The sequence below is a fragment of the Chelonia mydas genome, chromosome 24 (assembly GCF_015237465.2).
Source record: "Chelonia mydas isolate rCheMyd1 chromosome 24, rCheMyd1.pri.v2, whole genome shotgun sequence".
NCBI classification, from domain to species: domain Eukaryota; kingdom Metazoa; phylum Chordata; order Testudines; family Cheloniidae; genus Chelonia; species Chelonia mydas.
Window position 1 is genome coordinate 16581502 of NC_051264.2, and position 55602 is coordinate 16637103.

Consider the following 55602-nt stretch of genomic DNA (forward strand, 5'->3'; position numbering starts at 1 on the left):
TCAGCTGTTCCTTGGTGGACCTCCCGATGCGCAGCCCCCTCTGCCTGCACAGCTCCACCAGGTCGCTCTTAAGGCGTTTAGCGTACATCTCCCTGCTGGCCACTCGCAGGCCGGGCAGCTTTCCACGGTTTCCAGGAAAAGCCCCTAGTGTGCCAGTCCTTCTTGAGGTCACCACCTCTTTGCCAGGGTCGAGCTGCAGACTCCTCCGCCCCTGGGACCGCTTGCTGCAATCCCCCGGGGGACCCTGTTACTGCAAAAGTCCTTCTCTCTGGTCACACACTCCCAGGGGTTAACCGCCCCTGGAACCGTCTCTCTCTGAATCTTCAGCACACCTGGTCCCCGTCAATCCCCCTTCGTTTTACTGTTCCCCAGTCACTTACTGCAGGAAGCGCCGTTCACGGGGTGCAGTACATCCCACCGCTCCCACCAGTTGTCACGGAGTGTGGGGGAGTCCAGGCCCTGCACCCCTCTTCCTGGGATTCACTGAGACTCTCAGCCAGCCAGTAAAACAGAAGGTTTATTGGACAACAGGAACACAGTCCAAAACAGAGCTTGTGGGTACACCCAGGACCCCTCAGTCAAGTCCTTCTGGGGGAGCAGGGAGCTTAGACCCCAGCCCTGGGGTTCCCTGTGTTCCTCCACCCAGCCCCAAACTGAAACTAAACCCCCCCAGCAGGCTCCCTTCTGCAGCCTCCGTCCACATTCCTGGGCAGAGGTGTTACCTCCCCCTCCCCCTCCTGGCTCAGGTGACAGGCTCTCAGGTCTCCCGTCCCCAGGGCACATTCCCAGGGCAACACTCCCCCCTCCCTGCTGCTTCACATCGTCACAATAATCACATGGCACTGATTGACCAAGACAGAGATCAGGGCCCATTGTGCCAGGGGCTGCCCAGACACACAGTCCCTGCCCCGAGGGGTTTAGAACATAACTAGCCCAGGACACCATTATTATCCCAATTTTCAAAGTGAGGAAACTGAGGCCAGACAGATGCAGCAACTGGCCCAACCTCACCCACAGCATTTTCAGTGGAGCAGGGACGAGAACCCCGGAAACTTGAGTACCAGGCCAGCACCTTAGACACAAGCCCCGTCCCTCCACTCTTGCCAGCTGCTGCCCCTGAGATGGAAAATGCTCTCCATCTGTGAAATGAGTTGGCGGGGGCTCAGGCAGGGTAGAAGAGAGACGCTCTGTGGCTGTGAGGTGAGCGGCTCTCTTTCCCCCTGGGGCAGTGGGGTTTGGGAGGGGGCAGGCTTTGGGACCCGGCTGCAGAGGACTCTGGGATACCTCCCCACAATGCAGCGCTCCAGCATCTCGAAGGCCTAGTTGACTCCACCCTGAGTCCGGAGCAGGGAGCAGGAGGAGCAGGGTTTTGGACACAGGTTTCCCATGTCCAGGGTCCAGCCCTGGGCTGACCCCTTCCCCGCTTCCCTCCTTGTTGTGACCGCCCCCGCACTGGACAGGCCGGAGACGCCCAGCCTGGGCCCATGGCGCGAGGGGGCTATTTCAGCCGGAGCTCAGAATATTCCGTGGCGGGGCCCTCGGGAGGCTCCCCCCCTTTGCGCTGCAGCTTGGAGAAGTCGATGGAGGCGTAGTGCAGCTCCTCCGGCTCCCCGGGGCCTAGCGGGCCCTGAGCCGCTGCAGCCCCGTCCTGGACGCCTTTGGTCCGGCGGGCGGCTGGAGTCTTGTGATCCTGGATGAGAAGCAAGGCAGAGACACCAGGCAGAGACTTGCAGCCACCCTGCTGCGCTGACTGCATGGGCTGCCCCCGGCCTGGTGTCCCCCACCCTCCTTGCAAATGCATTTCCTGCATCGGGCATGCACTAGCCAGAGGCGGGGGGGGGATTGGGTGTGTTTCACACGCACTGCATGCGTGAGCCGGCACCAGCTCGGTTAATGCCTCCCCTGCCTCACCCACACAGGCCACGCATTCGCAAGACGCATGGGGCGCGGGGGGCGGGGGGGGTTGCATTTTACACATTGTGCATGCATGCACCGATCTCCTGCGTCTTGGGGCAGCGCCGGTTAAATTAATGCATTCATTGCATTGCCTGCACCAGCCACGCATAAGCCAGAGGTTGGGGTGGTGTGCCTTTTATACCTTGTGCATGCGTGATTTGATCCCAGGCAGCTCGTGATGCATTCATTGCATTTTCTGAAAGGTGCAACAGACACAGAACACCCTGCATGCACTGTCGGGGGGCCCAGGCTAGTGGCAGGGGTGCGTTTCTTGCACTGGGCACGCATGGGGCGTTGGGTGCCCTGGTAAAAGCCTGGCTTATAGTTCTGCATTCATGCAGGGGGTGGGAGGGAGGAGAAGAACTGGAGGGGGGCAGAGACGGGGTGGGGAGGGAAGGGCAGGGGGGCTTGGTCCCCCGCTCCTCCCAGATACATACCATGGGGATGGTGGTGACGTTACCATAGATCAGGCTGGCATCATCTGCCTTGTGCTTGGCCAGGCTCCCGTTAGCCGCCTCCCCGGCCTCGGCGCTGGGGGCCACCGGCTCCTGGCCCCGCAGCCTGTGGGGAGACGGATCAGGACGGACTCATGAGACCAGGGCAGGGGTGTATAATAGCCCCATGGGGAGGGAGAAAAGGGGGACACCATTATGGGAGGCTAGAGCGCAGGGGACTGGGATAGGCCAGGGAGACGGGGTGGCGGGGATCTCACAGGGGGGCTGGAATAGCCCTGGGGAGATGGCAGGGGATCTCAGCGGGATCTCGGGGCGGGGGCAGCTGGGGGTCAGGGCGGGAGGCGTCAGACTCACTTGATCACACAGAGCCCAAGAAGGAAGATGCCGACGGCGACCCCCAGGCCACAGGCCACCCCGATGCCCAGCAGATTGCCAGGCTCCTCCGCACCTGCAACAACACACAGCACGGGGCACGGCTGGGAGAGAACCCAGGCGTCCTGGCTCCCAACTCCCCTGCCTCCAACTCCCCGACCCCACCCTTCTTCCAGGGCGGGGGACAGAACCCGGGAGTCCGAGTGTCTCACCTCTCTGCGGGGGGCTGAGTTCAAAGTGCAGGGCGGCGTAGGTCCCGTGGGGGTTGGAGCCGAGGCAGAAGATCCGGGGGCCCCTGTCCCCGCTCCCCGTCCAGCTCAGGGTGCTGACGGCCTCGTCCCCCTGGGCCCACGAGCTGACCTGCAGGGTCCCCCACGAGCCGTTCCCAGCCAGGGGCTCCCCGTCCACCTGCCACTGGAGCCGGGGTGGGGGGTGCGAGCGCAGGGAGCAGCTGCAGTTGATGCTGGGCCCCTGGCGCTGACAGGACGAGTTCAGCCCTGTCCCCTGCCGGGGGCTGTCTGGGGAGCACAGGAGATAAAGGGAGAAATTAATAGTCAGAGAGAGAAACCTAGTGTCAGGGAGTCCTGTGGATTAACCCTACTAATGCCCAGGGGCAGGGAGTCCCATAGATTAACCTTCTAATATCCAGTACCAGGGAGTCCCATGGGTTCTTCTGTCCTGGGACGTCTTTTCAGCTGGCTCCTGGGAACTGATCTGGCCCCATCCTCAGCCAGCTGCGCTTCACACCAACCCACCTGCTTCTCCACCCTCAGCCTCGGCGCTCACGGCCCTTGTAGATGGCCCACGAGTCGGTTCAAGCCTCAGCTGCCCCCCTTGGGGCTGCCCTTGAAGCAGCTAATTAACTATGGCACATGGGAGGTTGGCTCTGTCTCCGGTTAAAGGGGCCAGGCACCTGTGACACCTGCTAGAACTCAGTGGCGAGGAGTCCCACAGATTAACACTGCTACTCTCCAGTGTCAGCGTCCCAGGGCTTAACCCGACTCACACTCGACGAGCAGCTGGAACGTCCCCTGGGCAGAGCTCTCCTCGTTCCGGGCCCAGCACCCGTACAGCCCCCCGTCCTCGGCCGTCACGTTGGGCAGTTCCAGCTGCAGCTGATTCTCCCTCGTGGGGCGGGCGCCCTCGACGGCTCGGCCCCGTGTCATCCAGTCCAGCACAGCGGGGGGGTTGCTGGCGACGGAGCAGAGGAACCGCAGGGAGTCGCCCTCCCGGGCTGTGAGTTGTGAGCCGTTCGCCACCAGGGTGCCGGGATCTGGGAACAGGAATAACACAGAGTCACTCGCACCCTGAGCCAGCCAGGCCCTGCCTGGGGGCTGGATCGCGGCCAGCACCCCGTAGAGGGGGAAGGCCGCATGCCCCTTGCCCTGCCCCCTAGCGATACCTTGGAATAGTTGGGGGTCGCTCCTGTTGGCTCTGGAGACGGTGATTTGCAGAGTCCTCTCTAGAGCTGAAATACCCACGGCAACGTATTAGATTGGAGAGCATCCCCCACTGACCCCCCCCGCCCAGCGCCCCCCATGGATCTCCCACCCCCCCCGCAACCCAGCAACCCCCATGGATCCCCCGGCCCCTGCAGCACCACCCCCCTACTGCCCACTTGCCCCACCCCCCAGCACCCCACATTGAGGCCCCTCTGTCTCGCCCAGCACCCCCAAATGCCTTACACTGCACGTGGACACGCAGGGCCCTGCTGGCCGACCCAAAGGGATTCTTCGCCCAGCACCGATACTCCCCAGCGTCCCCTCTGCTGAGATTCGGCAGCTCCAGGCGCCCGGCCCCTCCCTGGCCGGGGCTCAGGGACTCGTTCCCCTTGGCCCAGCTCAGGGTGGCCTCGGGTCTGCCCCCAGCCTCACAGCCCAGGCTCAGGGAGTCGCCCTCCTGGGTCTCCAGAGACACGACGTCGCCCTCAGCTCCCCAGGCATCTGGCACTGGAAGAGACGAGCAGGCGGGTTTGGTCCCCCCAGAGATTCCCCACCAAGGAGCCAAGACGCAGAGTCACCACTGGGGTGGGGCAGGGGGGCTGGTTATGCAGGGACCCCTCGCCCGGCGCTGAGACCTGGCCCCTCTGGGGTGGGCGCACAATCTCGGTGCCTTGCCATGGCAGCAGGTCTCCGTCGCAGCGATCGGTCCCTAACCCATCTCCTGCCCGCTGCCCAGCGCCCCCTTAACGCCACCCCGGGCTCTAGAGAGAGGGAACCAGGCCTGCTCCCCCCACCACTGCCCCCCACAGCCCCGCGGTTCCTCGGGCTCTCCCCTCCGGGCACGGAGCAGCCTGGCCCGGCTGAGCTGGCGCCGGGCCCGGACCGCGGGCAGAGCGTGACTCGGAGGCGCTCGCTGATCCCCGGGGCTCGCAGCGCGGCCTCTCACCGGGGCGTCCGTTCCTGGTCAGGGTCCCGGTGACATTGGGGGGGCCGGGCGGGTCTGTAACACAAACCAGAGAGGGGGGATCAGGGGGGCTGGACAGCACCGGGGCGGGGGGTCGCTAGTGATCCCTGAGCCTAGACAGGGACCCTCGCTGTGAGCTCAGCTGGGGGACGGGAAGGTCCCTGAAGTGACACAAGCCCCGTGGGCGGGGAAGGGAAGCGACAGACCCGACTGGGCGCGACCCAAGAGGCGCCGGACGTAACCCAGGGGCCGGGTTAGGGCCAGGGGGAGCCAGAACCAAGGGACCAAAACCGGTGGGTCAGAATTCAGCTTAATTGGCGGAGGCACTAACGAGGGGCCGGGCTGCTCCGACCTGGGGACTGGAGCGAGCGTCACCATCTCGCTGCCACCGTCCGCCGGGCGCCCGGGTGTTCAGTGTCCTGCTCCCCAAACGTGTCCTCCCCAGGGCGGGATGGAGCCAGGGGTCTAAATAACCCCGGTCCCACCCCCGCCCCAGCCACCACCAGGGTCGTCAGACACCCCCCTTGTGGGTCCTTTGCCTTCCCCCCTCGGTTCGTCTCTCCCCAGCCCTCTCCTTTGGCCCCCGGGCTTGGCCGGCCAGGCCTGGGTATTTTGCAGCCCGGCTGCGCCCAGAGGGGCCCCTGAAAGCGACACCCGGAGGAGCCGGACGCTGGTGCCGTCTGGCCAGGCCTGGCAGGGTCCGTCCATGCTGCCCTCAAAGCCCCGTGGCGCCGCGGGTCCGTTGGGTTGGGCTCGCGGGGCTCGGGCCATTTAACGGGGGTTTGCCCTGGGGCAGGGCGGGTCGAGGTCTCTGGGCACCGACCCTGGAGCGTGTTTAGTGCCAGACAGCGACTGGGTCCCGTTAACACTCTGCCCCATAGAGAGCATCCACCGATCCCGGCAGAAAGGGGACGGGGTGGAGGAGAGGCGGTGGGACAGCACGGGGGGATCTCGGGGGGAACTGGGGTGTCTGGTGTGAGGGGGGGAATCCCAGCAAGGGGGGACTGGAATAGTGGGGTGGATCCCAGTATAGAAGGATTCTGGGGGCAGGTCAAGTCGGGGGTAGAGAGGATCCCAGAAGAGAAGGGCCTGGGTCATGGGGGTGCGGTTGGGAGCGGGGAGCCATTGCCAAGTGGGGCAGGAAGGGGTGAAGATCCCAAGAGAGAAGGGGCTGCAAGGTGTGAGGGGGAAGGGGTCTGGAGTAGAATTGGCTGAGGGTGCATGGTGGGGGGTGGGGATCCCAGCACAGGTCTGAGTTGGGGGAGGGCCTGGAGGGCAGGGCTGGGGAGCCCAGGGGGGTGGGGATCCCAGCAGGGGGGGCTGGGGGCCGGCATGGAGGGGCTGGGGGGGTCACTCACAGCCGACGTGTAGCCGGATGGTTCTGCGGGTGGAAGGTCCCCATGGTGGGCGGTAGGTGACTGTGCAGACGAGCTCTTTGCCGTGGTCCCCCAGGGCGGGTGTGAAGCGCAGCGCGGAGCTGCGGGCCCAGGTGCCGTTCGCCAGCAGGGCTGAGACGTCCCGGGCTGTGTAGCTGAACGGCCCCGTCCAGGTGACTCGGGGAGGGGGCCCGGAGCAGCGCCCGGGGGCCGTGCAGGTCACAGTCACCGGCTCCCCGGCCAGCTGCGTCCCTGGCAGTCCCCGCGCCGGCGAGATCTGGATCTCTGGCTCCTCCGTCAGCCCTGAGACACGGGGAGAGGGGAGAGAATCACTCGGGGATACAGGGCCTTTCCCCTCTGGGGGCGCCGGCCCCAATCCGGCCCCAGGCCAGGGACTGGCTCAGGGGGGCTGAGGAGCGGTGACTGCGGCTGCTCTTACCTGGCACGGAGATCTCGAGCGTAGGGTGAGCGTGATACAGATTTGGGCGGTAATTGTATTTAAAGTTTCCTTTCTCGACTCTAAGGAAATATCTCCCCACATCCGTCCATCGGGCGTCATTGATTTGCAGGGAGCAGTCGCCACGTGCCAGATCCCCCGCCAGCCGGAACCGGCCCTGGGTCTCGTGAGACACCCACCAGCTGGGGTCACTGCTGGCCACTGGCGGATCCTGGCCCACATTGGGCTGATCCTTGTACCAGTATCCGTAGAGCCGGTCCCAGGGATTGTCGGTGTCGAACGAGGCTGGGTACGCGAAGGTGCAGGGGACGAGAACGCAGAGACCCTCCTGCACCGACACCGACTGCGGCAGCGCCAGGGAATAACCAGACTCCAGGGACAGGGACCCTGCAGGGGACGGAGAGGGATCGAAGTGGGAGCCACAGAGAGCAGAGACCAACCCTGAGCTCCCCCGACACCTCTGCCGGTGCCCTCACTCCCGACCTGCAGCCCCCTGCGAGCCCAGCCCTGGGTCCTCAACCAAACCTCACTCCATTTAGTTTCCATCCCTCCCTACGTCGAGCCCCCTGCCCGCTCCCTGTCGCTCGGTGCCCCCTAGCACCACACGAGGGCATTGGGCTCCCCTCCCCCTCTGGCCAGTCTCCCTTCCGTGGCCTGGGACAGACCTGGCCCTGCTGAGCGCGGGTTCTGCCCTTCCCCCTGCACTGGGGCTGCAGGTGCTGCTTACTTACCCCTCCAGAGCAGGGCGAGGATCAGGACCCTCAGCGTGGCTGCAGGGGGGGCAGGACCCCCTTCTCTCCAGGGGGGGCCCTGAGCCGGGAGCTCCCGTTCCCTGGTGTCCTGCTGTGGAAGCAGTTCTCTGCCCATGGCTGGGGCATCGGGCTGGGACAGACCTAGAGACAGACGGCGGGGCGGGGGAGGGGAAGTGTGAGAGCAGAGGCTGTTGTGGGGGGACAGATCTGCCTGGGGGACCATCAGTGCTGCTGGGCTCTGCAGGGGGCTGATCTGGGGCTGCTGGCAGTGCAGTGACCCCCCCAAATCAGCAGATGGTCCTGAGAGATGGTGGGCTAAAAAAATCCTTAGTTTGGTGACAAAACCTGAGATTTTTTCACTAAGAATCACGAGATCGGCCAGAAAATTCCGAGCTGGTGAGAGAAGATGGTGGGAAGGCAGCGCTGCTCAGTGCCTGCTTTGCTTCCATCTTCCCACAAACACCGACACACGAGCGGGCGGCCAGCGAAGTTACCACGGACGACAGAGGGGAAGACGTCAGATCGGGAGAAGGAAAGAACCCGTCAGAGATGTTCCGACTGATTTGAATGAATTCAAATCAGTGGGGCAGGACACATGGATGCCAGGGGAGGTCAGAGAAGACGGGAGAAGGGCTAACGGGGTGGCCATTTTTAAAAGGGGGAAAAGGAGGAGCCGGGGAATTATAGACCAGTCAGCCTGACCCCGACACCTGGAACGCTATTAGAGCAATGTATAAAACCTTCTATTTGTGAGGACAAAGGGATGATCACCAGCATGGATTTGCCAAGAACGAATCCTGCCAAACCAGCTTGATTTCCTTCTTTCACAAGGTAACTGGTTGGTGGCAGGGGGAAAGTGGTGGACATAATATCCCTGGACTTCATCAAGGCTTTTGACACCGTCGCACGTGACATTCTCATAAATAAGCTGGAGAAGACTTCTGAAGGAACTCAAATGTGAAACTGCAGAACAACTAACTGTTATTTGCGCTATCATTTAAATCAGCTTCTGTACCGCCGTTCTTATGGAGAAATGTGGGCTCAGTGGAACTACCATTAAGTGGATACGTAACTGGTTAAAAAACCACAAACAAGGAGTAAAGACATGGGATTGGAGGGAGGTCCCACGTGGGGCTCCAGAGGGATCTGTTCTGGGTCCCGTGTTGTTTAACATCTTTATGAATGACCTGGATGTAGGACTAGGGAGCAGACTGATCGCATCTGCAGATGACACAAAGCTGGGGGGAGTTGCCAACGCTTTGGAGGATGGAGCTAAAATTCTGAGGGATCTTGATAAATTGGAGAATTGGGCTGTAGACGAGACAATGAAATTCACCAAGGACAAATGGAAGTTGCTCCACGTAGGGAAGAAAACCAAATACAGGATGGGGAAAAACTGGCCGGGCAGCAGCACCGCTGAGAAGGAGCTGGGAGTTGGGGTGGATCACAACCTCGACAGGAGTCAGCAATGCGATGCTGCTGCAAAGAAAATCAAATGCAATTTCTGGTTGCATTACCAGAGGCAGAGCATGCAAGTCCCGGGAGGTGCCAGTCCCGCTCTACTCGGCGCTGGCTAGGTCTCAGCCAGAGGATTGGGTCCAGGTTTGGTCCCCAATGTGTAGAAAGGATGCAGAGAAACTGGAAAGGATCCAGAGGCGAGGGAGAAAGATGATCAACGGGATGGAACGCAAGCCCGAGGGGCACAGCCTGAAGGAACTGGGCGTGGTTAGTTTGGAAAAGAGATTGGGGGAGGGGGACATGATCACGTTTTTCAAATACTTGAAGGGCTGCCAGAAAGAAGCTGGAGAAAAGTTGTTTTCTCTGGCCCCAGAGGGCAGGACAAGGAGCAACAGGTTCAAACTACTGCAGAGTTGATTTTTATTAAATCTCAGGGAAAACTCCCCAGCTGTGAGAGCAGCCAGACAATGGACCAGACGCCCAAGGAGGTCGTGGAAGCTCCTTCACTGAAGGGTTTTGAGAGGAGGCTGGACAGCATCTGTCTGGGATGGGTTAGACCCAACAAATCCTGCATCTTGGCAGGGGTTGGACTAGGTGACCCCTGCAGTCCCTTCTTACGCTGTGGGTCTGTGATTCTAGGATTCGCTAATAAATCCCGAGATTTAATATGAATGTCATGACAACCCCCCTCCCGTAAATTCGCTGATAAATCCAGAGGTTTGCTTTACAATTCCTGCAATTGGCTAAAAATTGTGATTTTTTCTAAGAACCCTGAGACTGGCTTTCAAAATCCACAGATTTGTGCTTTCTCTTTGCACACCCTCTTTTCTGCAGCCCGTTGGCTCATCCCCCCACCACAGTGCTGGTGTCACCCCCGCACGGTGAATGGCTTGCTTTTGCAGGGACCCCCTGGAGCCAGATGGCCTGGGTGCGCGTAAAGCATCCCCGGAGGGTGGGGGGAGAGTGCAGAGAGCTGACGGCTCCCCCCTCTGCAGCCAGGGCGGGGCACTAATGCTGCCCCCCGTGCCCCACAGCTGTCTCCCCCGCTGCTCCTCCTGCAGCTGGGACTCTCCTCCCCCATTCTTCGGAGAATGGGAGGGGCCACTCCCCCCACCCTGCCACACTCTTGTGGGAATAGTTTGGGCCACTCCCGCCCTCCCAGTACTCACCTGTGAAAATGGTATTGGCCACTCACCCCTTCCCCCCTCCTCACCTGTTAATGTGTTTTGGGCCGCTCCCTCTCACCCCTCCTTTCCTTTTAAAATGGTATAAGCCACTCTCCTCCTCCCCCTTCCCTTTCTGTGCAAATGGTACGGGGCAATGGCCCCTCGCACCCCCATGAAAATGGTACAGGCCACTTCCCCCTTTGCCTCCCCTACCTAAAAACTCCTCTCAGCCCCTGAGGGAGGAGCTGTCTCCCTCCTGTAGCAGCTCTGATTGGCTGTCCTTCTTCAGGAGGCGGGGCAAGTGGGCAGGGCAGCCAATCAGAGGGAGGTTCCCCTTCTGCGCAAAGCGGGAGGTCTGCAGCTTTGGGGACGGTCACTGGTGCAGTGAGCTGGGCGGGTCTCAGCCTGGATTCCCCCATGGCCCATGAACCATCCTCTGCCAGAGCAGGGTGGGATGGGCCCTGTTGCCCAGGGCTGGAGGGGCAGGGGCTGTCCCCGAGAGATCCAGCCACCATCCCCTTCTCTGGGGCAGGAGCCTCCTCGGGCTTGAGGGGCACTGGCAGAGCTGTGGGGGCAGGGCGCCCGGGGCTGGGATAACAAGGGGCTGCGGGTCGAGATTGAGGGGCACCCCAGTCTTCACAGAGCATCCAGCTCCCTCCCCCACCCTAGTTCCACTCACCCCTAGGCTTGCAGAGGGGGGCCCAGCGCCTGGCTCTCCGACCCTGCAGCCCGGGTTCCCCAGGGTTTGTGACTCAGAGCCTGGGGAGGCGGCATGCACAGGAACATGAAAGCAGAAGTGGGTGCGGATGAGGAAGCAGGGGAGCTGCTCTCTCAGAAACCCCAGCACCAGCATCCTGCCAACTTCCCCTCCCTCTCGCTGGGGCTGCCCGCGGCTTCCCTGCAACAGGGGCAGGCTGCATATTGCTTGTGGGGTTGGAAATAGAACCCAGGAGTCCGGGCTCTGAGCCCCTCTACGTCCCACTCTCCTCCCAGAGCCGTGGATGGAAACCGGGAGTCCTGGCTCCCAGCACCCCCTCCTCTGAGCATTAGACCCCACTCCCCTCCCAGAGCCAGGGATAGAACCCAGGAGTCCTGGTTATCTGCCCCCCATCCCAGCCCTATCCCTTTATTACTGCGTTTTCCAGTCCCACAATAATATTTGAACGCTAGCAGCTCACACCTCTTATCGTACTGAACACGCTGCAGAAACTAATCACTCACCTGGCGCTGAGATGCGTCCGCCTCTGGGGTGGGGCTGCTGGGAACAGCGCACTGGAACCGCAGATGCCCAGTTAGGACGGCTAGCCAATCCCGACTACAATGGGAAGAGCCGAGTGCGTGTGGAGACCTGCCTGGCAGGGAGCGGGTGCGAGTGTCAGAGCGAGGGATGGGGCAAGATGTGAGATTTCAAGACAGGAAGGGGAAGTCAGTGTGTGACTCTGGCCCTAGAACGTCTTGCACAAGCCAGTTCCAGTGACTGGAAATCTCAGTGCCATCAAGGGGCACTGGCTGGGGGTGGGAGGTGACAATGGGACCCGGGGTCCTTCCCCTCTAGGGTCTCTCAGCAGGGGAGACGCCAGCAGATTGGATCCCCCCCCATTGAGCACACATGTTTGTTTTCTGTCTCTTGGTTCCTCAAACGCCTCCCAGGTCCCGGGTCACTGAGTCTGGGGATTCCCTTGTGATGGGACCCGGGTCATCGGCTGGATCAGGAGAGGCAGCTGGATTCCACGGCCCGCCACAGACTCCGTCCTTCGACTTAAGAGGTGAGATGCAGCTGAATCTGGCCTGGGTCCTGGGGGCTGTTTACACAGGGACCTCTCCCCAGCGCTGAGATGTGGCTGCCTCTGGGGTGGGGCGGGGGGCTGTTTACACAAGGACTCCTTGCCCGGTGTTGAGGTACACAAGGGTTTGGGGGAAACCTATAACTAAAAGAAACACAGCACCCCCTAGGGGCATTGGGACCAGCCCCAACGGCCAGGCCCACGCGAGTCTCCCGCCCCAGCCAGACCTTGGCCCGCTCTGCCCCAGGCCAGGGGCACGTCAGCTCCCCCCGCCTGCGTGTGGGCACCGGCGGCTGTGCTGGGAAGCTGGTCGCTGAGCGGATCTTTCACAACAGGAAGTTTCCAGTCGGTGAGTTTGCTCCACCTCCGGCCGGTCGGCCCCAGTTCTGGGCTGAGTGAGAGCCACTGGACCTAGTTTGGTGGGTTACATTCTGCCTCTGGTTAATCCCCATTTGGTTTCCGACTCTTTTTAATTAGCTGCCTGGGAGGTTTCCCTCGGTTGCTGTTAAATAGATGCCCCACCTGGAGGTGGCTGCATCTCAGCGCCAGCCGGGCAAGGGATCCTTATATAAACAGCCCCCACCCCAGAGGCGGCCACATCTCAGTGCTGGCTGAGGGGCCCTGTATAAACAGCCCCCACACCCGACCCCAGAGGTGGCTGCATCTCAGTGCTGGCCAAGGGATCCTTGTATAAACAGCCCCCACACCCCGCCCCAGAGGTGGCCGCATCTCAGTGCTGGGCAAGGGATCCTTGTTCATTGCATTGAGCTCAGTATTTGACTCATGTGCTTTTCCTGGGTCTTGGGAATTACCAGGTTCAGAGGCAGGAAAAAAAGAAATTCTCTGGGAAACCTCGAATACGCCAGGTCGAAATCGAAACTTGACATAGCTGATAACATGGAGATCATGGTGACTGGGGTCCGTTCTTTTAGCGATATTGGAGGCAAAGGGTTAATTACCAGCTGGTATCTATCTATCTAAATAATTCAAATGTATGTTTTTTTCTGTGTCCTGAAGATATTTCAAAACATGGGAGGGGTGTATCTGTGTGTGTGTGTTAGGGGGATTGAAAAATGTGGGATATTTTTTGTGAAAAATACCTAGCCAGTGAATTTTTACCCCAGGAATCATTAGTTTTAAATAGCCAAGATCTCTGTGAAACCTTTCTAAAAACCAAAAAATCCTGTGATTAGTTTTTAGGAAAGGGAACATTTGCGCAAAACTTTTATTTTAAAAACAATCTCTTATGCAGTGGGGGATTTTGTTTGTGTTTTCCATGAATACTTTGTGTGCCTCAGTTTCCCTGTGTGCTGTGTGTGTAACGAGGTGGTGGGAGAAAGGGATTGTGGTTCCAGAGGGCCAGGTGTGATGTCACCTGGCAGCCGGGACCCAGGACAATGGCCTGGACATTATGGACGTTAGCAACTGTGATCTGGAGGCCCAACCCATCTTGGGAGCCGGCCGGTCTTGGCCAGTGGGAGGATAAAGGGCGGAGGAGAGAGAGCCCCAGTGACCTGACCAGCCGGTTCTGGCCAGTGGGAACAAAGGACAGAAGAGAGGGGGCCCAGGTGACCTGTTCGCCTGGGACCCAAATTTTGGAATATCCTACAACATCCCAAATATACTGCTGTGTTCCTTGAGCTCCATGAAACGTTCTTCAGCTGACTGGATTGCACAATCTAGCACCTGGTTAAAGAATTCAACTTTGAATTGCAGTTTGGGTCTCTTATTGGCTTATCCCGTGCCTCGTAATCAAAATGTTTTCTTCTTCGGTGACTCTTGTATTCTTGAATGGGTGGGAAAATCGCTTCAGTGTGAAGTTCCTCTTCCAACTTCTGGGCACTCTTCAGAACCTTTTGAAATCCCTCATCTGACCGGAAAGATTGTGGGTGTGACTTTGCTTTGTCCAGTTGTTCCATTGCTCCGGATATATCAAGGTCAACACCTTGGAGTCTCTTGCTTACAACATTTATTTCAAACAGTTTGTCATGCCACAACTCTAAGCCACACAGAAATTTGAAGTTATGTGTGTTTCTGGTGATTCCATTTCCCTCTGCCACTGTTCTCCCATGAACAGTTCCTGTCATAGCATTATCCTCCATAATGGCAACTATGGCATCATCTCTCTTCCCAATTTGGTGTGTGATAGGCTTTAACGCCTCCACTCGACTTTCCCATCGTGTGGCACTCAGTGGTTTCAGTGTCAGAGAGGATGTTCCCAGATGTTGCTTCAAAATTTGCCATCCATGAGTTGATGCAGAGAAAATACACAGATGCTCTGAATTACATTAAAAAATTCAGCAGCCTCTCTAGAAGCTGATGCTGCATCACTGACCACCAAGGTCAATGAATGAGAGCTGCATGGGACAAAAAAAGCTGGAGGGTTTAACTCTCGGATCCGTGTCTGCACTCCTCTCTTCTTTCCTCTCATGTTGGCACCATTATCGCAGCCCTGACCTCTCCTGTCAGCTATCGCAATTCCCATATCTTCCAGCTTTTTAAGAAGCACATTTGTCATACCAGCTCCTGGTATCATTAATTTTAGACAATGCTCTCTGACAGTCACCATTGCAGGGACATTTTCACTAGGTTCTGTGGTTGTTACAAAACCCACCATTAAAGTCATTTGTTCCGTATGGCTGATGTCAGGTGTGCAGTCCACAATAACAGAGGAATATCTTGCTGACTTCAGATCTGCCACAATCTTCTGTTTGACTTTTGTTGCCAGTAACTGGATGATCTCATTTTGAGTTGTTTTTCCAAGGTAGTGGTGTGTGTACATTTCTTGGGTGGTGACTCTTCTTAGATGCTCCTGGAGAACAGCATCAAACTCAGCCCTCAGCTCCACAGTTTTAAGGAAGTTTCCATTGTTCGGCACATACAGCTGATCTGCAGTGCCACGCAGGGCTAGGGTTTGGGTCGCAAGCATTCTCACCATGGCAATGAGCCTTTTCAGAACATTTTGCCAGTAAAGAGACTCTGATGCAATCTTCTCTTGATGCTGATCATCTCTGGTGGCCTTTAACCTCAGTCTCATCTCAAGCTCTTTCCACCTATGGAATGCTCTCTGCTGATTTGCTGCCTTCTCGTGGCACGCCAGATTTCTAGCCCAATTTTTCCAGTCCTTTGTTCCTGTAGAACCCAGTGTGGCTGGAACATTAGACTGGAAGAGTTGGCAACAAAAACAGTATGGAGCATTCTGGGTTTTTGAGTACATAAGCCATGGCCTCTCCACTTTGTCACCATTTGGGGATTTCACGCCAGTAATGTGTTGGATGGAAACTTCTATTTCCATTGTCTTTGGGGAACATGAAGTTTTTCACTTGCTGTGGCCCGTGCAGTACCAGGAAGTCCCTCAGGCTACTGCTCAAGTGGGTCCACAGTCCTGGATCATCTAGACTCAAGGAACTAAACTCAGCAGCAGCTGTTTCCTTGCGCCTCCACCACACTCTTCTCTGATCTACACTTTTCTTCAGGACTGTGCCTGGTTACATCCATTGGAGATGGAGATATGGATGCTGCAGTAGCTGCCAGGTCACCTGCACTCTGACTGACTGGAAGATCAGGCCTCTCCTCACCACTCACATCCTCCCTGGGGCTGGAAGGCTCACCGTGAACATTTGTGTCTATGTCTCTCAGGAGAGCTCCTTCCTGCTTAGATAGAAAAGCTTCCTTTGCTTGCTTTCTTTTTCTGAATGCTGCCCCAGAGGGGCGTTTTCTTCTTTCACTCATGGCGGCTGTTCTGGGCCAGCTAGAGTGGCTCTCAACACTCAGTTGAAGGGGACAATTAAGCAGGCTGGTAGCAGGGCCTGAGTGAGGGAAGATATCAGCGTCTTAAGGGCCTAATGACAGGTTTCAGAGGAGCAGCCGTGTTAGTCTGTATCCGCAAAAAGAAAAGGAGGACTTGTGGCACCTTAGAGACGAACCAATTTATTTGAGCATAAGCTTTGGTGAGCTACAGCTCACTTCATCGGATGCATCACGAAAGCTTATGCTCAAATAAATTGGTTCATCTCTAAGGTGCCACAAGTCCTCCTCTTCTTTTTAAGGGCCTAACTGGCTCCTACGACTTCAGCTGACGGCCTGTTCTCCTCAAGTGGGTCCAGGGAAGCAGCAGGGAACAGGAAGCTCCCTGAGAAGCTGGGGTTAATCAGTCCAGGCTCCGGGGGTGCTTGAGAGGTCCATAAGCGGCTCCTCCTCTCTCTCCCTGCAGCTCCTGCTGCTTTCTGTTATTGCCCCTCACCTTTTCTCCGGCCTCCCTCTTCTGTCTCTTGTGCCCTCCTCCCTCCAGCCCAGCACTCCCCCATCTCTGTGCATCTCCAGCAGAGAGAATACAGATGCACCAGCAGCAGACACAATTTTCCACACTCTGAGTCCTAGTGTCCCCGCCCCACAGCCTGGCACCTGAGGCGGCTGCCTCAGTTTGCCTCATGGTAAGGCCAGCCCTGAGGGCAGGGGAGGCCCTCAGAAGGAACTGTGGCAATTGTAGGGGCAAAGAGGGGAGACACAGTTTTAACCCTGAGGCGGGGACAGATCAAAGGAATTTTGGGGGGAAGGGGGATTATGTGGGGCTGTAAGGATCTGCTTAATCTGTCGGGGGCACTGTTCCCCCTAAGCTGTGGGCGTGTGCGCACGCACACCGACCCTAAACCCCGTGCACACGGCGAAACACCGCGCGCACAAAAAGGTGCACAGAAGCACAACGATTTGCACAGAAGAAATTTTTTGCCTGTCAAAAATTAGAGGGAACCTCGGTTGGGGGCAGGAGATTTACACCACCTGGGACTTGTAGTGGATTTAGCCAATTGGGTGCGTTTACTGGGAGAGACGCAGGACGGGCAGGGCTGTACCATCCCTACGGGGATAGCCACTCGGACCATTAAAGCGGCACATGCCCTCCCACCACCCCCGGCCGGGTGGGAACACATCCCTGTGTGGGCGAAGGATAACCTGGATTGTGGGAGGGGCCGCTTGGGGGTACTGCTGGAGGGAGGGGACCCTCCCCCACAGAAACAGTATCCTATTCCTCGGGAGGCGTTGGCAGAGGTGGGGACAATGATTGGGGAATCGGAACAGCGGGGACTGATTCGAGCGGTTGCATCCCCTTGCAATGCTGCTGTGCGGCCCGTGAGGAAGCCAAACGGTGCCTGGCGCCTCACTGTGGATTACGGGCACTAAACGCTCTGGCCAATTCGCCAGCCTCAGTGGTGAGAGCGTACCCTGAAATGCTCGCTCGTACTGGACCCCCGTTCCAAATTTTCACTGTTTTGGACGTAGCGAACGGGGTTTGGTCTCTGCCACTAGCTACCTCGTGTCAGCATTCACATGGGAGGGCAGACAATTCTGCTGGACAGTCCTACCCCAGGGATATCGGGACTCCCCTGCAATTTTTCACAGATACATGCTCTGGAGGGGGTGGATTCAGCAAGGTGCACACAACATGTAGAGGACCTGTTGCTAATGTCAGGGACAGAGGAGGAAGAGAGGGAACTAACCGAGCAGGTCCTGCAAGCTTTGACAAGAGCAGGGTTGACAGGCAATGGGAAAAAGGCTCAGAGGGGACAGACAAGAGTGACCTACTTAGGAGTGGAAGTGTCCCAGATGGGAAGAGAAATCGATAAGGGACGGGTGCCACTGATCCAGTCCCTGCCACTGCCTAGGGATGTTAAAAGCTTGCAAAGTTTTCTGGGTCTAACTGGATTTTGCAGGGATTTTGTAGCCAATTATGCAGAAATAGCCCGGCCTCTATTCGACCTAACCCGAGCCTCAACGTGGGAGTGGTCAGAAGAGTGTCCTGAGGCAGTGAGAGTGAAAGGAAAACCTGGCCAGTGCTCCAGGGCTGGCCTCCCCGGATGGGGAGAAACTCTTTTATCTGTGCCCTTTGGTATCGGACACTACCAGGTTGTGCGTTAACACAGGCGTATGGAGCAAAGGACCGACCTGTGGCCTTTGCCTCTCGACTTTTGAGTGCTGTGGAACTGAAGTCGGGATGGTGTGAAAAGGTCTTGTGCACCTACTGGGGGGCAGGGAAATTCAAACACCTCCCGGGAATGCAGAAAGTCATAGTCCGGTCTCATCCTGACCCCCTGCGGCTGTTACACGTGCTCACTGTCTTACAGGGACCAGTGAGTGGGCAGCGTGTTGCCCAATGGTTGCTGGCTCTACAGGCAGAAAACGTTACAGCAGAAGTGTGAACGGAACCCGCAGTCTGGGTAGCCGGATTACCTCTGGCCGGCACCCCCACCAATGTGAAGCCAGCCCAGGTAAAACCCAGCGTCAGGTGTTCCGGGCGGCTAACCCCAACCAGGTAAAGGAGGGGACACGGGTGTGGTTTTGGATGGAAGTTGCGGGTGTCAAGGGGGACGGAAACCTGCAGGCTTAGCTGTTGTGGGAATCCGAGGCAATGAGACAGCCAGCACCACTGGTTTCTCGCCGGAAGCGAGGTCAGCTCAGGAGGCAGAACTGGCAGCCTTGCTAACAGCTTTAAATGAAGTGGATCCCAAATTGGAGCCACAATGTTGGGTGGTGGTAGATTCAGATGATGTATTTTGTGGGGCCACATTGATGCTGAGATGGTGGGCGGATAATCAGTTCAGGGCAACAGACGGCTCCGCAACCAAGCGTGCTACCCGGTGGACGCGAGTGGAGGAGCTGAGTCGCTGTTTTACACGGATCAATGTGGCAAAGGTAAAGGCACCCAAGGAAACAGGACCCCTAAGCAAAGGGAATAACCTGGCCGACGCAGAGGCCAAGCGGGATGCAAGACAGCAGCACCCCCATGGCCCTGGGAGCCAGAAGAGAGTCTGCCTGTAGCCGCGCTAACAAGAAGCGGGGTGGATACAGATCGGGGAGGGCGAATTTGAGAGTTGCAAGAATCTGACCCAGGGCTGGAAGGCATCAGGAAACTTGGGGACAGGCATGTGCCAAGGGTGGAACTAATGGAAGGGATTTGGTGTCGTAACTGCTGAGGGACCAGTCATGCTGTGCCCCCAGGGAAGCCGGGCGGCTTTCTTAAGCTGGGTGCGTGGGAGCTTGGCAGGGGGACACCCGGGTTTGAGGAGGCACTGGGAACTTTTGAAAGGTTGTGCCGGGGGCCAGGAATGGCAGCTGAGTTAAAATCGCGTCTGGAACGTTGTTTGGACTGTGCCAGGCACAGCCCACCTCACCAGGTGCGAAGGGGAGAATTAATTTTCCCAAGGGGGCCGTGGGAAAGGATACAAATTGCCTACACAGGACCCCTACCACCAGATCACAGGGAAAACCGATGCATGGTGGTGGTAGTGGATGCTTTCAGCCGGTGGGTGGAAGCTTTCCCCACAAAGTATCAAACTGCCCGGGTAACTGCTGAAATGCTGGTAAATGAGGGATTCACTCGCTGGGGGCATCCCAAAGGTGACTGACTCAGACCAAGGAGCTGCTTTTCGGTCAGATCTGTTAGGGGAGCTCTCGGCCCTCCCTGGGATCACACAGTTGTTCCATATTGCTTATCACCCCCAGGCTGCGGGGCAGGTGGGACGCATGAACCGCACCATTAAAAGTGAGCTAAGCAAGGGAGTGGCAATGGGAGGAAAAAACTGGTCACAGTTACTGCCCTTTGTCTTAATGAGAATAAGGGCCCGAGAATCAAAGGGCACAGGATTTTCTCCATATGAGGCTCTCACGGGAAGGCCCACGGAACGGTGGGAAAATCTACTTACCCCAGTACCTGGGGAAGTCACTACACACGGCTTAACACAAGAATGGATTTTAACTCTAATCGACCATGTGAATCAGGTACAGCAGGCGGTGGCCTGGCGAGACGAGCCAGGAGCAGCAAGAGTCAAAGCACGGTGTGACCTGCCCGGGGAGCGTGATCTGCCCACGGTGGGAGATCTAGTGACGTACAAGGCTCCAGGTCAACACCATCCATTCCCAGCTCCTCAGTGGAAGGGCCCCTATCTTGTCCTTGACCAATTAGGGCCCAGTCTGCTATTACCGGGTACAGAGAATGGAGGACGGGAGTGGGTCCGCTGCAAATAAAAAGGTACAAACAGGGGGTTGGGAAAGGGGACGTGTAAATTTTGTTATGTGTGTATTACAGGTTAATTCAAAAAGGAGACAAGGATGAAAATTCCCTGGCCCTGGATGGAACAATTACTAGTGCTAGTCACAATTGTCACATTTACAAATTCTATTCAGCTCCCCCGATGTGAAGTGTCAAAAGGAGGAAACACATGGACGGCCACACATGCAACCTGTGGTAATAAAGCTAATGAAGACTATGAGAATCTCCCCATAGAAGGATGTACAACTAATACTCCAACAGGAATTTGGCAGTGTCGGTAGATGGTTTATGGATTCGATGGGGGAATCCCAACCTGGTGGAGAATATCAAATTTATCAGGAAATATCGCATGGTACTCCCTGGGTGCTGCCATGAGTAATGATCGTGGAAAACACAGTTACCCAGCTATGTGGTTTGTTACAGAGGGTCCAAAGAATATAACCCTCTGCTCTCCTGGAGCAAATGAACCCTCTTGGGAAAATAGGGCCCCACATTTAGGGTGTGATGTTACCGTATGCAACGCCAAGGGTACTTCCATGGAAGATAATCCCCGAGGGTGTGATTGTTATGTACATATTACATTGGGCGTAAAATCCCCTTTGGGAAGCTGGGTGTCTGATGAGTTAACCATTTTACAGACTGTAACCCTACAGGCGATATGGATGCCAAGCTGGAAGAATCCAAATTTCAAGTGGCCACAGCTTGGAGCCGAGAATAGTCCCCAGCGAGGAAATGTGCGGGAGCCTTTGTGGGAACGGGTGCAGCCAGCATTGTTTAACATGTCCTTTCACTCTATTCCAGGGGTGGGACGCCCCAAGGCGTGGTGAGTGGACCAAATTCATCGGAATTGTAGTATGTACATCAAAGGATTGAAACAACAATTCAAGGGGTGGGTGAGGGGACACACCTGGAATCGTCCTCGGAAAAGGGGATTGTGGGCAGCGGGGAACACTACGTTGGGTACATGGAATCTGGGGGACGAGTGGGTAACCAAACAATTAGTGAGCCACAATGTGAGATTTCAACAACAAATGAATGAATGGATGGCACAGCACAGGGTGGATGACAGCACGGCCGTAGAGGTGAACTTGCAGTTAACTCCTGGGGCAGCTGGTGTATTGTTAACGGTATTTGTGTTACATTGCATGTGGAAATGATCAAGGGGGGCACAACCCCCTAGAGAACAGGCACTAATTATAACCTATAAGTAATGTAGTAAGCCCTCCCACGCAGTTTACAAGACAACCCGGACCCAACCTTCTCGGGCCCACTACACTGGGAAGTCTGGAACACTAACTGGAATAGGTGTGCTATGCCCGTAGGAGAGAAGGTGCAGGGCACGGTACTACGCAAGGGACAGTGGGACAGATGGAGGATCGACACCTTCCACCTTGATGCCTGGCCCTATCAGGAAGTGTGTCGCTGTCACGGAGTCCCCAGGCAATGCTCTGGAACTGCTCCCCATGAAGGCAGTCAGGACTCTGGGGCAGTCGCCTTCCTGTGAGCAGCCTGTCTGCAGGACACACAGCTCACACGGCTTCCACCTTCCTGGGTCTGACCTCGGAGCATTCAGCCTCCTCTGCCCCTCCGGGCGCTTCCCACAGCGAGTCTGCTCAGGCGGGGTCCTGGGGAAGCCAGAGGGTCCTGCCCCCCAACTCCACAGTCAGACGTGACTCTCAGCCAGCCAGGAAAACAGAGGTTTATTAGACGACAGGAACATGGTCTAACACAGAGCTTGTAGGTGCAGAGAACAGGACTCCTCAGCTGGGTCCATTTTGGGGGGCAGTGAGCCAGACAACCACGTCTGCCCTTCACTCCATGTCCCCAGCCAGCCCCAAACTGAAACTCCCTCCAGCCCCTCCTCCTCTGGGCTTTGTTCCTTTCCCGGGCCAGGAGGTCACCGGATTCCTTTGTTCTCCAGCCCTTTAGCTCTCACCTCGCAGGGGGGAAGGGCCCAGGCCATCAGTTGCCAGGAAACAGGGTGTCGGCCATTCTCTGTGTCCAGACCCCTGCACACACCTGCCCTCTAGGGCTCTGCAACGATCATACACCCTTACCCCACCCCCTAGATACTTAAGAACTGAATAGGGGAAACTGAGGCACCCCCACAATATTCAGAGGAAACTTAAGAACAGTCCCACTTCGTCACAGTCGCCATATGTCCTATGCTGAAGAGTGAACCTTCCCGGGGGGCCGTCACGCCGAAAGAGAGTCACTCCCAGGGGCCGTACGGAGCCGAGCGAGAATGAGCCCTGGGAGTCCATGACAGCTGGGTGCTGTCCAGACCCAGCGAGAGATGGGCCCTGCCCCAGCTGAGATTGGGGCCTCGTTACGCCCGGCGCTGCCCAGAAACCAACTGCGATCGGGGCCTTCCCAGGGGAAAGGCCAAAGTGAAAACTGATTCTTCACTGCACACAAAAAAGTCATAGTTGTTATTGGCCCTTTGTTAAAAAGTAGCAGGGACAAAAAATGACACATGAAAATCTATTTCAAGGAACAGCTTGTAAAGTGGGAATTTTACAGTCGGATGCTTTTGGCTTTGGAGTGAACACGTTACCTTGAATAGAGCACTGTTATTAAGAATTTATAATCACATGGCACTGATTGACCAAGACAGAGATCAGGGCCCATTGTGCCAGGGGCTGCCCAGACACACAGTCCCTGCCCCGAGGGGTTTAGAACATAACTAGCCCAGGACACCATTATTATCCCAATTTTCAAAGTGAGGAAACTGAGGCCAGACAGATGCAGCAACTGGCCCAACCTCACCCACAGCATTTTCAGTGGAGCAGGGACGAGAACCCAGGAAGCCTAAGTACCAGGCCAGCACCTTAGCCACAAGCCTGTCCCTCTGCTCTGCCTAGCTGCTGCCCCTAAGCTTGAAAATCCTGTCCACCTGTGAAACGAGTTGGTGAGGGCTCAGGCAGGGTAGAAGAGAGGTGCTCTATGGCTGAGAGGTGAGCGGCTCTCTTTCCCCCTGGGGCAGTGGGGTTTGGGAGGGGGCAGGCTTTGGGACCCGGCTGCAGAGGACTCTGGGGTACCTCCCCACAATGCAGCGCTCCAGCATCTCGAAGGCATAGTTGAGTCTGGGGCAGAGCAGGGATTTGCACCCAAGTTTCCCACATCCCAGGTCCAGCCCTTGGCCTACCCCTTGCCCCTTTCCCCCCTTCCCCCCCCCACTGACACCCCCTCCCCCCCGCTGCACTGGACGGGCCGGAGACGCCCAGCCAGAGCCCATGGCGCGAGGGGGCTATTTCCGCCGGACCTCAGAATATTCCGTGGCGGGGCCCTCGGGAGGCTCCCCCCCTTTGCGCCGCAGCTTGGAGAAGTCGATGGAGGCGTAGTGCAGCTCCTCCGGCTCCCCGGGGCCTAGCGGGCCCTGAGCTGCTGCAGCCCCGTTCTGGACGCCTTTGGTCCGGCGGGCGGCTGGAGTCTTGTGATCCTGGGTGAGAAGCAAGGCAGAGACACCAGGCAGAGACTTGCATCCACCCTGCTGAGCTGACTGCATGGGCTGCCCCCGGCCTGGCATCCCCCACCCTCCTTGCAAATGCATCTCCTGCATCGGGCATGCACTAGCCAGAGGTGGGGCGGGGGGGACTGGGTGTGTTTCACACGCTCTGCATGCATGAGCTGATCCCAGGCCGGCACCAGCTCGGTTAATGCCTCCACCACCTCACCCACACAGGCCACGCATTCGCAAGACGCACGGGGCTCTGTGCATGTCACACATTGCGCGTGCCTGCACCGATCTCCTGCGTCTCGGGGCAGCGCCGGTTACGTTAATACATTCCCCGCATTGCCTGCACCGGCCACGCATTTGATCCCAGGCATCTCGTGGTTGCAGAGCCCATGCTGATGCATTCGCTGCTTTTTCTGAAAGGTGCAACGGACACAGAACAGCCTGCAGGCATTGTCCGATCACAAGCACCTGACACCACAGCTGCAGAAATGCATTTCCTCCCCGGTTGGTGCATCCAGGAGAGGCCCCGGGGGTTGGCAGCATCCCAGCCTCAATCCATTCCCATGCACGTTGTGAATGCACGTGAATGCATTCGCCGCATGTCCTCCCCTCTGAGCGAGACCCGAGGGATGAGGTGCCTTCTCTGCATGCAGGAGCCGACCCCATGCCGTTCGGGGGGCCCAGGCTGGTGGGAGGGGTGCATATCCTCCACCGAGCACGCATGGGGGGTTGGGTGCCCTGGTGAAAGCCTGACTTATAGTCCTGCATTCATTAAGGGGGTGGGAAAGCAGTAGGGGAGGGAGGAGGAGAACTGGAGGGGGGCAGAGACGGGGTGGGGAGGGAAGGGCAGGGGGGCTTGGTCCCCCGCTCCCCCAGGTACATACCACGGGGGTGGTGGTGACGTTACTATAGATCAGGTTGGCGTCGTCGGCCATGTTCTCCGCCAGGCTCCCGTTAGCCGCCTCCCCGGCCTCGGCGCTGGGGGCCACCGGCTCCTGGCCCCGCAGCCTGTGGGGAGACGGATCAGGACGGACTCATGAGACCAGGGCAGGGGTGTATAATAGCCCCATGGGGAGGGAGAAAAGGGGGACACCATTATGGGAGGATAGATCCCAGGGGACTGGGATAGGCCAGGGAGACGGGGTGGCGGGGATCTCACAGGGGGGCTGGAATAGCCCAGGGGAGATGGCAGGGGATCTCAGCGGGATCTCGGGACGGGGCAGCTGGGGGTCAGGTCGGGAGGCGTCAGACTCACTTGATCACACAGAGCCCGAGAAGGAAGATGCCAACGGCGACCCCCAGGCCACAGGCCACCCCGATGCCCAGCAGGTTGCCAGGCTCCTCCGCACCTGCAACAACACACAGCAAGGGGCACGGCTGGGAGAGAACCCAGGAGTCCTGGCTCCCAACTCCCCTGCCTCCAACTCCCCGAACCCACCCTTCTTCCAGGGCGGGGGAGAGAACCCAGGAGTCCGAGTGTCTCACCTCTCTGCGGGGGGCTGAGTTCAAAGTGCAGGGCGGCGTAGGTCCCGTGGGGGTTGGAGCCGAGGCAGAAGATCCGGGGGCCCCTGTCCCCGCTCCCCGTCCAGCTCAGGGTGCTGACGGCCTCGTCCCCCTGGGCCCACGAGCTGACCTGCAGGGTCCCCCACGAGCCGTTCCCAGCCAGGGGCTCCCCGTCCACCTGCCACTGGAGCCGGGGCGGGGGGTGGGAGCGCAGGGAGCAGCTGCAGATGACGCCGGGTCCCTGGCGCTGACAGGAAGAGTTCAGCCCGGTCCCCGGCCGGGGGCTGTCTGGGGAAAGCAGGAGACACAGCGACAAATTAATAGTCAGAGAGAGAAACCTAGTGTCAGGGAGTCCCGTGGGTTAACCCTACTAATACCCAGGGGCAGAGAGTCCCATAGATTAACCTGCTGATATCCAGTGGCAGGGAGTCCTGTGGGTTCTTTTGCCCTGGGACGTCTCTTCAGCCAGCCCGTGGGCGCTGATCCGGCCCCAACCTCAGTGAGCTGCGCTTCACACCAACCCACCTGCTTGTCCGCCCTCAGCCTCGGCGCTCACGGCCCTTCTAGACGGCCCAGGAGTCAGTTCAAGCCTCAGCTGCCCCACTTGGGGCTGCCCTCGAAGCAGCTAATTAACTATGGTGGCGGAGAGAGGGGGAAGGCGGTTTGCTCTGTCTCCATTTAAAGGGGCCAGGAACCTGTGACACCTGCAGAACTCAATGGCGAGGAGTCCCACGGATTAACACTGCTACTCTCCAGTGTCAGTCCCAGGGCTGAACCCCACTCACACTCGACGAGCAGCTGGAACGTCCCCTGGGCAGAGCTCTCCTCGTTCCGGGCCCAGCACCCGTACAGCCCCCCGTCCTCGGCCGTCACGTTGGGCAGTTCCAGCTGCAGCTGATTCTCCCCCGTGGGGCGGGCGCCCTCGACGGCTCTGCCCCCCGTCATCCAGTCCAGCACAGCGGGGGGGTTGCTGGCGACGGAGCAGAGGAACCGCAGGGAGTCGCCCTCCCGGGCTGTGAGTTGTGAGCCGTTCGCCACCGGGGTGCCGGGATCTGGGAACAGGAATAACACAGAGCCACTCGCACCCTGAGGCAGCCAGGCCCTGCCTGGGGGCTGGATCGGGGCCAGCACCCCCTAGAGGGGAAAGGCCCCATGCCCCAGTTCCCGCCCTCTGGCGATACCTTGGAATAGCTGGGGGTCGCTCCTGTTGGCTCTGGAGAAGGTGATTTGCAGATTCCTCACTGGAGCTGAAATACCCACGGCAAGGTATTAGATTGGAGAGCGCCCCCCACTGACCCCCTGCTCCGCTGCCCAGCACCCCCCACTGACCACCTGCCCCCCTACCCCCCTGCAGCCCCGCGTCCCCCATGGATCCCCCACCCACGCCCTGCACCACAGCCCCCCCTACTGACCACCCCCCCCTGCAGCCCAGCACCCCCCACTGAGGCCCCTCTGTCTCGCCCAGCACCCCCAAATGCCTTACACCGCACGTGGACACGCAGGGCCCGGCTGGCCGACCCAAAGGGATTCTTTGCCCAGCACCGATACTCCCCAGCGTCCCCTCTGCTGAGATTCGGCAGTTCCAGGCGCCCGGCCCCTCCCTGGCTGGGGCTCAGGGACTCGTTCCCCTTGGCCCAGCTCAGGGTGGCCTCGGGTCTGCCCCCAGCCTCACAGCCCAGGCTCAGGGAGTCGCCTTCCTGGGTCTCCAGAGACACGACGTCGCCCTCAGCTCCCCAGGCATCTGGCACTGGAAGAGACGAGTAGGCGGGTTTGGTCCCCCCAGAGATTCCCCACCAAGGAGCTGTGATGAAGCGGGACTGTTCTTAATGTTTCCTCTGAATATTGTGGGGGTGCCTCAGTTTCCCCTAAGCAGTTCTTAAGTATCTAGGGGGTGGGGTAAGGGTGTATGATCATTGCAGAGCCCTAGGGGGCAGGTGTGTGCAGGGGTCTGGACACAGAGAATGGCCGACACCCTGTTTCCTGGCACCTGATGGCCTGGGCCCTTCCCCCCTGCAAGGTGAGAGCTAAAGGGCTGGAGAACAAAGGAATCCGGTGACCTCCTGGCCTGGGAAAGCAGAAAGCCCAGAGAAGGGGGGGGGGGGGGGGGGGGCTGGAGGGAGTTTCAGTTTAGGGCTGGCTGGGGACGTGGAGTGAAGGGCAGACGTGGTTGTCTGGCTAACTGCCCCCCCCAAAATGGACCCGGCTGAGGGGTCCTGTTCCCTGCACCTACAAGCTCTGTGTTAGACCATGTTCCTGTCGTCTAATAAACCTTCTGTTTTCCTGGCTGGCTGAGAGTCACGTCTGACTGCAGAGTTGGGGGGCAGGACCCTCTGGCTTCCCCAGGCCCCCGCCTGGGCGGACTCGCTGTGGGAAGCGCAGGGAGGGGCAGAGGAGGCTGAATGCTCCAAGGTCAGACCCAGGAAGGTGGAGCCGGGTGAGCTGTGTGTCCTGCAGACAGGCTGCTCCCCGAGAGGAGACTCCCCCAGAGTCCTGCCTGGCTTCGTAGGGAGCCGTTCCAGAGCATCGCCCAGGGACTCCGTGACACCCATCAAGGAGCCAAGACGCAGAGTCACCGCTGGGGTGGGGCGGAGGGTGGGGGGGGGGCTGGTTATGCAGGGACCCCTCGCCCGGCGCTGAGACCTGGCCCCTCTGGGGTGGGCGCACAATCTCGGAGCCTTGCCATGGCAGCAGGTCTCCGTTGCAGCGATCGGTCCCTAACCCATCTCCTGCCCGCTGCCCAGCGCCCCCTTAACGCCACCCCGGGCTCTAGAGAGAGGGAACCAGGCCTGCTCCCCCCACCACTGCCCCCCACAGCCCCGCGGTTCCTCGGGCTCTCCCCTCCGGGCACGGAGCAGCCTGGCCCGGCTGAGCTGGCGCCGGGCCCGGACCACGGGCAGAGCGTGACTCGGAGGCGCTCGCTGATCCCCGGGGCTCGCAGCGCGGCCTCTCACCGGGGCGTCCGTTCCTGGTCAGGGTCCCGGTGACATTGGGGGGGCCGGGCGGGTCTGTAACACAAACCAGAGAGGGGGGATCAGGGGGGCTGGACAGCACCGGGGCGGGGGGTCGCTAGTGATCCCTGAGCCTAGACAGGGACCCTCGCTGTGAGCTCAGCTGGGGGACAGGAAGGTCCCTGAAGTGACACAAGCCCCGTGGGCGGGGAAGGGAAGCGACAGACCCGACTGGGGGCGACCCAAGAGGCGCCGGACGTAACCCAGGGGCCGGGTTAGGGCCAGGGGGAGCCAGAACCAAGGGACCAAAACCGGTGGGTCAGAATTCAGCTTAATTGGCGGAGGCACTAACGAGGGGCCGGGCTGCTCCGGCCTGGGGACTGGAGCGAGCGTCACCATCTCGCTGCCACCGTCCGCCGGGCGCCCGGGTGTTCAGTGTCCTGCTCCCCAAATGTGTCCTCCCCAGGGCGGGACGGAGCCAGGGGCCTAAATAACCCCGCTCCCGCCCCCCCCGGTCCCAGCCACCACCAGGGTCGTCAGACACCCCCCTTGTGGGTCCTTTGCCTTCCCCCCCCGGTTCGTCTCTCCCCAGCCCTCTCCTTTGGCCCCCGGGCTGGGCCGGCCAGGCCTGGGTATTTTGCAGCCTGGCTGCGCCCAGAGGGGCGGCTGAAAGCAGCACCCGGAGGAGCCGGACGCTGGTGCCGTCTGGCCAGGCCTGGCAGGGTCCGTCCATGCTGCCCTCAAAGCCCCGTGGCGCCGAGGCCCAGAGCCTGGGTCCATTGGGTCGGGTTCGCGGGGCTCGGGCCATTTAATGGGGGTTTGCCCTGGGGCAGGGTGGGTCGAGGTCTCTGGGCACCGACCCCGGAGCGTGTTTAGTACCGGACAGTGACTGGGTCCCGTTAACACTCTGCCCCATAGAGAGCATCCACCGATCCTAGGAGAAAGGGCACAGGGTGGAGGAGACATGGTGGGACAGCCTGGGGGGATCTTGGGGAGAACTGGGGTGTCTGGTGTGAGGGGGGGCATCCCAGCAAGGGGGGACTGGAATGTGGGGTGGGGGGGTGGAGCCCAGCACAGGAGGATTCTGGGGGCAGGGCAGGTCGGGGGTAGAGAGGATCCCAGAAGAGAAGGGCCTGGGGACCTGGGGGTGCGGTTGGGAGCGGGGAGCCATCGCCAAGCGGGGCAGGAAGGGGTGAAGATCCGGAGAGAGAAGGGGCTGCAAGGTGTGGCGGGGAAGGGGTCTGGAGTAGAATTGGCTGAGGGTGCATGGTGCGGGGTGGGGATCCCAGCACAGGGCTCAGTTGGGGGAGGGCCTGGACGGCAGGGCTGGGGAGCCCAGGGGGGTGGGGATCCCAGCAGGGGGGGCTGGGGGCCGGCATGGAGGAGTTGGGGGGGTCACTCACAGCCGACGTGTAGCTGGATGGTTCTGCTGGTGGAAGGTCCCCATGGTGGGCGGTAGGTGACTGTGCAGACGAGCTCTTTGCCGTGGTCCCCCGGGGCGGGTGTGAAGTGCAGCGCGGAGCTGCGGGCCCGGGTGCCGTTCGCCAGTGCGGCTGAGACGTCCCGGGCTGTGTTGCTGAACGGCCCCGTCCAGGTGACTCCGGGAGGGCGCCCGGAGCAGCGCCCGGGGGCCGTGCAGGTCACAGTCACCGGCTCCCCGGCCAGCAGCGTCCCTGGCACCCCCTGCGCCGGCGAGATCTGGATCTCTGGCTCCTCCGTCAGCCCTGAGACACGAGGAGAGGGGAGAGAATCACTCGGGGACACGGGGCCTTTCCCCCCAGGGGTGCCGGCCCCGATCCGGCTCGAAGGCAGGGACTGGCTCAGGGAGGCTGAGGAGCGATGACTGCGGCTGCTCTTACCTGGCACAGAGATCGCGAGTATAAGATCAGTGCCATCGGAATCGGAGAGGTAATTGTATTTCAAGTTTCCTTTCTCGACTCTAAGGAAATATCTCCCGGCATCCGTCCATCGGGCATCACTGATTTGCAGGGAGCAGTCGCCACGTGCCAGATCCCCCGCCAGCCGGAACCGGCCCTGGGTCTCCTGCGACACCCACCGGCTGGGGTCACTGCTGGCCACGGGCGGATTCTGGTCGACATTGGCCTGATCCTTGTACCAGTGTCCGTAGAGCCGGGCCCGGGGATTGTCGGTGTCGAACGAGGCTGGGTACGCGAAGGTGCAGGGGACAAGAACGCAGAGACCCGTCTGCACCGACACCGACTGCGGCACCGTCAGGGTAAATCCGGGCAGCTGGCACAGGGACCCTGCAGGGGACGGAGAGGGATCGAAGTGGGACTGTCGCGGGGTTGAGACCCGCTCCTGCCCTGAGGGGCTGAGAACAGCCCAGGAGAGCCTGTGGGTGGGGCAAGCAGCCCAGGCTGAGTGGGGCAGTAGGCCCCAATTCGGGCTCCGCTGGCCTTAGAAGCAGGCGGTGAGGCAGGAGCAGACACTCTCTCTCTCGCTCGCCTTTGGCGAGGGAGGACCTGGCTTCAGGGAGCAGAGCGTACCTAGCGTGGAGCAGGGCTGGGGAGCGGCCAAGGGAGCTGGGGAGCTCCGGCCGGGAAAATCCCAGGCTGCGGTGTAGCAGGAGGCCAGGCAGGTACTGGGGTTGCACAGGGGCAGCCCATGGGGAGGCCAGGGCAGCCGATCCAAGCCCCTCCTTGCCAGTGATGAGTGGCTTTTACACCGCAGTCTGACCCCCTACAAGGGGCTAGTTGGTGACTGGCAGTAGCCTTACACTGTGGCAAGGTGGGGATAGTGGGTGGGGGGGTTCCCCTGGGTGGGGGGGGCCCCTGAGAGACAGCGGGTGTACTGCCAGGGGGCAGCCATCCAGGAGACCAAGGGGCACCGGGTCCGGGAGGGATGCGGGGCCAGCAGTAAGGCGGATCATCGGCCTGCAGAGGGCGCCCTGGAGCCTGGTGAACTAATTCCCGACGAAGACCAGCAGGAGGCACCGCAGGGGTGAGTCTGCCCCCTTCCAGGCACCCACAGAGAGCAGAGGCCAACTCTGAGCTCCCCCCCCAGCTCTGCCGGTGCTCCTTACTCCCGACCTGCAGCCCCCCGCGAGCCCAGCCCTGGATCCTCGACGAAATCTACTTCCATTTAGTTTCCAGCCTTCCCTACATGGAGCCTCCTGCCCTCTCCCGAGCACCACACTGGGCCATTGGGCTCCCCTCCCCATCTGGCCCGTCTCCCTTCCAAGTCCTGGGACAGACCTGGCTCCGCTTAGCGCGGGTTCGGCTCTTCCCCCTGCACTGGGGCTGCAGGTGCTGCTTACTTACCCCTCCAGAGCAGGGCGAGGATCAGGACCCTCAGTGTGGCCATAGGGAGGGCAGGACCCCCTTCTCTCCAGGGGGGGCCCTGAGCCGGGAGCTCCCGTTCCCCGGTATCCTGCTGTGGAAGTAGGGCTCTGCCCATGGCTGGGGCGTCCGGCTGGGACAGACCTACAGACAGACAGAGGGGGAAAGTGTGAGAGCGGAGGCTGTTTTGTGGGGTACAGATCTGCCTTGGGGACCATCAGTGCTGCTGGGCTCTTCAGGTCGCTGATCTGAGGCTGCTGGCAGTGCAGTGACCCACCCCCTGCCCCCATCACCAGATGGTCCTGAGACATCGTGGGCTAAAAAAATCCTTAATTTGGTGACAAAACCTGAGATTTTTTTTCACTAAGAATCATGAGATCGGCCGGAAAATCCCGAGCTGGTGGCAATGCTGCTCAGTGCCTGCTTTGCTTCCGTCTTCCCACAAACATCAACACGTCAGCGGGCGGCCAGCAAAGTTACCACAGACAGCAAAGGGGAAGGCGTCAGATCGGGAGAAGGAAAGAACCCGCCAGAGATGTTCTGACCAATTTGAATGAATTCAAATCAGTGGGGCCGGACGCTGTTCAACCTAGAATGCTGAAGGCATTAGATGAAGAAATCTCGGAGTCACTGGCAATAATATTTGCAAACTCATGGATGCCAGGAGAGGTCCGAGAAGACGGGAGAAGGGCTAACAGGGTGGCCATCTTTAAAAGGGGGAAAAGGAGGAGCCGGGGAATTATAGACCTGTCAGCCTGACCTCGACACCTGGAAAGCTGCTAGAGCAATGTATAAAACCTTCAATTTGTGAGGACGAAGGGGTGATCACCAGCATGGATTTATCAAGATCAAATCCTGCTAAACCAGCTTGATTTCCTTCTTTGACGAGGTAACTGGTTGGTGGCAGGGGGAAAATGGTGGACATATTATCCCTGGACTTCATCAAGGCTTTTGACACAGTCCCACGTGACATTCTCATAAGTAAGCTGGAGAAGACTTCTGAAGGAACTCAAATGTGAAACTGCAGAACTGTGCAGCGAACAGCAGAGAGGCTAACAGAGGGAGTTTGCCTGGGATCTGCCGGAGAGGAGGTACGCTGAGGGCTGCATTAAGGAGGCTGTGTTGGTGAGTATCTGAGTGTCTGTTGTGGGGACAGTTTGACCGTGTGCTTGATTGGTAGTTTGAAAAGTGAGAATTGGGAGTGCTTTGTTCCAGGTGAGCCTTGAGTGGGCCTGACTGTTATAAAAAGCCAGTCAGCTGCGAACCAGCTGAGTGGCGAACAGCAGAGAGGCTAACAGAGGGAGTTCGCCTGGGGAGAGCCCACTGAGGCTTACATCTTGCCGGCTTCTCTGAGTAATTACTGCAACTCCTGAGGAAGGTCGTAGAAGGAAGATAATATGGATGGGGGGTGTTCAGCTGTTGTGACCTGCACTGGATGTGCCATGTCTGTCTTTCTTCCACAGGACAGAAGCGACTTTGTCTGTACAAAGTGCAGGCTGGTCTCCATATTGGAAGAGAAGGTTCAAGGTCTGGAGCAACAGGTATCGACCCTGCGTTGCATAAGAGAAACTGAAGATTTCCTGGACAGACGTCAGGATATGCTTCTACGGACACAATGTTCTGAAGATTCAGAGCAGGCTGCGCAGCGGGGACAGGAGGATGGTGAAGAAATTTGGCAGCATGTGACCTCCAGAAGAAGAAAGGGGAGTGTCCATGTACCAGCAACGCAGATACAGGTAAGTAACCGTTTTCATGTTCTCTCCACAGGTACTAATGCGGAGAGTGGACCAGATGATACATCTGAGGGAAGGGAGCAGAAGGAGACTCCACCGATTGGAAGGCATGAGATGCACTGTCCTAGGGATGGGGGTTCCACGACCACCGCTCCCAAGAGAAGGAGGCGGGTGGTGGTGGTCGGGGACTCTCTTCTCAGGGGGACTGAGTCATCTATCTGCCGCCCCGACCGGGAAAACCGAGACGTCTGCTGCTTGCCAGGAGCTAGGATTCGCGATGTGACGGAGAGACTGCCGAGACTCATCAAGCCCTCGGATCGCTACCCCTTCCTGCTTCTCCATGTGGGCACCAATGATACTGCCAAGAATGACCCTCAGCGGATCACTGCGGACTACGTGGCTCTGGGAAGAAGGATAAAAGAGTTTGAAGCACAAGTGGACTTCTCGTCCATCCTCCCCGTGGAAGGAAAAGGCCTGGGTAGGGACCGTCGAATCGTGGAAATCAACGAATGGCTATGCAGGTGGTGTCGGAGAGAAGGCTTTGGATTCTTTGACCATGGGATGGTGTTCCATGAAGGAGGAGTGCTGGGCAGAGACGGGCTCCACCTAACGAAGAGAGGGAAGAGCATCTTCGCAAGCAGGCTGGCTAACCTAGTGAGGAGGGCTTTAAACTAGGTTCACCGGGGGAAGGAGACCAAAGCCCTGAGGTAAGTGGGGAAGTGGGATACCGGGAGGAAGCACGAGCAGGAGCGCGCGAGAGGGGAGGGCTCCTGCCTCATACTGAGAAAGAGGGACGATCAGTGAGTTATCTCAGTGTCTATACACAAATGCAAGAAGCCTGGGAAACAAGCAGGGAGAACTGGAAGTCCTGGCACAGTCAAGGAATTATGATGTGATTGGAATAACAGAGACTTGGGGGATAACTCACATGACTGGAGTACTGTCATAGATGGATATAAACTGTTCAGGAAGGACAGGCAGGGCAGAAAAGGTGGGGGAGTTGCACTGTATGTAAGGGAGCAGTGTTGGATCATATTAAAGAAGTTCTGTATTAAAATCACAAATGATTTGATTCCCCATAGTTTAAATTCCAGGGTATTACTAATTAAGAGGTCTCTTGGTTTTTGGTACTGTTTCTCTCCCTCTATGTGTGAAAATTGCAAGCTGCTAATTGTGTTAGTACATCCTAAGACAGAGTCTGTTCTCAAAGCAATTCTTTGTAACAACAACTACTCACACAGAGAGAGAATCAAAGCAACAGTCTGTAACAACAGAAACGGCACCCAGAGACTCCCCGCCCTTTTGTTGTAGTCATCTCGCTTTGTTAACAACTGTGATTAAAATAGAGATAGAGGATGTATGTGGATGGATGCTTGGTGTGGATAATAACTGAATGATCAGGGAGGTGCCAGCCTAAGAATCCAGTGTCCATCGGCTGAAGAAGGCGTCAAGTGGAAACAACCAGAGGACCCCCGGAGGGCAGACTGGAATCCACCCAACAGCCTCAAGGATGGGAGACCCAAAGAACAAGATAACATCTGGCAGCACGGAGCCGTCAGGAATGTGCCATCTGCTGATTGATCCAACAACAGCATGATGAAGCAATTCCCATAGACTGGCACAGGAAGAAATTCCTATAAAAAGAGACTCTAAAAAGTGAGAACTTTGGGGTCTGATTCTGCAAACCAACTTCCAGGAGCATCAGATGAGCATCTGACGAGGCCCTGCTCCCTCCTCATGTCCAGGCCACCTGGCCAGTGGCTTGGCATGAGCAACTCTAGGGCTGGGAACTATGAGAACAACCTTGCAGAACCCGTGTGTGTGTGTGTGTGTGTGTGTTTTTGTATGAGTGAATGTGTGAATAAATGTGAGATTGAATGGAATGTTAGAGCTATAACTATCTGCTTACTAGGATTCTTTCTGTATTCACAATAAATGTGGCATTTTCCCCTTTTTCCCTTTAATAATCCTGCTGGTTTTTATTTTATTGGTATAACAGCAGTATGACGGCTCAGAGCTCCGGTATGAAACTGCCTGAGAGTCTCTGGATTAAGTTTAGACGTGTGAGCAACAAGGCTGATGCCGTGGTGGGAGTCTGCTGTAGACCATGGACCAGGGGGATGAGGTGGACGAGGCTTTCTTCCGGCAACTCGCAGAAGCTACTAGATCGCAGGCCCTGGTTCTCATGGGAGACTTCAATCACCCTGATGTCTGCTGGGCGAGCAATACAGCGGTGCACAGACAATCCAGGAAGTTTTTGGAAAGTGGAGGGCACAATTTCCTGGTGCAAGTGCTGGAGGAACCAACTAGGGGCGGAGCTCTTCTTGACCTGCTGCTCACAAACCGGGAAGAACTAGTAGGGAAGCAAAAGTGGATGGGAACCTGGGAGGCAGTGACCATGAGGTGGTTGAGTTCAGGATCCTGACACAGGGAAGAAAGAAGAGCAGCAGAATACGGACCCTGGACTTTGACTCTCTCAGGGAACTGATGGGCAGGATCCCCTGGGAGAATAACAGGAGGGGGAAAGGAGTCCAGGAGAGCTGGCTGTATTTTAAAGAATCCTTACTGAGGTTACAGGGACAAACCATCCCAATGTGTAGAAAGAATAGTAAATATGGCAGGCGACCAGCTTGGCTTAACAGTGAAATCCTTGCTGATCTTAAACACAAAAAAGAAGCTTACAAGAAGTGGAAGATTGGACACATGACCAGGGAAGAGTATAAAAATATTGCTCGGGCATGCAGGAGTGAAATCAGGAAGGTCAAATCACACCTGGAGTTGTAGCTAGCAAGAGATGTTAAGAGTAACAAGAAGGGTTTCCTCAGGTATGTTAGCAACAAGAAGAAAGTCAAGGAAAGTGTGGGCCCCTTACTGAATGAGGGAGGCAACCTAGTGACAGAGGATGTGGAAAAAGCTAATGTACTCAATGCTTTTTTTGCCTCTGTCTTCACGAACAAGGTCAGCTCCCAGACTGCTGCACTGGGCAGCACAGCATGGGGAGGAGGTGACCAGCCCTCTGTGGAGAAAGAAGTGGTTCGGGACTATTTAGAAAAGCTGGACGAGCACAAGTCTATGGGGCTGGATGCGCTGCATCCGAGAGTGCTAAAGGAGTTGGCGGATGTGATTGCAGAGCCATTGGCCATTATCTTTGAAAACTCATGGCGATCGGGGGAGGTCCCGGATGACTGGAAAAAGGCTAATGTAGTGCCAATCTTTAAAAAAGGGAAGGAGGAGGATCCTGGGAACTACAGGCCAGTCAGCCTCACCTCAGTCCCTGGAAAAATCATGGAGCAGGTCCTCCAGGAATCCATTCTGAAGCACTTAGAGGAGAGGAGAGTGATCAGGAACAGTCAGCACGGATTCACCAAGGGCAAGTCATGCCTGACTAATCTAATTGCCTTCTATGACGAGATAACTGACTCTGTGGATGAGGGGAAAGCAGTGGACGTGTTGCTCCTTGACTTTAGCAAAGCTTTTGACACTGTCTCCCACAGTATTCTTGCCAGCAAGTTAAAGAAGTATGGGCTGGATGAATGGACTATAAAGTGGATAGAAAGTTGGCTAGATTGTCGGGCTCAACGGGTAGTGATCAACGGCTCCATGTCTAGTTGGCAGCTGGTATCAAGCAGAGTGCCCCAAGGGTCGGACCTCGGGCTGTTTTTGTTCAATATCTTCATAAATGATCTGGAGGATGGTGTGGATTGCACCCTCAGCAAGTTTGCAGATGACACTAAATTGGGAGGCGAGGTAGATACGCTGGAGGGTAGGGATAGGATACAGAGGGACCTAGACAAATTAGAGGATTGGGCCAAAAGAAATCTGATGAGGTTCAATAAGGACAAGTGCAGAGTCCTGCACTTAGGACGGAAGAATCCCATTCACCGCTACAGACTCGGGACCGAATGGCTCGGCAGCAGTTCTGCAGAAAGGGACCTAGGGGTTACAGTGGACGAGAAGATGGATACGAGTCAGCAGTGTGCCCTTGTTGCCAAGAAGGCCAATGGCATTTTGGGCTGTATAAGTAGGGGCATTGTCAGCAGATCGAGGGACGTGATCGTACCCCTGTATTCGACATTGGTGAGGCCTCATCTGGAGTACTGTGTCCAGTTTTGGGCCCCACACTACAAGAAGGATGTGGAAAAATTGGAAAATGTCCGACGGAGGGCAACAAAAATGATTAGGGGACCGGAACACATGACTTATGAGGAGAGGCTGAGGGAACTGGGATTGTTTAGTCTGCGGAAGAGAAGAATGAGGGGGGCTTTGATAGCTGGTTTCAACTACCTTGAAAGGGGGTTCCAAGGAGGATGGATCTAGACTGTTCTCAGTGGTAGTAGATGACAGAACGAGGAGTAATGGTCTCAAGTTGCAGTGGGGGAGGTTTAGGTTGGATATTAGGAAAAACTGTTTCACGAGGAGGGTGGTGAAACACTGGAATGGGTTACCTAGGGAGGTGGTGGAATCTCCTTCCTTAGAGGTTTTTAAGGTCAGGCTTGACAAAGCCCTGGCTGGGATGATTTGGTTGGGGATTGGTCCTGCTTTGAGCAGGGGGTTGGACTAGATACCTCCTGAGGTCCCTTCCAACCCTGATATTCTATGATTCCATGAACTACTAACTATTATGTAATCTATCATTTAAATCCCCTTCTGTACCAGATGACTGGAGGATAGCTTACGTGACACCAATTTTTTAAAAAGGCTCCAGAGGTGATCCCACCAATTAGAGGCCACTAAGCGTTACTTCAGTACTGGGCAAACTGGAGAGAGGTAAATAGCAGTGTTCCCCAGGGGTCTGTATTGGCATCAGTGCTGTTCAACATATTCATAAATGATCTGGAGAAAGGGGTAAACAGTGAGGTGGCAAAATTTACAGATGATACAAAACTACTCAAGATAATTACGTTCACAGCTGGCTGCGAAGCTCTACAAAGGGATCTCACAAAACTAGGTGACTGGGTAACAAAATGACAGTTGAAATTCAATGTTAATAAATGCGAAGTAATGCACATGGGAAACCCTAATCCCAGCTGTAATATAAAATGATGGGGTCTAAACTAGTTGTTACCACTCAAGAAAGATTTTGGAGTCAGCGTGGATAGTTCTCAGAAAACATCCCCTCAATGTGCAGCGGAAGTCAAAAAGGCGAACAGAATCTTGGTTATCATTAAGAAAGGAATAGATAATAAAACTGAAAATATCATATTGCCTTTCTATTAATCGACGGTACACCCAGATCTTGAACGCTGCGTGCAGTTCTGGTGGCCCCATCTCAAACTGGAATTGGAAAAGTTTCAGAAAAGGGCAACAAAAATTATGAGGGGTGTGGAACAGCTGCCATCTGAAAACGAATAGTGCAGTGTCACCATACACCATGGAACAGCTTCCCTATGAGGAGAGATTAATAAGACTGGGACTGTTCAGCTTGGAAAAGAGACGACTGAGGGGGGATAGGATTGAGGTCTATAAAATCCTGACGGGTGTGGAGAAAGTGAATAAGACAAGAACTAGGAGTCCCCAAATGAAAGTAACAGGCAGCAGGTTTAAAACAAACAAAAGGAAGTATTTCTTCACACAACGCACAGTCTATCTGTGGAGCTCATTGCCAGAGGATATTGTGAAGGCCAAAACTATAACAGGGTTCAAAAAGAACTGGATAAATTCAGGGAGGATCGGTCCATCAATGGCTATTAGCCAGGATAGGCAGGGATGGTGTCCCCAGCCTCTGTTCGCCAGAAGCTGGGAATGGGCAATAGGGGATGGGTCACTTGATGATTCCCTGTTCTGTTCATTCCCTCTGGGGCACCTGGCATTGGCCACTGTGGGAAGACAGGATACTGGGCCAGATGGACCTTTGGTCTGACCTTTGGTCTGAACCAGTCTGGCCGTTCTTATGGAGAAATGTGGGCTATTTGGAACTACAAATAAGCGGATACATAACTGGTTAAACTACTGCAAACAACGAGTGACTGTTAATGGAAAGACATTGGATTGGAGGGAGGTCCCAAGTGGGGCTCCAGAGGGATCTGTTCTGGGTCCCGTGTTGTTTAACATCTTTATGAATGACCTGGATGTAGGACTAGGGAGCAGACTGATCAGATCTTCAGATGACACAAAGCTGGGGGGAGTTGCCAACGCTTTGGAGGATGGAGCTAAAATTCTGAGGGACCTCGATAAAATGGAGAACTGGGCTGTAGATGAGACAATGAAATTCACCAAGGACAAATGGAAGTTGCTCCACGTAGGGAAGAAAACCAAATACAGGATGGGGAAGAACTGTCCGGGCAGCAGCACCGCTGAGAAGGAGCTGGGAGTTGGGGTGGATCACAACCTCGACAGGAGTCAGCAATGCGATGCTGCTGCAAAGAAAATCAAATGCAATTTCCGGTTGCATTACCAGAGGCAGAGCATGCAAGTCCCGGGAGGTGCCAGTCCCGCTCTGCTCGGCGCTGGCTAGGCCTCAGCTGGAGGACTGTGTCCAGTTTTGGTCACCAATATGTAGAAAGGATGCAGAGAAACTGGAAAGGATCCAGAGGCGAGGGAGAAAGATGATTAAAGGGATGGAATGCGAACCGGAGGGGCACAGCCTGAAGGAACTGGGCGCGGTTAGTTTGGAAAAGAGATTGCGGGAGGGGGACATGATCGCGGTTTTCAAATTCTGGAAAGGCTGCCAGAAAGAAGCTGGAGAAAAGTTGTTCTCTCTCCCCCCAGAGGGCAGGACAAGGGGCAACGGTTCAAACTACAGCAGAACTGATTGAGATTAAATCTCAGGGCAATCTCCCCAGCTGTGAGAGCAGTCCGACAATGGACCAGATGTCCAGGGAGGTCTTGGAAGCTCCTTCACTGGAGGGTTTTGAGAGGAGGCTGGACAGCATCTGTCTGGGATGGGTTCGACCCCACAAGTCCTGCACCTTGGCAGGGGTTGGACTAGGTAACCCCTGCGGTCCCTTCTCACCCTGTGGGTCTGTGATTCTAGGATTCGCTAAAACATCCTGAGATTTAATGTGAACATCATGACAAACCCCTGTCCCTGAAATTCGCTAATCAATCCGAGATTTGCTCTAAGGATCTGAGATTGGCTTTTAAAATCCACAGATTTGTGCTTTGTCTCCGCACCCCCTTTTTGCGGCCCATTGGGTCATTCCTCCCCCTCCCACACCCCCCCACCCTCCCCTACTTAAAATCTCCTCTCAGCTCCTGAGGGGGGAGCTGCTTCCCTCCTGCAGCACCCCTGATTGGCTGCCCTTCTCCAGGAGACGGGGCAAGGAGGCAGGGTAGCCAATCAGAGGGGGGTTCCCCCTCTGGGCAAGGATGGAGTTCTGCAGCCTTGGGGCCGGTCACTGTCGCAGTGAGCTGGGCAGGTCTCAGCCTGGATCCCCCGTAGCCCATGCACGGCCCGCCCCGCCAGAGCAAGGTGGGATGGGCCCTGCTCCCCAGGGCTGGAGGGGCAGGGGCCGGCCCCAAGAGATGCAGCCTCCATCCTCATCCGTGGGGGGCTGCCCTGTCCTCGTGCAGTGTCTAAAAGACCCAGTGGTCTGTTGTCCACAGAGCTCCATGCGGGGCGGGGGTCATGGAGTGAGCACAGCTGGAGAATGGGAGAGAAGTTTGCACGTATGTGCTCCCTCTCATAGAAATATAGAATATCAGAGTTGGAAGGGACCTCAGGAGGTCATCTGGTCCAACCCCCTGCTCAAAGCAGGACCGATCCCCAATTAAATCATCCCAGCCAGGCCTTTTTCAAGCCTGACCTTAAAAACTTCTAAGGAAGGAGATTCCACCACCTCCCTAGGTAACGCATTCCAGTGTTTCACCACCCTCCTAGTGAAAAAGTTTTTCCTAATATCCAACCTAAACCTCCCCCACTGCAACTTGAGACCATTACTCCTCGTTCTGTCACCTGCTACCATTGAGAACAGTCTAGACCCATCCTCTTTGGAACCCCCTTTCAGGTAGTTGAAAGCAGCTATCAAATCCTCCCTCATTCTTCTCCTCCGCAAACTAAACAATCCCAGTTCCCTCAGCCTCTCCTCATAAGTCATGTGTTCCAGTCCCCTAATCATTTTTGTTGTCCTCTGCTGGACTCTTTCCAATTTTTCCACATCCTTCTTGTAGTGTGGAGCCCAAAACTGGACACAGTACTCCAGATGAGGCCTCACCAGTGTCAAATTGAGTGGAATGATCACGTCCCTCAATCTGCTCGCTATGCCCCTACTTATACATCCCAAAATGCCATTGGCCTTCTTGGCAACAAGGGCACACTGCTGACTCATATCCAGCTTCTCGTCCACTGTCACCCCTAGGTCCTTTTCCGCAGAACTGCTGCCGAGCCATTCGGTCCCTAGTCTGTAGCGGTGCATGGGTTTCTTCCGTCCTAAGTGCAGGACTCTGCACTTGTCCTTGTTGAACCTCATCAGATTTCTTTTGGCCCAATCCTCCAATTTGTCTAGGTCCCTCTGTATCCTATCCCTATCCTCCAGCGTATTTACCTCTCCTCCCAGTTTACCCTCTGGGGTATCTATAACTGCCCTGTCTGCAATGCCTGCCTACCCTGCCCCCCAAACCTGCCCCCGTGGAGAAGGGGAAACCCCCTGGGGTATCTGAAACTGTAGTAGCAGGATTTTATGTCTGTAATTTGTATAATTTAGAATGAAGGATAAAGAATAATAATACAGCATGTATGATTTGACCATATTCTGCCAGCCACCCTTTCTGAAAGCAGGAAGGAATGGCCTAGTGGGCCATTGGTAAAGATGCATCAGCCAGAATCTTTTGTCTGAAGCTGATTTCAAGGCAGTAATAGATCCGTAGGGTCGCCACTTTGTTGTAGGTTTAAAATGAGCATTTTGAAATAAGTAGAAGTATGCAATGATTGTTTTCTCCTGCATTGCAATTTGATGTTCCCGTTCAAATGTTCTGTGTAAATCAATCCTGTTTTGTGTGGAATGTGTGTGTTAGAAAAGCGTGAAGGCCGTCACCAGACCAGATGTTCTAGGGAGGAACTGAGGATAGACGTAAAGGTGCCAGAAGATTGCAACACGCCCCTATTGAGATGTCAGAGGAAGGCAGATTGATGACTCTAAAAGATGGGGCAGGAACCTGTTAATGGGGACAAGATAGTTGTGATCAAACCCAGCATGGGGTAACTCCCTGAGAGACGGGTGAAGGAACAAGATGAAGGATGAGGAGAACAAGTTAAGAAAACGAGCACTCGTCAAACGGCGATTGATTACAGCATGACGGTGCAAAACTCATTGGTCCCAATGAAGGAGAATCACTATATAAACAGGGGGCCTTGCCATGAAACTTTGGGTTCGTCCTGCCAAGACTTCCCCGGAGCATCGTGTCGCAACCGACAGAACCCGGCTCCTCCCTCCCCTTGATCAACCTAGCTGGCCACTAGATTGGTCCATACTCTGGACTGGTAACTATGACTTTAACTATAACATCGACTGGTGGGACAGTTTGGGTGTGGGAGGGGGTATGTTTGATTAAAAGCATACGCTAATTGTTGTATGTCCAATAAACGCAGCGTGTTGCCTTTTCCCCTGAAAAAGATTCTATGTGCTTCTTATAAGCAAAACATAACTGCCCCCTCTGCAATGCCTGCCCTCCTTTCCCTCCAAAATGACCCCCATGGGGAAGGGGCAAGTTCCATTTCCCACCATCCCTCTGCTGCCCTCAGTTGCTCTCAGGAAGGAGGCTGAGAGATGAGAGCTGGGGAACCCCCTGCTGTACGTGGCCCCCTGAGCCGACGCCTCCAGTGTTGTGCCCAGGGTGGGGAAGACCTGGGGTGGGACCCTGCTCGGGCTTGAGGGGCACCGGCAGAGCTGTGGGGGCGGGGAGCCCAGGGCTGGGATAATAAAGGGCTGCGTGTCAAGATTAAGGGGCACCCCAGTCTCCACAGACCATCCAGCTCCCTCCCGCACCCTAGTTCCACTCACCCCTACACCTGCAGTGTGGGGGCCCAGCACCCGGCTCTCCTACCGTGCAGCCTGGATTCCTCATGGTTTGTGACTCGGAGCCTCGGGAAGTGGCATGCATAGGAATGTGAGCGCAGAAGTAAGCGCTAGTGGGGGCCGTTGCAGGGAGATGCTGTCTCAGAAACCCCAGCACCAGCATCCTGCCGACTTCCTCTCCCTCTGGCTGGGGCTGCCTGTGGCTTCCTTGCAACAGAGGCAGGCTGCATCTTGCTTGTGGGGCTGGCAATAGAACCCAGGAGTCCGGGTCTCTGAGCCCTTTTACAGCTCACTCTCCTCCCAGAGCTGGGATACAGCCCAGGAGTCGTGATTACCTGCCTCCAGCCCCCACTCTAATGCACTAGACCCTGCTCCCTACCCAGAGCGAGGGACAGAACCCAGGAGTCCTGGTGTGACATTGCACTCCATATGTTTATGGAAATATGCTTATGCGTGTGAATATAATGTAACTGGACTATGCTTTATGCAAAAGATCTCTTGTAAGGTATCATTACAAAGTTTATAATCTGCTGAGTGTGGTCATCCTATTTGTATGAATGTGTCATTCTTGTATCTGAAGCTAGAAATATGAAGTATTACTCTGAAGTCCTATTGTAATTATGCAAAATGTGGGCCATTAATGGTGGTTTAGAATCTTGATGGCTCCCACTGACCAGGAAACTTGGTTGTAAATGGCTCTGTTTACCTGTAAGCCATCCTGTGAGTCAGACCAGAAAGAATGGAGGCTTGGGGGGTCTCACAGGACATGTGACCCTGTCACCTGGTACTCGAATCCATCTTAAACCTGGTGCCTTTCCATTTAGAAGGAGGGGTGGGGACCCAGAGAGAAAAAGGTTCCTGCCTTGTTCCAAAACCATAAGAGGGGGTGGAACAGAACAAAGGGGGCTGCAATCATGAGAACTACTAGTTACCACCTGAGCTGGAACTAACAAGGACTGTACCAGGGGAGAGGATTAGGCCTAGACTAGGAAGGAGTCTGGTCTGTGAAAGAAGCTTCTTGGAACATCTCAGAGGGTGAGATTTACCTGTATTCAGTTTCTTAAATGTATTAGGCTTAGACTTATGTGTTTTGTTTTATTTTGCTTGGTGACTTACTTTGTTCTGTCTGTTATTTCTTGAAAGCACTTAAATCCTACTTTTTATACTTAATAAAATCACTTTTGTTTATTAATTAACCCTGAGCAAGTGATTAATACCTCGGGGAGCAAACAGCTGTGCATATCTCTCTATCATTGTTATAGAGGATGGACAATTTATGAGTTTACCCTGTCTAAGCTTTGTACACAGTAAAATGGATTTATTTGGGGTTTGGATCCCATTGGGAGCTGGGTGTCTGGGTGCTGGAGATAGGTGACCTATGGAGTAGTTTTTGGTTAAAGCCTGCAGCTTTGGGGGCGTGGCCCAGACCTGGGTCAGGGTTGCAGCAGGCTGGTGTGTCTGGCTCAACAAGACAGGGTTCTGGAGTCCCAAACAGTCAGTGGAAAACAGGCTCAGAGGTTCAACAGGCTCAAATTCAGCACATCAGGTGACAGTCTCGAGGGGGTCTCTGTGACGGAACCCGTCAGAGTGGTGTAGTCGAACAGGCTACGTGCACAGCTGATTGCTTTGACACAATGGTAAGGATTTTAAGTGAGTTTTAAGTGTGCTGGCTGGAGAACAGACAAAGCGGTTACCAGTTTATTTTCTGTTTGCTTATTTTGGGTAAGGGAAATAGGGACAGAAAAGTAAGAGTGAAACTCAGAAGAAGCTAGAACTGCACCAGTTGCAAGTTGTTAAGAAGGAAAGAGAGAGCCAGCAAGTCCTTGAGTTCAAAGACAAAGAACTTGAGGCCCAGAAACCGAGTCAAATCAAAGTACAAAAAGCTGCCCACCAGCTAGATCTGGAGTTAAAAGACAGAGAAATGCAGGCCCAAATTGAGACCCAGAAGCATGAACTGGCTGTAATGGAGTGGAAGAGGTGCACAGAGACCTGTATCCCAGTCATAAATATAGAGGGAAGAGTAGCCTAAAATCCCTCCTTGGCAGCTGTACTAAATTACCTTACCTGTAAGGGGATAAACAGTTCCATAACCTAGTTAGCACCTGACCAAAAGGACCAATGAGGAAAGAAGATACTCTCAAATCGGGGGAGGTGGGGGCGGGGAGAAGGATTTGTTTGTGGCTCTCTTTTTAGTTCCCTCTCAGGACAGAGAGAGAAGCCAAGCAGGTACAACATCTCCTGAAAAGATACCTGGAATATGCTATGTAAAATTACAGAAATTGTAAGTAAGGCAAGGAAATGCATTAGGTTATCTTTTGTTTTAGCTTGTGAATTTTCCTATGCTACAAAGGTAGTTTTATTCCTGTTTTTGTAACTGTGAAACTGAGCCAGACGGGAATCCTTTATGTTTAAATCTTTTTATTACCCTGTAAAGTTACCTTCCATCCTGATTTTGCAGGTGTGATTCTTTTACTTTTTCTTTATAAATGTTCTTCTTTTAAGAACCTGTATGATTTCGGTGTCCTGAAGACAAAGGGTCTGGTCTGTGCTCACATTGGGAACTGGGTGCTGGAGACAGGTGACTTGCTGAGCTGTTTTTGGTTAAAGTCTGCAGCTTTGGGGGTGTGGAGCAGACCCGGATCTGTGTTGCAGCAGGCTAGCGTGTCTGGCTCAACAAGGCAGGGTTCTGGAGTCCCAAGCCAGCAGGGAAAACAGGCTCAGAGGTAACTTCAGCACATCAGGTGACAGTCCCAAGGGGATCTCTGTGACCGAACCTGTCACACCTGGCTCTGAAACCCTCTACACCCCAGTCTCCTCCCAGAGCTGTGGATGGAACCCAGGAATCCTGGCTACCTGCCTCCCATCCCAGCTCTATCCCTTTATTATTGCTTTTTGCAGTCCTACAATAATATTTGAACGCTAGCAGCTCACACCTCTTATCGTATTGAACACGCTGCAGACACTAATCACTCACCCCGAGCTGAGATGCACCCGCCTCCGGGGTGGGGCAGCTGGGGAACAGCCGCACAGCGACACTGTCCAGGGTTGCTCACCTGGAGCTGAGATGCGTCCGCCTCTGGGGTGGGGCGGCTGGGAACAGCGCACTGGAACCGCAGATGCCCGGTTAGGACGGCTAGCGAATCCCAACTCCAGTGGGAAGAGCCGGGTGCGTGCGGAGACCTGCCTGGCAGGGAGCGGGTGCGAGTGTCAGGGCGAGCGTTGGGGTGAGATGTGAGATTTCAAGACAGGAAGGGGAAGTCAGTTTGTGAATCTGGCCCTAGCACGTCTTGCACAAGCTGGTTCCAGTGGCTGGAAATCTCGGTGCCATCGATGCAAGACGGAGATTGTCACAGACACAGGCCAGCTCCCACAGACAGCTGGCTTCTGGCCCCCACGTGGGAGGACTGGCTGGGGGTGGGAGGAATGGGGCATGGGGCCTTTCCCCTCTAGGGGGCGCTGGCTCCGATCTGCCCCAGGGTGGGACACTGGCTGGCTCCACGGTGTGGGAATGGGACCCGGGGTCCTTCCCCGCTACGGTCTCTCAGCAGGGGACACACCAGCAGATTGGAGCTGGTCCACTGAGCGCAGATGTCTGCTTTCTGTCTCTCGGTTCCTCAAACACCTCACGGGTCACTGAGTCTGGGGATTCCCTTGTGAATTCTCGGCTGGATCAGGAGAGGCAGCTGGATTCCACGGCCCGCCACAGACTCCGTCCTTCGACTTAAGAGGTGAGACACAGCTCTGAATCTGGCCTGGGTCCTGGGGGCTGTTTACACAGGGACCTCTCCCCAGCGCTGAGATGTGGCTGCCTCTGGGGTGGGGCTCGGGGGCTGTTTATACAAGGACTCCTTGCCTGGTGTTGAGATACACAAGGGTTTGGGAGAAATCTATAACTAAAAGAAACACACGAACCCCTAGGGGCATTGGGACCAGCCCCAACGGCTGGGCCCTTCTGAGTCTCCCACCCCAGCCAGACCTTGGCCCGCTCTGCCCCAGGTCAGTGGCACGTCAGCTCTGCCCCCCTGCGTGTGGGCACCGGCGGCTGTGCTGGGAAGCTGGTTGCTGAGCGGATCTTGCACAACAGGAAGTTTCCAATGGGTGAGTTGACTCCATCGGCGAGAGCCGCAAGTGTGACGAAGTGGGGTTTTTTGTTTTGTTTTTTCAGTGGCTTGCATGCAGAGGGTGTGGGACTCAGTTTCCCTGGGTGTTACTGGTTTAACGAGGTGGTGGGAGAGGGAGTTTGTTGGTACAGAGGGCCCAATGGCCTGGAGAATGGATACCCCAGCGACTGGTGACCTGATAAGTGGGAGGCCGAGCTCGGGAGTCACAGCTGGTTCTGGCCAGCGGGAGGACAATGGGCTGCGGGGAGAGGACCCCGGTGACCTGACCAGCCGGTTCCAGACAGAGGGGAAACAAAGGACGGATGAGAGGAGAGGCTGGGAGAAGAGGGGGCCAGGCAGCCTGTCTACCTGGGACAGAAGACACAGGACAGAGGTGGGGCTTGGGTGATGGTGATGTCAGATGCCCAGCTGGAAGGAGGGGGTCTCTGGGCTAGGAGGAGAGAGCAGCCAGAGCCCACCTGGAGGTGGGACAGATCTAGATGTAGGGTGCTGAAGGAGGCCAGGCCTGAGGCCCTGAGAGTTTCCTGTGCTGGGTTCAGACACTCAATAAACCCCCCTGTGTTAAGCTGGCTGAGAGTCGCTCCAGGCTAGAGAACAGGGGGCATTATTCCCTCGGGGAGTGGAGGTCCCGGGGGTCCAGAGCGAGTGGACTCCCTGAGTGGGTCCATGGCGAGAGACAGGTGTGCTGAAGCTCAGAGAGGTGCGGTTCCAGGAAGTGGAGTGGCTTGACCCCCGAGAAGGGCTGTCGCACTGAAGGGGTTTCCTCCCAGGGACCATACGGAGCCGAGAGAGAGCTCGAGTCCTGTGAGTCCGTGACAACTGGTCCCATTGAACAGTGGGGCGCAGCTGCTTGGACATAGGTCCCCAGCCAGGGGGGGAAGGAGAGAGCCCGGGGCAGATTCCTGCTGGGACTGTGGCTGCCAGGTCTAGGGGGTTAGAACTTGCAGTCATTATCTGTCTGTCTATCCCTATACACCCCCTCTATCAATCGATCTATCTATGGACCTATCTATCGATCGATCGATCTCTGTTAATAATTAAAATATCCATTTTTTTCTGTACCCTGAAGATATTTTAAATCATGGGAGGTGGGCCTGGTAATTGAAAAATTTGGGATTTTGTTGTGTGAAAAATTCCTAGCCAATGAATTTTTTCCAGTGACCATTTGTTTTAAACGGCCGACGTCTCTGTGAAACATTTTGAAAACCGCAAAGTCTCGCTGTGATTATTTTTTAAGAAACAGAAGATTTCCACAAAACATTTATTTTAAAAAACAACCAAAATTTTGTGCAGTAATTTTAATACAAACAAAACATGATCTATTTTATATAATAATGTTAATTATGTATATACTCTCTCTCTCCATATTAACATAAAAGTCGGCATAATTAGATACTCTCTATATCAGGGGTGGCCAACTTGTGGTTCCGGAGCCATATGTGGCTCTTCAGAAGTTAAGATGCGGCTCCTTGTACAGGCACCGACTCCGGGGCTGGAGCGACAGATGCCAACTTTCCAATGTGCCAAGGGGTGCTCCCTGCTCAACCCCTGGCTCTGTCACAGGCCCCGCCCCCTCCCCTGAGCCTGCCGTGCCCTTACTCCTCCCCCCGAGCCTCCTGCATGCCCCAAAACAGTGATCGGGAGGTGCAGGGAGGGAGCGGGAGGCGCTGGGGGCGGGAGCGGGGGAGCGGATGGGGGGCTGCTGATGTATTACTGTGGCTCTTTGGCAATGTACATTGGTAAATTGTGGCTCCGTCTCAGGCTCAGGTTGGCCACCCCTGCCCTATATACTGTGTTTGTGTATGTATATATATATAATAACATTATAGTATAATACATATATAGAGATTGAGGTATATATCTACATAAAATAATGAACATAATTGATTAGCATTTCTCCAAAGACTGAACACTTGCTCACGTGCTAAGACCTTGTATGACTTTGTGTAACTGCGCCATCCGGTGGATCCCTCCAGAACAGCCTACTCCTCCGCCCCATCTCTCCCATGCAGGATTCCTCCACGTTCAGGCCACAAACCACCCCTGGATTGGAGAGGGGATCTGTCTTGATCCATGGAGCAAACGGACGTCTTCTGGGGGAAAACCATCGCTGCCGCCATCCTCTACAGGGAGTTGTTGGAGGAGGCGTGGGCCCACTTCTGGTTGCTGGGGGACCTGGAGAAGGTGGGCTGCTAGCTGGGCATCGAGGATGTGACAGACGGGGACAGGGGCTGCAATTATCTGCATATCACCAGGGGGAAATCATTCCAGCACAGCTAGGGAGCAGCACAGCCTGCACTCATCATCACCGGTATCCCACCGCTGCCACCTGAGCCAACCAGTCCCCTGCCCTGCGGCAGATTGGAGCTGGCACCCGTAGAGGGGAAAGGCCCCGTGTTCCATTTCCCACCCCCCTGAGCCAGCCAAACCCCTACTCCGGGGCTGAATTGGAGCTGGCGCCCCCTAGGAGTGAAAACCAAAGGCCTCATCTCCCAAGCGAACCCCCATCCTCTCCTTGGTCTCGCAGAGCTGACGGAGCAGCTGGTGCTGGGGGTTCCCGAGGTGCTGCTGCCCGGCAGCCGATGAACATAACCTGCCAGGCTCCAGGGAACTGCTCCGGGACCCCTCCCCAGATCACCTGGATGAGAGGGTTCAGCTCCAGAGACAGGGATCTCTCAGTCTCCCTGGCGAACAGCAGCATCTCCTACAGCTCTGTGATAAATGAGGTAGCTTTCCTTCATGGACAGCCAGCCAGTTAGCTGTAATATCCCTCTTGGTAGCTGTTCTCTGCTTGCTTTACCTGTAAAGGGTTAAAAAAGTCCCCCAGGTAAAGAAAAGGACACCAGACCAAAACAGCCAATGGGAAGGCTAGACCTTTTTAAAATTGGGAAGGAAGCTTTCCCTTTGGGGCTGTGGTTGCTCTTCTCTGGGGTAGCAGGAATGCTGTGTAAAGTTTGAACCAGATATAAAAATCATCAGATCGTATCTAGAACTACTTTTAACAACCCAAATATGTAAGTAAGTTAGGAATGTTTAGAAAGACGCAATTAGGTTTATTTCTGTTTATTTTTTCAGGCTTGTGGACTCCTCTGTGCTAAACCCCAGATGCTTTTGTTGGCTTGTAACCTTTAAGGTGAACCCCCAAGAAAGCTAGTTTGGGTGCTTGATTTTTGGAATGGCTCTTTTAAAATCTAGCAAAAGCCTAAACTCCAGATGTATTTTCTTTCTTTTTGTTTTTAATAAAATTTAAGTTTTTTTTTTAAAAAAACAGGATTTGGATTGTTGTGTCCGAAGAGGTTTGGGTCTACGCTGTTTGATTAGCTGGTGGCAACAGCTACTTTCCTTTGCTTTCTCTCAGCTCTTCCCCGGAGGGTGGGTGAAAGGGCTTGAGGGTACCCCCCAGGGAGGAACTCCCAGGTGCTCTTACCTGGATCCGAAGGTGGTTTTTTTGCATTTGGGTGCTGGGAGTGTTTACCAAGCCAAGTCAGAGACAAGCCGTATTAAACTCCCAAGGTTATAAGCCTAGAGTGGCAAGTATTTTTTAAAATCCTTGCGGGCCTCCACCTTCTGTACTCGAAGTGTCAGGGTGGGGATTCAGCTTTCACAAGCTCCGTGCTCAGCTTCACCCCAGCCCCAGGGGACCAGAGCAAAGAGCTCGTCACGTGCCCCACGGTCGGGGTCTCCACCCGTAGAAACCTCTGGCTCCAGGTTGGCTGTCAGTGACCCCCCCATCCAGCTCCAGGAGGGGAGTGTATTCTAGTGATTAGACTGGGGGGGCTGGGAGCCAGGACTCCTGGGTTCTAGCCTTGGCTCTGGGAGGGGAGTGGGGTCTAAAGGTGAAAGCAGGGGGAAGGAAACGCTTTAGCATCTGCAGTATAGCACCCAGCTCTAGCAACAAACGGGAAACAGCAAATCAAGCAAGAGTCACTTCCGAGCCCCGAGCTGCTAACTGGCTCCCCCCTCACTGAAGCCAGGCTCCCGGCCCCGGCCCAGGCTCTGCAGCTGCCACCTGTCATCACATGGGTCTGCAAGGGGGCGTTATGGCGGCTGGATTCCTCCTGGCATATCGCCAGGTGTCCCCATGGGTAAGTGCCCACCCGGCTGTGCCACACAGACCATTAGCTACGTTGTGGAGGCCTTGGCTGGGACCAGCTTGCGGGGGGCCCTGCAGGTCAGCTCCTGAGCCCAAGGGGAGGAGGCCATCAGCACCCTGAGCTGAGTGAGGACGGGGGCCCCCGGATCTTCTGCCTCAGCTCCAACCCCCATGGGTTGTACGCTGTACTGCTGAGCCCGCCGGAAACAGGTGAGAGCCCCTCCCCCCTAGCGGCACAGGCTCTGACCTGGCCCAAGGGTGGGGACTGGCTGGCTCAGGGGGTGGGGAATGGGGCATGGGGCCTTTCCCCTCTAGGGGGCGCAGCTCCAACCCAGCCCCAGGGCAGGGGCTAGCTGGCTCAGGCAGGGGTTGCAGGGATCTATCCCAGGTTCTCAGAGTGTTCCTGCTCCCACAGGTGGCCTCACTCGGGCATTTATCGAAATCAGCAGCAAACTTGTCTATTACCTCACCCTGCTCTATTACAGACGGTAACTCAGCTACCGACCCAGCTACCAACCCGCTTAGCTGCCTACTAACCTACTTAACATCCTACTCACCCATCCACCTACCGACGTACCTCCCTACCAACCTACTCATCCACCCACCTACATACCCACCAGCCTATCTACCTATTAGCTACTTTTCTACTTATCAACCCATCTACTTAACAAACTACCTATCTGTCTAGCCAGCTGGCTGGCCTTTCATCCATCCTCTCTCTCTCTCTCTTAGGATACCCAGCTGCTGTTGTGGAAGCAGAAGGAAGGACAGACCTGGTGCCAGGAAATCCGTGGTTACCAACTCAGGCATATAGATGGGGCTGTTCCTCTGCAGCCGGAAAAGCTGAGCTAAAAACCGACTCTCACTGGAAAGGGGAAATGAGAAATGAGACTTCACCTGGGGGACAGCCACCCTGCCTCAGACCCATCTAGCCCAGTATCCAGCCCCCTCCCTGCTGACCCAGATCTGTCCCATAAGCCTGGAAGCACATGGAAGCTGCCTGTAATATTTTTATGACTATTATATATTGTCTGTTTTCCCGATAGTTATTATGCTGTTTTTCCTATGTCTATGACGGCTGATAGGAGCTCAGATACTCCAGTGATGAACGTGGTAAAAGGACACAGAGAGAATTGAACGGGATAGAATAGAATACCCATATTTACTGATCCTCACAAGAGAATGCAGAAACCAACAACTGTGAAGATTGTTCCCAACTAGAACCGGGCAAAACTTTGTTCTGGTGAAAAATTCAGATTCAGTCACACCAAAACTTTTGTGAATTTGTGTTGATTTTGTTGAATTTTTCCTGTTGGGGCGGGGGGGCGGGGGGAACCTCCCCAAATTCTGAACAGAATCAAAATGTTCCATTTCGACATTTGCCAAAAGAGAAGTTTAGATGTTTCTGTGCGAACCCTGGTTTTGTTTAGAAATGTGGTTTAATTTTTCTTAAAGGCATGAAAAAAATATTCTGCAAAGTGCTCAAAATTGAAATGGAATATTTCTTTTGAGCCAGAATTTTTTCCCCAAATTTTGGGGCCCACAAATTTCAAAACCAAGTTTTTTTGGCTCAGTCTGAAATGAAAAGTAATAAAACCTTTGGTTTTGGTTTGACCCAAAATGATCCCCCCCAGATTTTCAGTATGCTGAAAAATTCAACAAATTTTAGTTTTTGTTTCAGTTGAACCAATTTTTTGTTTTTTGACTTTACGGTTTGTGGAAAATCTTGAAAAAATCCTTTTTCTTTCAGATCAAAATTAATTTATTTTTTAAATTTGGTTTGCCAAAAATGTAGAAAGTTTTTGGTTTTGCTTTGACCCAAAATGAATGATTTCCCCCTGACTTTTTTGGGATTCCCAGTGAACTAAAATTTTTGCTCTTCTTCAGTCTGTATCCTGGCCCTCTGCAGAGCCGGCCAAAGCGGTCAGACCAGGCTGAAAGGGAAGAGAGGACGATGAAGGATGTGGTTGATTCATAAATGGGATAGTCAGAGAGACAGAGTCTGCTGGGGCACAGACAGAGCCCCCAGTCCCAGTGGGACGTGAGGGTAATCTGGGATAAGATGGGCCAACTGAACTGTAGCTCAGAGAGCAATAGCTGTCTCTCTTTCCTTGTTGTGCTGGCTCCTGCTGTTCAGATTAAACGACACTTTGTTTGGAAAAGGCGGCTGCTTCCTGTCCCCGGGTCCACGCCCTGGTGTTGGCTCCCCAGGGGAAAGCGGGTGGGTCCTGAAACCCGTCGGAGCTGGCTGAGCAATCACGGCTGGTGTCCACAGGCTGCAGCTGGCACCCGCTCTGAGAGGGGGAAATGGGGCGATTCCAGCCCCAGCAGGTGCAGGCTGGAGAATTAAAGCCTGGAAGGGAGCACTTGGATAGAGCTGCTGAAGGGGGCAGGGGTGCAGCCAGCCCTGGGCTGTGACAGGGCCCATCTAGCCTGGTATCCCGCCCCCTAACTGGCGCCCCAGAGCAGCCCCTTGGGACAATCTAGCCCGGTACCCCACCCTCTTCCCTGCTGCTCCAGATTAGCCCTATGGGCCCATCTAGCCTGCATCCTGCTGTGACAACTTTCTAATCACACAAAACCAAACCCCCTTGCCCCGCCCCTGTCCTGCCCCTTCCCTGAGGCGTGCCCCGCTCCTTCTTTGAGGCCCTGCCCCCCACTCACTCCCATCCCCCTTCCCTCCATTGCATGCTCTCCCTGACCCTCGCTCACTTCCACTGGGCTGGGGCAGGAGGTTGGGGTGCGGAAGGGGCTGAGGGTGTGAGCTCTGGGGTGGGGCTGGGGATGCGTTTGGGATGCAGGAGGAGACTAGGAACGTAAATAGCGGTTAAAAAAGTTAACCGGTTAAACTTTTAAAATTATATCGTTTAATCGGTTAGCCGTTACCTGAGGTCTGTCAGGCGGGCCGGTACGGGGCAGCTGGGGCTGGGGTCCTGCCTGCCCGGCGCAGCCGTGGCTGGGACTGCTCTGGTGCGGCCGTGGCTGGGGTCTTGCCATACTGGGGTAGCTGGAGCTGGCCCTCTCCAGCCTGCCTGGCCCGCTGTGGCCGGGGCCGCTCTAGCCCACCTGCTGGGGCTGGGGTCCCGCCGGCCCGGCTGAGGATGAGGTCCCGCTGGTCCGCAGCCTGACATGGCTCCAGCCGGCTGGCCCAGCGTGGCCAGTCGGCTGCCGGGGAAAACGGTTAAAGTCTGGTTAATGGTAAACCTAATACTTAAAGGAGGGATTTAGGGTGTGGGAGGGTATTCTGACCTGGGGCAGGGGGTTGGGGTGCAAGTGGGGGAGTGTGGGGTCTGGGAGGGAGTTAGGGTGCAGGAGGGGGTTCTGACCTGGGGCAGGGGGTTTGGGGTGCAGGTGGGGGGGTGTGGGGTCTGGGAGTCAGGGTGGGGGAGGGGATTAGGACCTCGGGCAGGGGGTTCGGGGTGCGGGTTTGGGGGGGCGCGGGGTCTGGGACTCAGGATGGGGGAGGGGATTAGGACCTAGGGCAGGGGGTTCGGGGTGCGGGTTTGGGGGTGCGGGGTCTGGGAGTCAGGGTGGGGGAGGGGATTAGGACCTCGGGCAGGGGGTTCGGGGTGCAGGCTCTGGCCAGGCGGCAGTTACCTCAGGCGGCTCCCGGGGCTGAGGCAGGCTCCCTACCCGGCTCTCAGAAGCCACCAGCTTGTCCGGCCCCAGGCGCCGGGGCGGCCAGGGAGTCTCCGTATGCTGCCCCCGCCAGAGCGCCAGCTCCCCACGGTGGGTGTTATGACTTCACCACTGCTGCCGTGACATCACGGTGGGCGTTATGACATCACCACTGCTGCCGTGACCTCACGGGGGCGTTATGACTTCACCACTGCTGCCGTGACATCACGGTGGGCGTTATGACATCACTTCTGCTACCGTGACCTCTTGGGGGGCGTTATGACATCACCACTGCTGCCATGACCTCACGGGGGGGACGTTATGACTTCACCACTGCTGCCGTGACATCACGGTGTGTGTTATGACATCACCACTGCTGCCGTGACCTCACGGGGGGCATTATGACATCACCACTGACACCATGACCTCATAGTTTCTGCGTGACCCCGTCGCGGGCATGAGACATCATATTAGAGGCCGTTGTGCAGTGACATCACAGTGTCTTATGACATCATCAGAAGCTGTGTGACATTGTGGGTCGGGTCTTATGACGCGGCAGGTGGATGACCTCATCACTGGGCTAGCACTGTGAGTGCCGTTGCCATGGGGACGGAGCCACGTTGGCCAACGTCACGGTTGCTCGGGGCA

At 56.0% G+C, this 55602-nt stretch overlaps 3 protein-coding genes across 10 annotated transcripts; 1 reads left to right on the forward strand and 2 right to left on the reverse strand.

Moving 5' to 3' along the window:
• Positions 1–782: 782 nt before the first annotated feature.
• On the reverse strand, positions 783–46332 carry LOC119564091 (sialic acid-binding Ig-like lectin 16). Of its 4 annotated transcripts, none has more exons than XM_043535174.1 (12): positions 11078–11379; positions 7754–7915; positions 7005–7409; positions 6548–6868; positions 5172–5225; positions 4469–4732; positions 4186–4251; positions 3790–4056; positions 2996–3301; positions 2766–2859; positions 2394–2517; positions 783–1690 (listed from the first exon to the last, which is right to left on the reverse strand). In XM_043535174.1, the coding sequence occupies exons 2-12, from the start codon at positions 7887–7889 to the stop codon at positions 1499–1501; spliced, it is 2229 nt and encodes a 742-aa protein (XP_043391109.1). In that variant the 5' UTR covers positions 7890–7915; positions 11078–11379; the 3' UTR covers positions 783–1498. The 4 variants fall into 4 exon arrangements, with proteins under 4 accessions (XP_043391109.1, XP_037738671.1, XP_037738672.1 ...); XM_037882744.2 differs by lacking the exon at positions 11078–11379 and adding an exon at positions 46176–46332 and having other exon boundaries at positions 784–1690; XM_037882742.2 differs by lacking the exon at positions 11078–11379 and adding an exon at positions 11620–11757 and having other exon boundaries at positions 784–1690.
• On the reverse strand, positions 22656–46227 carry LOC102930480 (sialic acid-binding Ig-like lectin 16). Its single transcript, XM_037882745.2, has 12 exons — positions 46097–46227; positions 31419–31580; positions 29997–30401; positions 29541–29861; positions 28141–28194; positions 26673–26936; positions 26371–26436; positions 25975–26241; positions 25172–25477; positions 24942–25035; positions 24571–24694; positions 22656–23668 (listed from the first exon to the last, which is right to left on the reverse strand). Exons 2-12 carry the CDS (start codon positions 31552–31554, stop codon positions 23477–23479), a joined length of 2229 nt encoding a protein of 742 aa, XP_037738673.1. The 5' UTR covers positions 31555–31580; positions 46097–46227; the 3' UTR covers positions 22656–23476.
• Positions 46333–46434: 102 nt separating the features above from the next.
• LOC119564092 lies at positions 46435–52609 on the forward strand. Of its 5 annotated transcripts, none has more exons than XR_005222976.2 (3): positions 46435–46850; positions 49256–49427; positions 52069–52609. XR_005222976.2 is itself a non-coding variant. In XM_037882746.2 (3 exons), exons 1-3 carry the CDS (start codon positions 47296–47298, stop codon positions 52266–52268), a joined length of 693 nt encoding a protein of 230 aa, XP_037738674.1. In that variant the 5' UTR covers positions 47231–47295; the 3' UTR covers positions 52269–52609. The 5 variants fall into 5 exon arrangements, 3 of the variants coding, with proteins under 3 accessions (XP_037738674.1, XP_037738675.1, XP_043391121.1); XR_005222977.2 differs by lacking the exon at positions 46435–46850 and adding an exon at positions 46863–47220; XM_037882746.2 differs by lacking the exon at positions 46435–46850 and adding an exon at positions 47231–47616.
• The last annotated feature ends 2993 nt before the right edge of the window (positions 52610–55602 follow it).

What these genes read in the sequence shown, in the direction of transcription:
- LOC119564091 (XM_043535174.1), bottom strand. Translation starts at nt 7,889, where the DNA reads ATGGGCAGAGAACTGCTTCCACAGCAGGACACCAGGGAACGGGAGCTC. An exon ending in GCTCGAGATCTCCGTGCCAG is followed by an intron (nt 6,869 to 7,004) that starts GTAAGAGCAGCC and finishes CCCGTGTCTCAG; the next exon opens with GGCTGACGGAGGAGCCAGAG. An exon ending in GACCAGGAACGGACGCCCCG is followed by an intron (nt 4,733 to 5,171) that starts GTGAGAGGCCGC and finishes CGTCTCTTCCAG; the next exon opens with TGCCAGATGCCTGGGGAGCT.
- LOC102930480 (XM_037882745.2), bottom strand. Translation starts at nt 31,554, where the DNA reads ATGGGCAGAGCCCTACTTCCACAGCAGGATACCGGGGAACGGGAGCTC. An exon ending in CCTGCGTGTCCACGTGCGGT is followed by an intron (nt 26,437 to 26,672) that starts GTAAGGCATTTG and finishes TGGGTATTTCAG; the next exon opens with CTCCAGTGAGGAATCTGCAA. An exon ending in CTCGGGCTCTGTGTGATCAA is followed by an intron (nt 24,695 to 24,941) that starts GTGAGTCTGACG and finishes GTCTCCCCACAG; the next exon opens with GCTGCGGGGCCAGGAGCCGG.
- LOC119564092 (XM_037882746.2), top strand. Translation starts at nt 47,296, where the DNA reads ATGCAGAGGGTGTGGGACTCAGTTTCCCTGGGTGTTACTGGTTTAACG. An exon ending in ACAGAAGACACAGGACAGAG is followed by an intron (nt 47,617 to 49,255) that starts GTGGGGCTTGGG and finishes TCTCCCATGCAG; the next exon opens with GATTCCTCCACGTTCAGGCC. An exon ending in TGCTGGGGGACCTGGAGAAG is followed by an intron (nt 49,428 to 52,068) that starts GTGGGCTGCTAG and finishes TCTCTCTCTTAG; the next exon opens with GATACCCAGCTGCTGTTGTG.